We start from the raw sequence: 72,089 nt of genomic DNA, 5'->3' as shown, positions 1-72,089 counted from the left end.
AAATTAGATTAGCTGATGAAAACGGCGAAGAAATTCCGGGAGTGGAAGGATTAGTGGAAGCAATTGAAGATTTCGAATTAAAGACTGGTTTGCTTTTAGCCGCCTGTATGATATCAATGGAAGATGGTTGGAGTTTGATAAAAGTGTTAAATCTAACGGACGCACCAGTAACCGTGTATAAAAGCACTAAAATGGGAACTTACTTTGAAAACAAACAGAACTTAGTTGTGAATGGAATTTTCACAAATCAAAATAAGCCAAAAACATTGGAAACTTTTTTTTCAAAAACATTGGAAAACATGCAAATTTGGAAGGTTCTAAACTAAATAACCAGCAGAAGGAGAAAGTACAGGAATTGTTCACGAGACATCAACAAGTCTTCTCACGAAACTCAAATGACTTAGTATACTGTGACAAAATTAAACACCAGATTAAACTCAAAAAAGATGCACAGCCGTTCAGAAGAAGTTATTGCATTATGAGCTTTGATAAAAGAAAAGCAATGAAAAAAATTCTCTAGTCGAAGATCTAGAGGATGCAAAATTAATTGAACCAACCCATTCGTATTGGGCAGCACCATCAATATTGGTGAAGAGGAAAGATGGCAGCTACAGACTAGTTGTAGATTACAGTGGTTTGAATAAACAAATCGAGAAAACCAGTTGGCCGCTACCAAGAATAAATGACGTTATTGATTCTCTAGACGGAAATTGTTACTTTTCCAATACCGATTTGACATCGGGATATTTTCAAATGGCACTCGATGAAGAGTCACAGAACGTGACAGCTTTTGTAATTCCAATGGGACTCTACAAATGGAAGAGACTACCCATGGGTTTGGCGTCAGCGCCAGGAGCTTTCCAAAATTTAATGGAATTGATCATGTCGGGACTCTCCTACGAAGTGGCTTTAGTATACCTGGATGACATAATCATCTTCGGTAGATCCTTTGAGGAGCATCTCAACCGCCTAGATCTCGTACTTGGGCGACTTAAAGACGCTGGATTGAAAATAAAAGGCTCAAAATGCAGGTTTTTTTCAGGAAAAAATTCATTTCCTGGGACACATTAGATCAAATAAAGGCGTAGAAGTGGAGCCGGAGACGGAGAAAGTAGCGGCAGTCAGTAAAATGAAAAGCCCACGAACAATAAAAGAATTGAGAGCTATATTAGAACTAGTAGGCTTTTACAGAAGATTCATACAAGATTTCGGAAAAATAGCAGAGCCGCTTTATAAGCTATTAAACAAAAAAGAACGCTTTACTTGGAGCAAGGAATGTGAATCAGCAGTTGAATAACTAAAACAAGCTTTACAGAAAGCACCAATTTTGGGTTATCCGAATGACACGGATCCCTATACGTTAACCACCGACGCCTCTTTGTTTGGCTTTGGCGCAATTATTTCCCAAAGACAACAATGTGGTGAAAGAGTTATTGCTTACGCAAGCAAAACGCTCATCAAAAGTCAGCGAAACTATTCTGCGACAAAACGAGAACTTTTTGCAATATTTTATTTTACTCAACACTTCAGAAATTATCTTCTGGGACAAAAATTTTTAATTGTTACTGACCATAGGGCCCTCACGTGGTTATATAGTTTTAAGGAACCAGACGGATTATTGGCCCGATGGATAGAAAAGCTCGGACAGTTTGACTTTGAAATCAAACACGAAGCGGGAAAAAAGATCCCTCACGCGGATTGTCTGTCGAGAGTTCCACAGACTGAAGACCAAGTCAAAGACCGCAATCAAGTGAACCAAATAAATACGGAAGAAAAAAATATCTGGTCCATTGGACTAGGGAAATCTGTTGAACAACTAGTTGAACATCAGAAAAATGCAGCCGACCTTATTATACTGAGAAACTGGATTGAGAACAGGAAACGCCCTCAAAGAAAACACATGGCAGGAGCCTCTAGGGCACTGTGGAAACTTTGGACTGATTTCAGAAAGTTGCGGATTGAAAATGATCTAATCAAGAGACAAAAATGTATTGACGAATTTAATAACTTAACACAAATAGTCATTCAGAGATCACTTTTAAAAGAAATTCTACCTTTCCTTCATGAACATTGCGGACATTTTGGTATGGCCAAGACATTTGATCGGGTTGGAGAACGATTCTACTGGCCCGGGATAAAAAAAAAGATGTCCACGAGTGGGTAAGTTCTTGCGAAGAATGCTGTCAAAGGAAATCTCCACAACAGAAACACATACACAGCCTCACAACGTGGAAACCAAGTCATCCGTTCTGGTAAGTTGCCTTAGACATAATGGGACCTTTACCCGAGTCCAGCTGAAACAAATACATTCTGTTAATTGTAGATCAGCTTACAAAATGGTATAAAGCAATTCCCATGAGCAACCAAGAAGCTTCAACGGTAGCTAAGGCCTTTGTAAACGTATGGGTTTCAAGGTTTTGCTGTCCGGCAAATCTTCATAGCGACAAGGGCAGTAATTTTATGTCGAATCCTTTCAAGAACATGGGTAAAGAGCTGGGAATTAGGAGGACTTCAACAACAGCTTATCATTCTCAAAGAAACGCAATGATAGAGCGCACTAATCGCACAATCGAAGAGAGTCTTGCAAAATATGTGGGTGAGCATCACAACACCTGGAGCGACTACCTTCCGCTAGTAATGATGGCGTACAGATCATCAATTCACTCTGTTACGAAGTACAGCCCCTTTTACCTCCTTTTTGGACGATCATGCGCGCTGCCGATTGATTGCATGTATCAAACAATACAAACCAAAATCTACCCAACTTTGAGTGATTACGTTGGTTGCTTGAAAAACGAACTACAAACGTGCCATGAGCTGGTACGGGAAAGCATGGATGTGGAGCAGGAAAGACAAAAAACCTACTATTACCGTAGCACATTTGGACCACATTATGAAGTAGGTGATTTAGTAATGGTGTTCAAACCCACAATAAAAAATGGCCAGACAAAGAAATTTAAATCCTTTTACAGCGGACCGCAGGTAATACGTGAAATAAGAAACTGAAAGACTATTTTTTATTCAAAGATAACGACGCAGATGAAAAATTTGATAATGATGTATTTTTTTTAAAAGGTGATACGACAAAATGCAGAGGGCGTGGAACCCACATTGGATCAAGCAGCTGAACTGGAAACTTCTTCAGTTGGTTAGCTTATTAGGTTTTTCACAATCTTTGGAGATTGTGGGTATGATTTTGAGAACATTCTACAGACGCAGAAAATTGCAATGACGGAACCGACAAATTGTGAAACGTCACATATAAATGAGGAGCATGTGAACAAAAGAGGACTGATCTACGCCAAAAACAGCATGAGTAAACTAAAATACTGCATGCACAGGGCTGCATATACGGTAGCTGTGATGAAAAAAGTAGTTGATATGACGTCGCAACTTACTTAAACGAAAAATCACAAATAATTCCAACGTTTTACCCAATAAAAGAGTCAGTCTGTCAAAATCTATGGCAGGGACACAACGCGCGGTTACCGGGTCTTGGTGATTTTGAATTCAATGCTCCCAAAGAAGTCCTCAACGAGATGAATGTTAACCGAACCGACGCTGAATTTGTTCAGAAGATATCAAAAACTTTCTTGAAAGGTGGAGATGAGAAAGGAGTGAATTATGTCTACCCCGTGGATTGGATCAATCCAAAAGGTGAAACACAGAAAGGTAACATCATGATAAATGCTAAAATTTTTATGGGGACTTTGTTCATTGAAACTAGGGAAGCAAATGAAGGAACATGGTTATATTTCAAAGACCCTTTGAAGCAGGAGCAAACCTTGCTATATCAAGGAGACACATTTGAATTAGATTCAGTACAATATCTGTTTGACCACGACAAAAAACCAAACATCTTAACGATCGTTAAATTTTCAGACTCGATAACAGCAAAAATAGTTCGCGCTGGAAACAAAAAGTACTTGACGAGCAAATTAGACAGAAAAAGAAATTTAGTTGTCCAGTTGAAAAACAAGACAAAATATATAGACAATTTTGTGCTTTTTGAAACAAACCACAGAATTTTTTCTACACAACGGAAATGTTGACGGTCACGGAACAAAATTTTTCAACAACAGAAATATCTGAGACAGATCTCAGGGACATAAAACTCGATCAACTTTTTGTGTGGGATTTTCGAGGCATGTTTGAAAACCTGAAACAAATAGAGTTATTAAATTGTCACATAGAAAAATTGCACAGAGCTATGATTCTAACGACATCAATTAACGGAAAATCACACCAAATTTTCTTAAGTCAACAAAACGCTCTGATTACAAACGCAGAAAGAGCGGGAGGAATACTTTATGTCCATAGGTGCGCTAAAGTAATCGTACATGTTGTCGAAAATCAGTTTTGTACGGAGGAAGTACCAGTTAGGGTGTTTTCTGACAATACCTCAGAAGTAATTAGATACATGGACCCCAATTCAATGGAAGGTCTTTTCAATGACAAGGACCTGAAATTTAGCAAAAGGGCCCAAAGGTTAAGGCATTCGAGAAAGACGATAACAGGAAGAGAAGTTTTCTTGGGACAAGGAGGTTTATATGAGCATGAGACTCTAGAGTATTTCAACATGGACTTAAAGTATAATAATCAGTGGCATGAATTGCTGATTTTTGAATACTTGGGTAATGAAGTGAAACAAATCTGGCATGTGGCCAGGGAAATAACCATCAGTTTGATGACTATTTTTATTGGATCTAAAATCATATTTTGTTTGGTACGCGTGTTTCTTTCAATCGATATGCTACGCAGTGGCACCAATCCTGTAATTGCACTGCAACTCATTAACTCAATGGGGGAACTAGGTTATTTTCATCATCTAAAACAACGAACAAAGGAACAAAAATTGACAAGAAAAGGGAAAGTTGAACGGTGTGATGGTGAAACAAACATCGTAGTTATGAAAGCAAAAAAGGCAAAATCTGTACCAGATACAGCAGAAATTGAGATTTATAGATTAGACTAATTTACGTGTATGATATGTAGGAATGGCAGAACCAAAAGTCGGTGATTATTGCTACTATCTACCCGAGTTGTTCGAGGTCAGGTCGATAGTCAGGCACCAAGTGTATCGGATTGTTGAAGTAACCTCAAACAAAAGGTACGTGTTGCCACTGACGCAGCTGCAACCACCCAATATAGTGGATAGAGCCGCAATTAGCGTTGGGGAGTTAAGTGAGATGCAACACAGAATCGAGGAACAACAAAAGAAGATTGACAACAGCGAAATGCTGGGAACAGCCGGGGCTCGGCTTGAAGAGGAGCTCCGGCAGTTAGAAGTTGAAAGTCAATGATTAGGTGATCAATTGCTGGAGACCAAACGGCAACTTGAATACGCTGGGAATCAGCGGGAGTTCTGCAGGAGGCAGGTGGAGACATTGAAGAAAGAGTTGGAGGAGGTTACAAATGTAGCCGAAACAAAAACAAGGGGATGTATCGCTCTGGTGGACGAGCGGGAGTGCTTAGCTCGGGAGTTGGAGAATGCCGAGATAGACAATAGAAAGCTAAGGGGTAGAGTAAAAACAGAGCAAACCCCAAAGAAGGTCATACAGAGGAGGCTGGAGGGGATCAACGTGCAGAGCCCGTTCAGTTGACCTCCAAACTTTTATGAACTTCTATTCCTGCCACAGGGGGCCACAACCAGTACTATCCAGAAACATAACAAAACGTTGCGAATGCTCTGTCATCCGGACAAGGGTGGTCGTGAGGACATGTTCAAAATCATTCTTCAAGCAAAGAAAATTATGGAAGACGAGGAGCCCCGTAATATTTATGACAAGTACGGGATTGAAAAAGCACAAGAATAAATGAACTCAAAATTAGACATCTGAAACTCTTGCTGTGTGAGTGAGTGGAACACTCATATTTTCTAAGAGGGAGGCAGTATAGTGAACAATAATGTATGACATGCTCATAAATTACATATTAAACGCATAATTCGAAATTTTCACAATTAAATAGGAGAACAAAAAGAGATGGTTACTAATAGTAAACCGGATTTTAACAATATAGAGAAAGCATCATAAATAATGATGGGAATCATCATGGAATTTCATCTTGACGGGACACGTCAAAGAATGTTTGTTCATGACGGGATTCGTCAAGCAGGTAAACCTGTTATCTGTTCGTTTAACTAACAGAGACCCGTGCGGTAGAAAATAACAATGAGAAAATCCGATAGAGATTAACGAAAATGGGTAAAAATAACCTAAGATTAATTAACCATTGATAGGACTGAAACCAAAGAACATATTCAAAACTAAACCTTACACAATCGAGCTGCCTCTCTTTAATTGTTTTACGTTTCTCATCTTCACAAAACTTCTAATATTTACAAGCAATAGTTCTAACTTTGTATTAAACTGATTGTACATTTAAATCTGCTCTTTTAAATTCAAGTCTGAAACTTGGAAAATTTTCCTCAGTAACTCCGAGGTTTAAAGTGCTTAAGAATAACATCCAACCCAAACCGTAACCGTAGACAGTGCACGGATATTACACTGCTCAGATTTTCATTTATAACAGGAAACGCCAAATCCCATTCCATGTTAAATTTTTCTAACTTTAATTGCAGATTTTTGTGTAATGAAGTCGCAAATTTTCAGTACTCGCCCAGGTCAAGACGAAACGTGCAGATAATATCAATCACATACCTGTTGATTAATTTTATCTCCTCAAACCACGCCTCTGTCTGTGTATTGCTGCAATACGTACGAACCCAAGCAACATCCTGCTTGTTGGTGTATTCCTCATTTGTGATCTTTTAGCTCTTTGCATGAAACCAGTTTTTGCATCGCGCACATTCTACTCCTCTTCCTTCGAAAGTCATTCCCCAGTTGCAGTCTTTGCACTTCCCGTTTTGATCATATCTAGAGATATTTGCACTAACCTCTGGTTTTTGCAGTGATGCCTCAAATTATTTCACGTAACCAGTACTACAGCCAGTGATGCACCCATAGATAGACCATTGAATATACCAGATCCTGTTACATTTAAAGTGAATATTTGTCACCGATAGCTTTAACAAACCTAACATTGCGGACCTTGGGAACTCTAGAGCTAGATTGCTTGATTAGAATCCTCTTAGAGCAATTTCTATAGCCTCTCTAACCGGCACGTTGTTGTACAAATTTTTTAGGTCAAGAGATACTATCTGATCGTTATCTTCAGGAGAGAGAGAGAGAGAGAGAGAGAGAGAGAGAGAGAGAGAGAAAGAGAGAGCGACAGAGATTATAAGGATTTTCTAGACTCTTGCGTATTGGTTTCAATGTTTTCGCCCGATAGTTTCTGGAAAAAAGGAATAGGGGAACATAATATAGGGTGCCGGAAATCCCCCAAAGGTGTTGTCGGTCAACTTGATGATGGTAACTCAGCGCGTGCTGCATATAATGCAGTTTCTACATCAACAGATAATGCGTTATATATATTTGATCTTCTCTGCGTAGCAATTTTTTCAAAAATTTTGATTTTTTGGAAAATGTTTCAACAAATTTCTTTTGAACTGAGAATTGACACTAAGCTTCAAGGAGAATTTTATCAAAAATATTAACATCCCGAACTTTTCCGCAAAAACCGACTACGAGTTTATTGTCAGGTTAAGTAAAAGTTGATGTACAATTTATTAAAACAAGGAAGCTCGTTAATGTGCGTTCACATATTTGTTTGATACCGCTGATCCACATTTCGGAATTATTATTCTACTAAATCAGAAAAAAAATAAAACAAAAAAATGTATTAAAAAAGCGGAGAAAGAGGAATAATCGAACAAAAACTGATTTGATTTAAAAACTTTAAAAATTTTGACCATTATGTTTATCGCCAGTCTACATAAAACTGATTGACAAATTTTTTTTTACTAAGCATAGTTGTTTGAAAATGATTATATCTATAGGAATTAATGAAATGAGTTAAAGTAACAACAAATCTCTGCAATTATTTACAGTTAAAACATTTTTATTTCTTTACATTTAAAACTTTGACTTCATTTGCTGAAAAAAAGTTCTTACAATCTTTTCTATCTGTCGTTATCCTTCAGTTGTTGAGATTGACAAAACTTCAAAATAACAAGTACCAAAAACATTTTGAATTTCAATGTAAAATTTTTTGCTTTTGAACTAAAACTTCAATGTCACTTCCCGCCCTCGGTACTCGACACGCGTTTTTAGTTTGGGCTGTAACTTCTTGATGCAGATCGCTTCAATTGTCTTTAGATTTTCAACCCCGCGACATGCAACGACAAGTTCCCTGTCAATTTTATGCGCTGTACCAGAACTTTCAACGTCGTCCTGTCCCACAATTCTTTCTTTTGATGCTCCGAAATTCTAGCGGTAACATGTCGGCTGGCTTGGCCAACATAGATGAAAACGCGTCCATTACAAGTAACTCTATATACAACATGCGATTTCAAATTTCTATCAATGATAATTTCAAGGAGGGCAATAGGTTTCTTAAGTTTGTCGCTGTGAAAATTAACTGAATGTCAAACTTTTTTTCAGGGTACTCACAAATTTTTGAGTGCTGTTTCCTCTGTATTTAACAAGAAACATCGGCGTAGGCTCATTTTTGCTGAGACTTTAAGTTGTTTTGCTGTGATTTTTCTCTTTTGACTATTTTCTTATTGGCTATAACTTTCTCTTTTTTGACTAATTTATCCAACGTCTCATAAACAAAACCTGAACAACACTCAGTTGGATACTGGTTTTTAGTCCAGATCTCCTAATTTTATTACGAGCTACATCAAAAGATTGCAAAAGACTGATTGCTGGGCAGATCCTACGTACTCTCATTTGAACCCATGATTATGCCAGTATCAGTAGAGTTGCGATAACCATAACAGCGAATTGTTCTGTCGCCATTTATGTTCATGTTGACATTTAGAAACGCCACGAGATTCCATTAACTTTGGATATCTGAACAATGAATCGTACGTTTTTGTGAAGAGAATTTGCATACTCATGGTACTCTAGAGCTTTCCCTTAACAGCGCACACATTGCCCTTCACATGCTTCTTGAATAATTTTAATTCCTGTGTGTACTCTGATGTACTTTTTTCTGCACAATGGGAACAGATCCCTTTCCTGTATTTTTTTAAACTCCGTTTCAGTAACACTTTGGCGTTTGAAAAGACTTTTTACATGATTCACAGTTGACTCTTTTCCCCGGAAACTGGCCCTTTGGTTACAATCATTTAACACTCCCTCCAGGTAAAAGGTTTTACTCTGTCTTCCCTCATTTAATTTCTGCATGGAATTTTCAAAAACTGACAAGCAATTTTTTGCTGCAAATTTATGCCCTACAAAGCACCGATGGCTAAGCAATCCGTTTGCGTACCACAATTTATTACACTTAAAGTTAACCTTCGCAACGGCTAGCCTCAAAAGCCCCTTTATAGCTGATCTTGGAATCTCCAGAAACTCGTCACTGGAGAAAAGTTCTTTAGAGCAATTTCAATCACCTCATCTATCGGTACATTGAAGTATAGGCTTCTGATACCGAGGGACAATTTTTGCTAACCTTCCTCCAAATGGGTAACATCTAAAGGGGCTCTGGCATCTTTCAAGTTAGTCCCAATATTTGCACTTGGTAACTTCTCGAAAAAAATAGACAACATTTTTTGAGGTTCTCGTAATTGCTACTGGGTATTAACAGATTAGGCTGAAGCGAAGGGTACCCTTTTAATGTACCCTTTTAAAGTACTTTTTTTTAGCAAATTCATTGATTCTGGCCAGTTACTATTCAGTTGTGCTGATCCTGTGATAAATCTTTTCTCTTATCTTTCCCTGTTGCATTAGTTGACGCAAACCGCATTTAATTGCTTCTCAGTAGTTATGGTTAGGTCATAATTTTTCCGAGCCTGAAAAATTGTGGCACTAAGATTTTGTTTGAGTTATCCGAATATGTGTTCTTTTTCATCAACTCGTAAAAAATCATAACATCAAATGGTACAACAAGCAGTTTTGATGATTCTAAAAATAATGAATTTTTTTAGTCCCTCTATAAGTTGGTATCTCACTTGCATTTAAGCATACCATTTTGGCGACAATTCTCTTTTTTCACGTACCTTTTCATGGTCAGTTTTATTTTCGTGTAACTGACGAAATAATCTGACTACAACTTTGTGGAAGTGCACTTCATTAAATGTGTATATGATCGGATGCTCTGGACATAAAGAAGAGATGTTCAGAGAAAAAATTTTGTAGTTCAACACCGTCCAATATAGCAATAGTTTTGTTAATGAGAGCCATTCCGCAAAGGCCTGTCTTTTCTCTCAGACAGCCTCAAAAGCTTGTTTGTAAGTCTCCTAGGAATCAATTTGAAATGATGCCTCATTTCCTTTATAATGTTGAAGACAGTTGATGGTACAATTTCTCTTTTTTCACATTTTTACCCATTTTGTCCCTAAACTTCTCAATTTTTTTATCGAACCATTGACGGCATTGTTCCGCACGGAATCTTTCTTTCCATAAGAGCATAAAATGGAAGCTGTGGGGTGCTCGTGCTGAAAAACTTCCTTTTGTGTATTCGAAACATGAAAAAAATCCAATTTATATCAATATTATAACATTCCTCAAGAAAACTAATCGATATTCAGATCTTCATTGCTTATTTGAAGATGTGGCAAAATTTTTCTAATGTTTTAAGCATTTTCTACGATTGAGAGTTTACCTCAACTAATGTTGTGGAAAAATTTCGCACATCAAGGAACATTGCTCGAAGACAGAGGCAAAAAAACCTATTGTCCAGGAGATGCACTCTCCTTCTGTGCTCTTTATACCAGTCTCACGTTTGCTCTTCCCCTACTCAGTCTTTTCCCAAAATCCTCTCCTTTTTTTTCCTTGAATAGAATTTTCAGGTTTCCTTGGTGGCGCAGAACAATGTACAGTGAGCTGATTGCAGGTGCAAATTCCTGGTGGAGCACAAAGTATTTTTCCAGCTGTGTTTTTCTCAGCTTCCCTATTAATATCAGGTGCTTTTTCACCACCAGAAACAATTTTCCAGTGCTCAACAACTCTCCGAAATTTCCACGGGTTACAGTACGCTGGCAGTATGCAAGCGCTTCAATTTTTTTTTCATTTTTGTTCAAGTAGTTAGTCTTTCATACTACTTCTTCTGTAGTTTTTGGTGTACAATTGCTGGTGTTTCTTTTGAATTTTCCGTTTTCGCTATATCTAGATTTATCAAGTGATAAACAAAGTGAAGTAAGTATGCTCGTATCTAAAACACTTTCAACGCAATCGTGAAACTGAAAACAAAATGTTCTTGTTAGCATTATTTTCGCTAGAAAAAAACTTCTTAAACCGCGTTCCCATTGACTTTTTAATTATATTTCCAGATGGTGTCTTTTAGCTTTTATCAGTGTGACATTCTAGCATTTTGCAAAAATGTTTTCTTTCATTAGGTTTATATCTCGGATAAAGCAACATGAATGCTTTTGACTAGCTTTTAAATGTAACCTCCTGGCTCCTGTACTCATCTGGCATTATCAGCGATGGCTTCCGCTGTGCTATATATATGGCCTCGAGAGTCATGAGACTTTGAGTCACATTAGCTTGGTCAAAAAACACGGCAAACAAATCCCCGTGAATTGCATTAACATTTGCCTACATAAAGGTATACCTGGGTCAGTTTTTGATGCATCGCCATTGGCCATTGGCGTGGCTATGTGTCTGCAAGTTTGTCCAACATAAGTGGAATTGCATCCACTGCAATTTGTTTTAAGGTCTCCTACCAACAAACTTGGAATGACATTTCCCGAATATGTCCCTCAAATGTTTCAATCGAACCCTTGACGGCATTGTTCCGCACGAATTTTTTCTTTCCATGAGTGCGTAATGTAAAAGCTGTGCAGCGGTTGTTCTAAAACAATTCATGTTGGGTATTCGAAACTTCAAAAAATCCGGACTGATATCACTTTTTTCGAAGATTTCACAAATTGAATACAATGTATTAAGCATTTCCGTTTGAGAGTTTACCTCAACCATGGTTTTGGAAAAATTTCGCACATCACGGAACCTCGCTCAAAGCCAGCGGCGGAAAACCCAATCGCCCCGGAGCTGCACTCTCCTCCTATGTTCTTTATACCAGTCTCATTTTTTCTCTAGTTTTACTCTATCGTTTCTCAATGTCCTTCTTTCCTTTTCCTTACATGAATAGAGCTTTCGGTTTTCCTTGGTGGCTCAGAAAATTTTAAAGTGAGCTGATCGCACGCGCAAGTTCCTGGTGGAGCACAAAATACTTTTCGACCTGTGTTTTTTTTCTGTGCTTTCGAATCAATATCAGATGCATTTTCACCCCGAAAACCAGTTTTCAAGTGCTCAACAACTTTTTGAAAACATCAAGGTTTACAATACTCTGACAGTATGTAAGCGCTTTAATTTTTTTTTTGATCAATTAGCTCTTCAACTCTTGCACACTACTTAGTCTGGAGCTGTTGGTCTGTAATTGTTGGTCTGTAATTGCTAGTGTTTCCTTAGAATATTCCGTTTTCGCTATATCTAGCAATATCAACCGCGGTTCCAATATCAACCGCGTTTCCATTGATTTTGTAAATATTTCTCCAGATCATATTTGTTTATCTTTTATCAGTGTGACTTTCTAGCATTCGGTTTTAATGTTTTCTTGCACTAACCGAGTATCCTGTATAATGGTCATGACTACATTTGACTAGTATCTAAATATAACCTCCTGGATCCTGTACTCATCGGGCGTTATCAGCGATAGCTTCCGCTGTGCTATATGTATTGCTTTGAGAGTAATGCGATTTTGAGGCACATTATGTTTGTCAAAAACACGGCAAACGAAAGCGCATAAATTGCCAGAAGGTTCGCTTACAAAATGATCTAACTGAGCCATTTTTGTAATGCTCGGCCATCGGCGTGGTTATATGTCTGCCAGTTTGCCCGGCATAAGTTGAATTGCTTCCACTACAATTTGCTTTAAGGTCTCCAACCAATAAATTCGGAATGAATTTATTTCCTTTTCTTTCTATATACGCAATTGATGATAAAATTTCCTTTCTTTATATCTTTGCTGAAAATTTTCCTATCTTCCTCAAATTTTTGTCCAATGTTTTTGGGCATAGATTCGCACAATTTTTTTGCCTCACGGGCATAAGTTAAAAGCTCTGCACCGTCTGTACTGAAAAGATTTCAGTTTTGGAACTTAAAAACTTCAAAAAATCCGGAGTGCTTTCATTATTATTACAGTTTTCAAAAAATCTATAAGATATTCACAACTTAATTTTTTATTTGATATTTTGACCTAATTTATGTAATGTTTTAAGCGGTTCTAATGCCTGTGGAAGAATTTTGCATATCACGGGAACTCGCTCAAGGACAGGGGGCAAAGAACCCCCATTGTCCAAGAGCTACACTCTCGTTCTCTGCTCTTCATAGCAGTCCGAATTTTACTCCCGCCTTCCCCAGTTGTTTCACAAGCTCCCCTTTTTTCTTTTCTTGAGCAGAACTCTCAGGTTTCTTTGGTGGAGCAGAACAATGTTCAGTGACTTGATCTCACGTGCCGGTTCTTGATGGAGCACACTGTACTCTTGCCGCAATTTTTTTTCTCTGCTTCTGCTTCAATATCAGGTGCTTTTCCACCCTCAGGATCACTGTTCCAGTGCTCAACGAGTCTTTGAAAATATCAGGGGTTCTAGTGTGCTGGCAGCATAAAAACGCTTTTGATTTTTTTCGTGGTCAGGCAGTTCGTCAGCTCTTGTACACTACTTGAATTTTAGTTGTTGGTCTGTAGTTGTTGGCATTTCCTTGGAGTTGAAGAAGTCAAATAAAACAATATTTGGATAGATCTAGCGTTTTTGCTATATCTAGTACTATCAAGTAAACAGCAACTTAAAGTTAGTATAACCACAATTAAAGTGATTTCAACCCAATCATGAAACTGAATGAATAAGAGATTTCCTAGAAGATTGATTTTCGCTAGAAAGAATATTTCTGAAACAGCGATTCTATTGATGTAGTAAATATTTTTCCTGGTCATTTCGAAATTTTACTATTTCGTTTAAATGTTTTGTTTGCTAAAGGTAAATCTTGGATAAAACAAATTGACTACTGTTGAATAATATTTCAATGTAAGCTCCGGACCCATGTACTCGCCTCGCTTGTTTTGCTTAGGCTTCCGATGGGCTTTTTGTATTTCTTTGAGAGTTATGAGACTTTGAGGCACATTAGACTGGTCAAAAGCACCCCAATCGAATGCGCATGAAGTGTCATAAATTTCTCTTTTATGCCGATCTGTCTGACTCCCTTATTGTGATATTCTGCATTGGCATGGTTATATTACTGCCAATTTGCCCGACATAAGTGGAATTGCATTCACTGCAAACTATTTCGCATAGACATGAGGTTTTTGAAACTGATCAAAATAACACATTAAGGATGAGAAGCAGGATCTGAATTTTCCTCTATGAAGAAGAACTATTGTAGCATCTATTTCAGATTTTAATTTATGAATTGTTTTACGCTGTTATTTTTGCGGTGTCTTTAGAGTTACCTAAAATGGTTCCAGTTTTCCGACTTACAATTCCTGACGACCAATTGTGCGGATACCTATTTTTCCGCAAATCACTTCGCTGACTAATAGCCTTTATCAAAACCTTAAAACATTGCCAGTTTCCTGGAGATCAAAATAGCCTATGGAAAATACCATGTTAATTTTTTGCTGGAGTGGTGCGCAGCTACCGAAGTTCAGAAATGTTCCTGTTTTTAATGGTTTGTTGTACCGTTTTCAGGAGACTTTTTTTGCCCGTCAAAATGTAGACTGCAATATCTAGGAGTACTGAGTCACGTTATTCATTCAGTTTTTTTTATTGTGAACTCCAAAACTACTTATAAACTGTTTCCTATTTGAAGCACTATTTAAGTATGTCTTTTAATGTGCAAATCATTTTAATATTTCTGTCTATTAGTTTTTGTAATCTAGCTTGGTTGTGACACAATCGTCTATAAAAAAGGAGAAAAAAATTAAACAAAGAAATGCCCCTCCCCAATGCTGAATGGATATTGGCTGGTACGAGGCCCTCCCAGCACTAAGTCTTCACCAAAATTTTCGTAATTTTCACACCTACAAATCTACTAATAAAATGAAAATACAATACAAAATTATGCGTTGAGAAAAAAGTAAAACAAAAAATACAGACAACTCCACACCAAATTCTTTTTGATCGAAAGAATTTGGTGTGAATAAATTCGGCAATGTATTCGCAAAACTAATTGGCGTCTTTAAGGCATTTTGTGACTGGCCATTATGAGATAATGTGACAAGACAACAAAAAAACATCAAAAAAACGAACTGAAGTAAAATAAAATATCAAATTTCCTAGCAACAACATGAATTAACCTAAAGGAAACCTCAACGGACACAGAACTTAAATTCTATCGAAAGATGATGGAATGTTTTTTAATGAAACTTGGCTACAATTTGACATAAATAAGATAGAAAAGGCCAAAGCTCCATTTTCTGTAAACAAGTAGTTTTAAAACATGATAATCATCAATTTCCAATAACTCCCAGGCCTAGACCTCGACTTATGAAAAGACTTTAAAAATTTAGTAGCTGCCAATATTGACTATAATTACACGGTCGAGCTTCCCAATTGAAGTCGAGCTAATATCTTTTCATGGGTCGAGCTTAAGTCCTTTCATAACGAAGAAATTCCAGCTAAGGTCATTTCATTGGTCCACCATGAGTCTTTTCATGAGTCTGTTTTTTTTCAAAATGCAGATTTTGTTTCAATGTTTTTGTTTCTGTACATACAGAAGCAGAGCAGGAGCAAGACTAAATAGCTTTGCACCAGAGCAGTCCAACTTAAGAAACTGTTGGAAAACTGCCAGAAGTTTTGAGATTTTTTGTCAAATCTAAGGATAAAGAGTTATGGCAGCTCGAGTATATTACCACATTATGTGATTCAATGAAAAAAGCTCACTTAAGTGTATTGGTCCTAGTCCCTTAAGCCATGACAAAATTTCGGCTTTATTCAGTTTGTTTCCCCTTCCAAAATTATTAACTATCTTTTTTTAAAAGTAAGGTATGTTTTTGATGGGTTAGTGGTTCTTCTGAATTGTAAAAGTTGAAGTAGCATACACGCTGACTACGTTATATGCAATATTGCACAAAAAATTTTAATGGCAAAATAGCAGATTAATGAAAAAACCAATGATGGACCCATGAAAAGACTTCAACTCGACTTTGTTTGCAAACATCGTGTCGAGCTTAAGACCAGCCAAATTTTTGAGTCGAGGTAAAATCTTTTGTAAAATTTTGGTTCCAGCTAAAGCCTTTTGCGAATAATCTGAGTCGAGCTTAAGTCCAGAATGTGTTAAAGTCAAGCTAAAATCTTCTCTTAGCTCATATGAGTCGAGTATGGTCTTTTCATAGTACTTTTGGGTCGAGCATTGTCTTTTCATAAGTCTGTACCTAGACCTGGGTAACACTAGATGGACTAATTTGGCAAACAATACAAGGCAATTCGCAGCAGACAATAGTGACATTGATTAATCAGACTACAGTACTCAAAATTTCACGAACATTTACGCAAATGCTGTATTGAAGCTATGAAAACCTGGAGTTTTCTGTTGATTTGAATATAAATTCACCTAATCATTTAGCTTATATAACGAAAAGATTTTTTTTCAAAACGTGAGTCATAACTCCAAAATGTTAAATAAGGGCGGCAACCCAATGTGATGCTATCTAAATTTGGATTGATGAAACTCAAGATTTTTATAAAATTTACTTCCCGAAAACTCTCAAATGAAGTCCAAATAGAAAAATACCTATTGCAGTTTCAGATAATTGCATTAATAAATTCTATATTCATGTCTTCTGGAAATTAAAAAAAAATTGTACACGGAAGGACGTTTGTTGACATATTGGATGCAAACGGGAAAATATCGAAAAATATTTAATGAAAAGAGAAATCAAGCAGTTGAGCAACACTCCTGTGTCACTAAAGGTAAAACCAACAACAATATCGCTAATATTAGTAATATAATTTGAGCAAAATCTATAAAAATTTAAGCAGAATTAAGGAAGGTGTAAACAGCAACAACGGAAAATTAAATCATAGGAACTCCGTTGATTCAAAAAATTCAAAAAAGTAATTTCTAACTTCAAAAAAAAACAGTGGAATCATTTTGCTAATGATACTACTCACAACTCTCTACGGAGAATATTCAATTGGCACAAAAAATAGAAAAAACCAATTGAGCTTGTATTTGCTCTCCCAGTAAAGAGGGGTGTAACAACAGTCAAAATTGTATTTCAATCGTCTTTTAAAAAAATTAGCGATTCCGACGAGTTGAATAAAAACATCAAAATATCCATACACTCAGAATTTGTTTTTGCAAATTGCTATTTAGAATTATATTCTTTTATTTCAAACACTTTATGCACCCGATTGCTTGAATCTGCTGTTCGTATGCTTTCCTTTCCATTATCCAAAGTTTCTGCCTTAAAAGATATAATTTCGTTCTTAAAAATAGTCAAAAAATGCAGTTAAAATTTTAAAAATTAGAACACTGGAAGCATATCGATTACATAAGTTTTCTGTTGTTTGACGTTCTGTATTAGATTTTTTGGAGCCTTCGGTAAAAAAGTTGAATGATCATGCGACAATTTTACGCACAAATATCAGTCGAAAACGATGTAAAACAAAAGATAGACAAAGCTTCTTGAACGTCGTTTAATGAAACTCAAGATTATAAAGAAATTTTGAAATTTTTTCCAGAACACTTTCACAAGAAGTCGAAAAAAATTAAAACTCAGTGGGCTTTCAGAAAAGTGCATTAATAAATTCTAGGTGAATGCTGGCTGGCAATTAACACATTTTGATAAAGAAGGATTTTTGTTGACATATCTCAAGTAAACGGGTTGAAAATGTAAAATATAGAGAAGTTTTGGCCGAAAACAGAATTGAAACTATCTGACAAAAAGTCCTGTGTTACTACAGGTAAAACTAACAACACCATAGCTAATGTTTTGAAGAGACTTTAAGCAAAATTTTTGGAAACTTGAGCAAAAATATAGGAAACGTAAACAGCGACAACGGAAAACCTCAATCACCATAACTCCGTTCATGAAAAAAATGAAAAAAAAACAATTTTCGATTTCCTACACTACCCTGTAAGCATTTTTTAAAGATACCGCTCACAGTTTGTATGATGATTATTTATTCGGCCCAAAAATATTTGAAAAAAACAGTTGAGCTTGTAGTTGCTCCCCCAGCCATTCTGAGATAATGTGACAAGACAACAAGAAGGACATAAGAAACGAAAAAGTGAAAAAAACTCCTTGCAACAAAGCCAATAAACTATCAAAAAACTCTCAACGAACACTAAATTTCTAGGAAGAGGATTGAAAGTTTATTTACTGAAACTTCGCAACAATTTGACATTAGTAAGATAGAGAAACGCCAAAGCTCCAAAATCCATTATCTTTGAGTAATTAGTTTTTAAAAATTGCAGTTTTTATCTTTTCCTTTTCATAACGAAATTGATGCGTTTTCTTTATGTATGATGATTAATTATTCAGCCCAAAGTTATTTGAAAAAGCAATTGAGCTTGAAGTTGCTCCCCCATTAAGTAGTGGTGCGACAGCGATCTATATTGTATTCCAATCGTCTTTGAATAAGTTTAGGCTTTTTGATGAATTGAATCAAAACATCAAAATATCCATATATGAAGTATAATTTTTGTTTGCGATTTGCTAACTAGAATTATTCTCATTTGTTTCAAACACCTTATATAACGGATTGCTTCATTCTTATCTGCCATTCTTATCTTACCATTTTATTGCCCAAAATTCGTACTTCCTGTTTAAGATTATAAGATTATAAGGCAAAGTACTGATATAATTTCGTTCGAAAATAGTATCAAAAAGTTCACAGTTATGTACGTTCTATAGGGTTTTTCGAGCCCTCAGCAAACAATTTGAATGATCCTTCGAAAACATTACACAAAAACATCAGCTGAAAATGACCTAAATCAAAAAAAATAGACAGAACTTCTTGAACGTCGTTCATCGTCAGGTTAAGTTCAAATTTATGTACGATTGAATAATTCAAGGAGGCTTACAATTGAACTTTTTGTGAGATTAAATTCACACAATTTTTTTACCCACTGATCCACACTTTGACTTAATAGTCTACCAAATAGGAGAAAAAACTACGAAGTGCCCCTCCTCAACAATGAGGGGAATTTTGTCTGGTCCGGGGCCCTCCCAGCAGTACCTTTTCAAAAAGTAATTTGTACTTTTGAATTTTATCAATCAAATAAAAATATTACCCAGAATAATCAGTTGACTAAAACGTAAAGTAAAAGATAGAAAACACTTGAAAACAAAACATTAACGGCGAAAGTAGATCAGACATACTAGTAGCCTCTCTTCTTTAGTCAACAGCCCCCCTTGAAGCATCGATAGTTCCGCACAGCCTAAGTGTCCTGGAGCTTCAAATGCAGAGGATGTATCTCCTTTAGGAAAGAGTTTCGTCCTTAAATAAGAAAGTAAGCAAGATAGAAGAAACTAACAAAAACTACAATGGTCCTAAAAAATTGGGATGAAATTGTACTTTTTTTGGTGAACATATTTTTGGAGAATAGAAAGCTGATAGAGCCCAGATTTTTTAAAGAAAGCTTTAAAATCAAGTCACTTAGAGAATTTAAAATGCAAAACTGGTTGAAGTCAGTATTGCATTATGTGACCCTCCCTTTTGAGATAATGTGACAAGACAACAAGAAGGACATAAAAAAAGAAAAAAAAATAAAAACTCCTTGCAACAAAGCCAATTAACTATCAAAAATCCTCAACGAACACAAAATTTCTAGGAAGAGGATTGAAAGTTTATTTGCTGAACTATTTTTGCTGAAAAGTCGGATCAGACATTTCAGCAACACTCCTCTGTCAATATAGGTAAAATCAACTACCCTATTCCTGTTATTTTAAATTCATGAAAACTGTCAGTTGAAGGATTATAAGAATTACATTCAAATCTTTCGGGTTTTTCAGACTGTATATTATTTTTTCTTTTTACGTCTGAAAAGGATGTTAAAACCTTGCTGACAACGACCTCAAAAACAAAATTTATAATCTATTAAAAAACTCATTATTGGAAAATCTGCTCTAGTATCACATGGAGGTTTAAGCAATCCAAATTTGTCGGAATAAGCAAAACATAGCACAGCAAAACACGATTTGAGAATGTAAAGGTTACGGGAATAAGAAAAAATATGTTTGAAGAATATGTTTTCATATGTTAAATAATTTAATTGTCTTTCATTGTTTTGGTTAGATTCAATTAACTTTTGAGGTACATTTAATGATCCACAGAAAACTTTTTGACAATTAATTAGTGATTTTTCTCTTCTGATAGGCAATGGAAAACTGCATTTGAAAAGAAAAATACACTTCATTTTTTTGTGAAAACAACAATAATTACAATAGACGCTCAAGAGTTCAAAAAAATTGTTCTTGTTTTTCTGAACTTTCGATTTGACATTGTCTGGGTTTCAAACCATGTGTTATAGCTGAGTTTAGCAATTAGAATTGTATTAGTGTTGCGAATACGATATCTTAGAATTATAAGGGAATTGCGGAGTGAATCCGTAATCACGTGAAAATTGTTATTTTTACTTAGTGGAATCGCAGTGCGAATCCGAAATAGAATTTGTCTCTGTGAATGAAGAGCGTTTACAACGGTAACTTGAATTCAGAATGTTAATCGATATTATGATTACTTATAATAAAATAAGGTGAACAAAATATGAAAAAAATTTAGTAGACTAGCGGGAACATATTTATACGTGAATAATAAAAAGTCATTATAACCTTAGTTGTAATATGCATGATATAAATCATAAAATAGAGGGTAATGGGTAATTTATAATTTAGTACACATGAGGATTTAAGGATTTCGATTTTGATATATAGATAGATATTCATATGTATCACATTTCCCCCATGACAAGAAAAATTTTAATTGTATTTAAAAGTTTATAATCAAATTAAAGAAGTGGATAAATTGGATGAACATAACGAAACTGTGACTGGAAATATGCCACGAATGTTAATTTTAAAGAACGAAAAGAAATTGAAGGGCAATTGTAGCACATGGAATGAGAAAACCCCACTAAATTTTGAATTCGCGGAGCGAATACTTTATGGAATTATGAGACGTAAATGAAGATTTGAGTGAATAAAAATAAATGCACATACAAAAGAAAATGGATACGCGGGGCGAATATATTTACAAATTGTGAATTTTAAATTGAGCAACAGTTGAAATAAATGAAATTTATCACACATACAATGAAAGTTGGATTCGCAGATCGAATACATGAAATGAAAAAGATAAAGGAGTTTAAAAGAATTTGCAGAGTTTTAATAGTTTACTAAATTTCATTCTCGGCATCCCAAACTGACAATTCTCGTTCTTGTTCGTACTCATAATACCTGATCCGGGAATCAGGTGGTGAAGTTTGCCCTATCTGAATATCTGGCCCGGGTGGAGGTGGGGTTCGTGACTGTTCAGCATCCTGAATTAATGCTACTACTGAATTTGCAGTTGTTGAACTTTTCTTCTCTTTTCTCGTTTTGCGCTTCTTTGGTTTTGCCGAGCTAGTTGATGCCAAAGTACTGGTTGGGGAGATGTCCGCGTCTGTGAAGCCGTAAAATTGAGGTCGGTTTCGTTTGCGACCTGCCTTTTGTTCTTGTTGATCGGAAGGCACGGACGGTTCCTGCCGCTCTTGTGGTGTAGGCATTGGCGGAGCGGGTACTATCGAAATTATTGGTTGCGCAGAAGTCGTTGCATTGTCAGTTGGTTCGTCTAGGGAAGCTGTGTTGCGACGACATTTAGGTTGAGGTTTTGCAGGTTTGCGGACTGTCAGGGCACGTGAGACATTTGAGCTGACCGAAGAGACGACAGAAGTGGTATCGCGATGACGGTGACGAATTTTGATCTCTCCCCTCTTTTGTTTCTTCAAATCGTTAATATGTTTTGCGATTTTCGTCTCCGTAGTCTGTTCGTATGGTGCAGGACGTCGTTGCGCATACGTCCACAAATTTGTTGATCTTTCGGCTTTGGTACCGAACTTTGCTAGGTCACTATCATGAATTTTCATGGGAGATTGCCCTGGTTCATTAATAATTGTTGTTTTAGGAGAGGATTTTGTCACAAAAAATCCAGGTTGTAAAACTTCATATAAGCCAGCGAGTTGGCGTTTCGCTCCCTTTTTGTTAGGGAGTTTCCTAGCCAGTTTGATATCGAGTAATTTTTCTGTTCGGGGAATAGGGTCCGTGAGTTTGGGATGAATTATGAACCGCGATTCCTTGTTGTCTGAATCGCGATAGCGGCGGCCTGCGTCCTGCTGTGCCCTACACATGTTTTTTATTAATGTCCAGGTCACTTCTTTCGGGGTTGACCTATCCGGCTTCGGCGAAGAAATCGTCTGCAGGAACTGTATCGGCATCTAAATAATGATTAATGATTTTATCAATAGTTAGATTTAAACTTGACGGAGTAGTACCAATATTCCGTAAAAGAGTATTTGCAGGACGACCGAAGTGAGCTTCAAACGGTGTTATCTTTGTAGTTTTTTGTTTTGTTAAACGTAAAGCTGAGACTATTTGCTTAATCGCTTTGGACGTTGAGAATGTATCTTTATTTTCAGCTTTCATACAAGATAAACGGCGTTTTATTGTTTGAATCATTCGCTCCACTAATCCAATAGCTCTATGATAGCCGACCGGGGCATCGATAATATTAATATTATTTTCATTACAGTAATTTGTAACTTGTTTACCTACTAGACAAGTTGCTTGATCTAAACGTATGGTTCGTGGAATTCCGTGAGTTTATGCATATTCTCGAAGAAATTTTAGTACATTTGCCCCATTAGCTTTTTCAAAAATTCTAACTGTCGGATACTTTGCATAACGGTCGATACATGTTAGGAAATAGACATATTTATCTTGATCGTTTATTAGCGGACCCCCAAAGTCAATCTGAATTTCTTCATTAGGTTCTTGGCAAGTTTTTTGTGGATGCCATTTAGATTTTGGTATAATAGGTTTGAGATTCTTACCAAGATCTGTACACGGAACACAATCAGAAGTTTTGGCCAAAATTTTCCTGTGCATGTATGGCCACCATGCATATTGGGAAAGAGAAATCATTCCCCAACTACCGGGCTGTGTCATGTGTATTGATTCCAATACAACCTCCTTGATTGAATTAGGTATGGCGACGCGTTGGTCGACACACAAACAGCCAGACTTTACATGGAGATCTTTCCAGAATGAGTGGACATATGGGCTGACCTCCTTGCATCGAGCCTCATCTTCTTGAATGACGGAGTCTCTGATTTCCTTCAACACCGCATCCTTGCTGGTGAGGACTGCGAGGAAGGACTTGGTGAACAGTTGATTGAGATTGTTCTCAAAAAGCTCCTCCCGAGAAAGTTCAAAGTCATGATTTTCGGGTGACGCTGAGGCTTGAGTGTTGTTGTGGCTCGTACTTGTAGTCGCTATAGGGGTTGAGTGGGTACGGAACGTCACCCGGGGAGTTTGCAGGGTTGCTGTGGGTCTGTTTTGTGATGACTCGTTTGTAGACATTGTTATATGATGTATTTTTTTGTCCTGGATTTGCGGTGGAATTACAATTTAAATTTGGCGAGTGGATTTGCGATGCGAGTGCAGTATTATTTTTAAGCAAGTGATTTGCGTGGCAATTAAAAGCAGAAATGAATTTTAAATTATAATTGTTTACTTGTGCTCGAGTAGTGAATGAATTATTTGAGGCATTTGAAATATGCGTGCTACTTTTAGCAAGTTTGCAAGAATGGACGTGCGTCTTGTTTACTTGTAATTTATGTGTGTTGGTAGTGTGCCACTTATGGAAAGGAATTTTATTTGAGTGACGGAAGAAAGATGTAATTGCGTCGCGAATGCGGGAATATGTTGCTACCTTGAATTCCTCATCATATTGAGTGATGCTTTTTGCTTTTTGATTCGGTTGGCGCGAAATGTAATCAACTAAACTAATTCTAGTGCCGGGATTGTGTTCTATATTAAAGTCGAAAGGTAAAAAACTATCAATCCATCGTGTTAATCGGCTATTGTAAGATTTATTTGAACGATGAGATTTTAAAACTGAAAGGAGTGCTCTATGATCTGTCAGGACTGTAAAATTTTTTCAAAAGATAATATTTAAAATATTCGATGGCCCAAACCACAACAAGCAATTCGAGTTCATTTATACTGTAACGTTCTTCATTATTATTAAAAAAGCGAGAAGCAAAAGCCACCGCTTTCCAACCGTCACAATCCAATTGCTCAAGCGCCGCGCCTAAGCCTTGGCGAGATGCATCGCATTTGATTCGCGTTTCCAATGTTGGGTTAAAATGGGTGTTTTCTGTGGCGTTTCCGATTACGGTTTCAATGTGCTCGAAATGTTTTTGGTGATTATCGGTCTAAATAAATTTTTCCTTTTTCTTTAATAAGGGCCGGAGAGGGTGACATATTTTAGCAAGGTTGGGAATAAATTTGCTTAAATGATGAACGCTGCCTAAGAATGATCGTAATTGTTTCAATGTTTTAGGAGCTTTAATTTCTGCAATTGCTGCTGTCTTTGATTCTATAGGTTTAACAACATTTTTGCGAAAATGTGAAACCAAGTCAATTTATCTGGTGTTTTGCGAAGTGACATCTGCTTAAATTAATTCTGAGGTAATCAGCATCAAGTTTCTGTAAGCATTTGTAGACGTATTTGAGGTGCGACTCCTTAGTACCTTTGCTAACTACAATTATGTCATCAAGAAAACAGTATGTATTAGACAAACCAACTAGTGTGTAATCCATCGCTTTTTGAAGTTCTGCCGGCATATCCGTAAGGCCATAAAATCCCGTTTTAAAGCTATACGTACCTGTTGCGTTGCCACAAATGATACTGAAATTACAATGACGTGCGTTATCCGGATGCAAGTTTAGTTAGCTATATGCATATTTCAAGTCGATCGTCAAAAAATAAACATCATCACCATGATTAGAAATGTTAATATGTTGTGAAATCGAATCGATAAGACTATCTATGTTTGGTATTTGATACTTTTTTTATGAATAGCTTTGTTCAGAACTTTGGAATCCAGGGCTAGCTTTACTGATTTGTCCTTCCTAACCGTGATTACAATTGGAGAAATAAAGTTCTCATCGGAGCATTCCTGTAATTTTTCGATATGTCGATTCTGGAAATTAGGTCAGGAAAATCAGTTGCAATTTGCTTTTTGATTGGACAGTATTCTTGATCTACCTGATTAACTGTCTTTTGATTATTAGATTGTTGAATGGAAAGGCCGAGAGCAGGAAGTAAATCTCTACCCAATAGAGAACAGTGACCATCTGTCACTACTTGAATTTCTATTGGATTCGCATACCAATTGTTGATTTGAGTTGACGTTTGGAGGATGCCTAGCGTTTGAATGGGCCCGTTGAAAGGTTTTCAATAGTTTGGGATTCGCTTCGCGTATCCACTTCAAGTTTGGATCTTGGGAAAAGATTGAATCTGCCAGTGGCTCGTTTATTATTGTACATACGCTACCCGAAACCACCAGAACATTTGTTGCTGTGTTCTCGAACACTACAGGGAGATTGACTGCTTCTACAAAAGTTGTAAAATCTGCCGAAGATACTGAAGCTGCACAATTATCTTCATCCGATGAGTAGTTTGATTCCAAATCGGGATCAAAACCAGCCGAAATTTGATTAACATCCTCAGTTTGATCATCGTTTTCAACATTATTAACCCGTGGCTTCGGTTTTTGGTAGGAGTTGGGATCTTTAGGTTTTCGACAAACCTTTGCGAAGTGGTTTTCAATACCGCAGTTATTGCATTTCTTTCCACGTGCCGGGCATCTATTGCGGTGTACTGGGGTCCAACTCATTCCACAGAAGTGACAAATTGTGGGCTTTTTCCGTGCAGATGTATTCATAGTGGATAAAGGAGTAGCATTCGCGATGCGCATCCGTTGTACTTGATTAACCGTTGAATGGAGTTCAGTTTTGTTTGCGTTCATTTTAAGTTGATTGAGGGTACCCATTTGAATGTTGATTGCTATTGCTAAGGCTTTATCAGGTTCTACCGTCTCTTTGAGAAGTTCTTTTTGGATGTCTTCATTTTGCATGTTTGCGATGAAAACGTCTCTGATAATTGTATCCCTCATTTTTCCCAGATCACAATTCTAGGAGAGTTCTTTGAGATGACCGTAGAATTTCTCAATCAGTTCCCCTTATTGCTGTTTTTGTGTAAGGAAGAGATATTGGTCGAAAGTTATATTATGGATTAGAATAAATGTTTTATTCAGAACATCCCGAAGATTTCTTGTGGTGATTTTGTCTAGGTTAACAGTCGAGCTCTTAGAATTGAATACTCGTCGCCCTTCCGTTCCCAAATTCAAGTACATCAATGAAGATGCTTTTCGATCACAACGTTGTCACAATTTATCTCCGCATAGAATGCCTACCGCCGCAATACGTTGGCAATGATTTTTCCACGCCGTCTTTGCTTGTTCGTTACGAGTGCGTCGATCTCGTTCGGATTGTGCTGTAGGATTTTCGACTGCATCTTCATATGCTGGTTCGGGGGCAGAATGACATGCTCTGGAGGGTCGGCCAAGATAAGGTCCACTACAATTCCTTCGCGAGCAAGAATTGCGAGTTTTGAGTTGCGTCCTCCAGTATTCCCATCGAAGTGGGGGCTCTAGAGTTGCCTTTTCCCAAAAGGGTTGAATTGCGAGTTGAGATTTGCCGCTGTCCTTTAATGCTGACTGCGCCATGTTATAGCTGAGTTTAGCAATAAGAATTGTATTAGTGTTGCGAATACGATATCTTAGAATTATAAGGGAATTGCGGAGTGAATCCGTAATTACGTGAAAAATGTTGTTTTTACTTTGTGGAATCGCAGTGCGAATCCGAACTAGAATTTGTTTCTGTGAGTGAAGAGCGTTTACAACGGCAACTTGAATCCAGAATGTTAAACGAGATTATGATTACTTATAATAAAATACGGTGAACAAAATATGAAATAATATAGTAGACTAGCGGGAACATATTTATACGTGAATAATAAAAAGTCATTATAGTCTTAGTTGTAATATGCATGATTTAAATCATAAACTAGAGGGTAATTTATAATTTAGTACACTAAGGATTTAAGGATTTCGATTTCGATATATAGATAGGTATTCATATGTATCACACCATGAAACAATCCATTTAATTGGTTCAATAATTTCTAAGCAATTCTGAGTTTTTCATTGTTAGCTCTCGTTAAAAGTTTGCTTCTACCTGGTAGGAGACAAAGTTCAGAAAGCTGCTCTCTTATATCAATTCACGAATTTTTTTTAAAAAAATTGAGTGTTTTATTGAAGCATAGTGTGCTACCAGCCCTACTGTTATTCACTGCATCGAGTCCCAGATATTTTCACTAATACGTTAACCCAATTTCTGTTTTTCAACAACCATTGTTATTTTTAAGAGCTTCATTGAAAAAGAATGAGAGAGAACTGGCAAAATTACATGTCTTAATTCCTTCAAAACAATTTTACTCTATTTTTTCATGAAAGAGAGAGAGAGAGAGCCAGTCGATTTTTAAGAAAATTAGATTGAAATAACCAGCGTTGAGATGGCGTTCTGTTTCATCATGAAAGTCTTTTTGAGTACGCTAACTTGTGAGGCTACTTGAAGCAATTTTTTGCCAATTATTATTAAATTTTTTAAGTCAATTTTTCTTTCAAAAACAGGACTCCTAAAGCCAGGACAGTCATTGTTTGTTAGATCCATAGATTAGTGATTTACAAACTGTCGTTAGTAATTGTTATCCAGTTCTTACCCTGAATTTGAAGTTCCCACCATAGTGCTTATACACAATAATTCTTTCAAAAACCAACAGCGGGGTGACTACTTTTAAAAAAATTGAAAGAGTTTTGGTCTCCAATTTAGTACCTGAGATATCAGCCGATTACTAAAATCTTTCAAAAGTTCTCTTAAACAGCTGTTATTGATGCTTAATAGTGCACCAAATCAGTGCTGAAAACTGTGGCTACGTTGCGCGATAAATTAAAGCCAAAAAAATGAACATAGTTAGAAATTTTGGCCTCTTTCTTTTTACTTATAATTTTAGATTTAAAAATCAGACATATCTATTTTTGTCTTTTTGACTACGTGATCCGATTGTAACAACTTTTTGATCTTTTCCGTTGCTCCCCCCCGCTCCCCCCCCCCCCCCCCAGTACGTTTTGCACCCCCCCCCCCCCCAGTACGTTTTGCACCCCCGCCCCCTCGATACAGATTACGTGTCATTACATTTTGAATTATTGTGTGGAAATAGTGCACGTGCGTTTGGGGCGGGGTTTGCAAAATAAATTGTATTTTCCAGAAAATTTTTGTAATTTTTTAAAGGTTTTGTTTTAAAATGGTAACTCCCTCTTCTGTGGGCCGCAGAAATTAAAATACTTACAAAATACATAACCGAAAATAAAATATAATATACAATCTGTTTAAAATTTCCTGAAGTCTGAATTTCAAGTTTTCATCACAAATGTTGTGTTAAGTCTTCAAACGATTCCAGATTAATTCAAAAAGTGGCATTAAATTTTTCGAGACTCTGTCCATTTTTTTCAATGCTGTCAAGTATATTTCAAAAAACTCATCCAAAATAAACACTTCTTTGCGTTTGTTTGTACTGATTGCCATTTCAGGTGAACTAAAATCAGTTGAACTAGTTTATTTTCCGCTGAGTTCACTCATATTTTGTAACGAATGTTTGTTTATTTGCTTATGTTTATGTTTAACTTGGCGAAAATGTTGAGTTAATGTTAAAGAGATCGTTTTAACCGCAAAGAACATATCAATTAAATATAACTAATTGATGGTTTTTGATATTCATTTTCGAAATGATTTGGAAAATTGGATTTATTCTGTTGATTCTGGGTGCATCTCTGGTTCTGGGAAGAAATTGGGGTTCAAGCGAGAGGACGACTCTGAGGAGGGCAAATATAAACAACATGCTGGGAGGACACTACAGGAATTGCTTTTTACCTTTTTACTACTCACAACCTTTTAAAATATCTTGCAACAACCACTTTGCTATTATAGGATATTCCTTTCTACCCTTACCCCCAACGCCGAACTCCGACGCTTATCTTGCAAGATCTTGAAAGATTCTTGCAAATGACACTTATCTTGCAAGATATTGCAAATGACGCTTATCTTGCAAGATATTGCAAATGACGCTTATCTTGCAAGATATTGCAAATGACGCTTATCTTGCAAGATTTTTGCAAATGACGCTTATCTTGCAAGATTCTTTCAAAAGACGCTTATCTTGCAAGATATTGCAAATGATGCTTATCTTGCAATATCTCGCAGATGACGCTTATCTTGAAAGATGCAAGATCAGGATGCCTATCTTGTAAGAATTTTATAAGATCTTGCAAGATAGACGTCGAAAAACTATAAAGAAAAAAGTGCACTTTTAAAGACTGATTAACTCAGAGATCATATTCTTGTATGAGTCCAATCCATTGAATGCTGCTCTCGATTCAACAAAGAAACTTTAATATCATATCTATATTTTTATAGTGCATTTGAATTACTCATTTCAAGAAAAAAAAAATTAATTAATGATTGTTTCAATGGTTCATTCTGCACAAACCAAGTGTGAATAGGTTGGTAAGCACTTAAAAAAGGTCATTAAAAGGCCTCCAGTGCCTTCCAGCTTTCGATATAAAATGTTATAATGGATATTTTGTTCCTTAAATGAGACTTTTCTGCGACCCCCTTCATTTTGAGTTAATATTAGGTAGCATGTACCACAAAACCAACTACAAGTAATAAACAGAGTAAGAGAACATATAGTCCCCGCCGAAAAGTCAATAATACGTTTTCTGCTGCAATAACATAACGTTTTTACTGTTTAATTATTTACCAGGCAAGAATAAGGTTGACGCTTATATTGCAAGATTCTTTCATAGCCTACTTCTATCTTGCAATATCTTACAAGATAGCCGTCCTGTAATGCAACGCTTTGTGACCTAAGAAATCAGAACAAGTGTCAGATAATGACTCCTTCTTGAAAATGTAAAATAAAAAATTTAGACCCAAATTCTCTCGAGCTGCCTGCCTTCTTCAATTCTTTTTAAAATCAGTGTAAATGACGTTGAAACTTTCATTTGAAAATTATATTTGCAGAATATAATAATTTAAATTCTGGCAAATTATTGACAACATGTGAATATTTAACCATTTTTCTGAACTTACATGTTTGCAAACTAAAAAACAATCTCCAATTATGGTCATTTCACAGGTAAATTACAGGGCCATAAAATTTTGTCCCATTAAACAGTTTTTAACGAGGATTAATACATAAATACCTCACGTTATACATTATACCCACGTGCACGACTTAAAATAGTGCAATAGTTGGACGAAAGCTGAAGCTCTGAAGATAATCTATCTCTAAAAAAAGAGATCCGGTCAGGATTTTGAACTACTAAAAAATATACGCCCTTCATATATATGTATATACATATATATATATATATATATATATATATATATATATATATATATATATATATATTAATGTTTAATAAAGCATGCATAAATATTAGATCTCATTATTTCTCCTTTTTATTCTCTTTATTTGTATATTTGGATACCCCCAAGACATCTATTGCACGTCTTTTAGTTAAAACAAACTCTTAAACTCAAGCAAGAGCTCTGAAGCAATTCTTCTGTGACTACTTTTTTGTGTTCCTTTTTTGCAGTCCTGACCGGAAATTCTACGTGCGCGTCTTTGTTCAGCTGCAGTCGGATGATGTTATGGATAGGGTGCTTGGAATCAGAAACAGGTCATGCGGGGGTGCTCTGATCGGGGAGGGGTGGGTTCTCACGGCAGCTTCTTGTATCACCGGGTCAGTTTTGACAGAAAGTGAGTTGCAACCTAGGTCTGTCATCGACCCTAACAATTTGTTTAGTTCAAATTTGTCTAACTCTTTGTATCATCAAATCCGAATAACCGAATGTTATAAAACATGTACTTGTTGAGAAAGTTGTGAACTGACAAAATGAAAAGATCAGCAAATTTTCATATTTTGCATGTCCTTTTTCTTAGAAGTAAAATCAGTTTTCTGGAAATATTGATGATCAAAATTACATTTACAGTTTTCAACTTTTAAGAGCTTATTTTTCACAAACAGCTAGTTTTCAGTATTACGCTACGCCAATCGTCATCAGCGCTAAATTATGCAAACCTTGTTTGTTCATAAAGCTTATTCAAAAACAAAATTCGAGTTCACGTGCGCTAAAGGAGAGGGGGATCTTTTCCATCTGTGCCCCCAGTAACAGAGAACGTGCCACTAAATAGTGAATAATTGTGTATAAATTTGGCACGTGAGTCAGGGGGTGCAAATAATAAGCGCCCACAAAGCTGGGGGACAGAAACGGAAAAGATTCTTAGGGTGTTATGGGAACAAACAATTTTTTTTGCTTTTTTGTTAATATAACTTTGATCTACTGTTCTTTTTACAGTTGACGAGATCAATGTAGAAATACGCAACTTTGCTGACAAGGAGAGCCAGGGCCAAAACTACTCAGTCGAACACAAATACATTCATCTCGGGTAAAGTGACCAGTTTTGGCTATAATAACTCTTAAATTCTTAATTGACCTGTTCTGTTGCTAGCTTCTAACCACACACCTGGACAACTATAATGAGCGGTCTTTCCTATTACAGCCCCCAGCTTAGGGGTCAAGCAATGTTTAACCCCCGCCCCCAATTTCTGTTAATGTATAATCTGTGCTATATATTCCCTGGGATGGGCTGCACTGGGGTTGCGAAGATTCGTATTAAAGTTGCTTCAATCAAACAATAAAAAAATATGAAGTTTTGAATACACTCATTTTCCCTAATTATGATCGTTGATAGCAAGCATTTCTGTGAATGCTCACAAATGACATTGAAAAGTGATTTTTCACAAAAAACATTCATTTCGTGGATAATGTTCGAAAAATCGAGTGTACATACTCCATTCTGTCGGGCTCTGTTACGACCCATGTACTAAGATTAGTGTTCTAAGCGTATGTAGAAACAGGTGAAACTGAGCCAATCCAGTTAAGTTTTGCTTCAAATTACCCCTTTCCCATGGAGACAGTATCTAATTACCTAAGTGAATGATACAAGATTATTTTCAGAAGTTTAATTCTCGATATTAATTGTGGTTTAAGAATAGTTATTGGAAGGCCGCCGTATTTGCCGACAGTGTTTTTAGCCCAAAACCAAAAAATAAAAAAATAACAACAATTAATGTAAAATGCGCTACTAGATTTATTCTGAAGCTCTGATTGGCAGATTTAAAACGGTATATCATAGGCAGGCAATTATACTTATGCTATCGACTAGCGCAACGAAGATCCAGACATGGTTGCACCCACCCTTCCCACACTAGAGAGTGCGGCCACGGATAAGCCGAGTGGAGCACAGCTCGACAGAACACCAAAGATAATGGTCCAACGAACTGCTGATTTGTCGACCACTGAAGTTTTTTGGCCGATAATGATAAACTGTCGGCTGAGTTTCTCAATTCTTCTTTTTCGGTTAAACGCTCTGTCGGCCAACTTTATTGAACCCAACTAGTGGTTTCCAATTTAACAGGACTGTAGACAAGAACAATAAAGTATTTGAATTTTGTCTCAAACTATTACTAATTGAACTCGGGCAATAAAGTTTTAGGCTCTTTACATGCTCAGGATCTTTTCAACAAGTGTCTCCCCTTTTTGGCTCCTAGTACAGAATTGCCCCACCACTCTCTGTGCTAACTTTACCAAAATATTATTTGGCCTCTAGTTTAGATAGCGAATATCAGTTCAAGTGCAATAGCTGACCGACGTTCACGGTCATAACACTGTGGGAAGTAATCTGGAAATCACGTGTTGGTTAACGCGGCGAAGCCCCGACGCGCGTGAAGCGCGCTCACCGAGTCAAAAGTTGGCAGTTCTTTTCGCTTTGTTTTCCAATTTGGCTACCCGGAGCTTGGTGGCAGAGCACATAAGCACTGAATCATGACAAAAATTATTCTGTTTTTTCGCCTTCCCATTACTCTGTTCATGTCCCACTTTACAATTTATAGTCTGAATTTTATCTTATTTGAAGAGTCATCTTATGCGCATAACAAAATTCATGCACTGGTATTCATCTGCGCATGATTAGTTGCGCGCTGCCTCTCATATGCGAAGAGTTAATTTTAGAATGTTTGCGTTATGTTCAGCTTCATTCGCGTTCATTCGGAGATAATTACCCGCGTTCATTTACATAAGTGGGCAATTTACCGCTCTCTCTCTCTCTCTCCCTCTCTGTCTCTCTCTCTCGCTCTCTCCTCTGTAAACAAATCGAATAGTGAAATTGTACTTTTTGGTGAAATATGAATTCATGCTCTCATGAATATAAAACATTTAACATTTTGAAATAAATTCAAAGGAAAAAAATGAATTGAATCATTCAGTTTTTATATTCTCAGTTTGAAATTGAGTTTGAAGCCATTTAGTGTAATTTTTCGACAATCGAAAATTTCTGGAAAATATTGGAAAATATATATCTTACATGAGCTCCAGACCCCTGACTGAGGACACCAATGTACTCGCCCTTGTCCAAAAACAGAGTCAGTTTTAGCCCAAACTCTTTGACAATTTTTGAGTGGGGGTGGAATCTGGAGGTCAAATCCGGAGGTCAGAATCTGGAGGTTGAATCCGTAGGTCAGAATCTGGAAGTCGAATCCGGAGTTCAGAAGCTGGAGGTTGAGCGCACTCCTCTTTGCCGGAGATGAATTGCGATGGACGTCGGTCTCTAACTTCGGTCAAAGTGATCGGACAGGCTCGGACGGGTTGGTAGCCGCCTAAAAAATGGGAAACTGAAATGGAAAACTCAATTGCTCTGTGAGTCAAAATTACATCAGTAACAAATTAATTCAGATTTGTTGCTATTCATAATCATTCGCGCCGCTTATTAAGCATCATCTCGGTTCGCCCCCAATCAACCCCCCCCCCCCGCGCACACACGCACATACACTATCACCCAAAGATACATCTTAGCATAAAAAAACAGGTTGCGAACTGATTATCCTGTCTCAATGTTACAACAAAAACCTAAAATGAACCAGTGGCGAATGTTTTAGGATTTTCAAATTTAATTACATGTCAAAATGAATCAAAACAGAGTCATCAACTTCAACAGAAGTATTCCTAAAAACATAACAACATAGAAAATATCAGCAAAAAGAAGCATATCTATGTGGAAAAGTTTTTATGCAAACTTTTTATTTATACTATACTTAATCCTTCAGTTTTTGAGAATATCTTAAAATTCGCTTATCGAAGTTTAGGGAACGGGAATATTCACATCTCTCTAAAGTGCTCCTCGTTAGCAGACTGGGTAGCCACCGGCAGACCAATTATTATCACCTGTAAGTATAACTTATAACTAAAAATAGGAAATGGTTGACTAAGGAGGGTGGGGGGGGGACTGATGGAGTCAAACGTTTAAAATTAAGAACCACTGCAATTCAAAAATTTTTGGTTCGCTGCAAATTGGAACTTCGTCAAAACTGTTATAATGGTAAAATCAATCAACTCAATAGTTGATTTCACCTAGTTAGATAAAAATTAAAGTTTGTTAACTGCGAATCATCTAGCGCTTTTAAATTTTCGAAATTTCATTCAAAAAATGCTTCCACTATTCTCTTTCGATAAATACAACTAAGCACATCAATGGAGCAACCAGTTTAAGCAGCTGTAAATTCTTATTAATTGGAAAATAATGTCTTACATGAGCTCCGGATCCCTGACTGAGGACACCAATGTACTCGCCCTCGTCCAAAAACAGAGTCAGTTTTAGCCCAAATTCTTTGACAGTTTTTGAGTGGGGGTGGAATCTGGAGGTCAAATCCGGAGGTCAGAATCTGGAGGTAGAATCTGTAGGTCAGAATCTGGAAGTCGAATCCGGAGGTCAGAATCTGGAGGTCGAATCCGTAGGTCAGAATCTGGAGGTCGAAACCGGAGGTCAGAATCTGGAGGTCGTTCCAGTTGATCGCACTCCTGTTTGACGGAGATGAATTGCAATGGACGTTGGTCTCGAACTTCGGTCAAAGTGATCGGTGTCTTTATGGGAAAATACTGCCGGCAACAGCAACAAGTTGGATAAAAAGGAACCAGGAATCATTCAAATTCTCTGAAATATTAAATACGAAGGCAGAAGACATTCTAAAACAAACAACTTAGGAATATTAAAACACATAAATGTTTCACATATTAAAAAAGAACAGATCAGAAAGAAGAGGAAAGACAGGAATAAGTTAAACCAAATTATCAATTAAAATTGTTAAGAACGAGAAGAATCTGATGCTTGTTTACACAAAACTGAAGAGCCTGCTTGGTTATTGTGAGCTCTCTGAATATGCCTGCTAAAGTTTGAAGAATATATAGTTGAAATTTGCAGAACCGACACCGCTTACTGTCAACAGATTTTTCACGAATGCGCGCAATGTGGCGCTTAAGGAGATAATTGTCTTTCGTCGAATAGTTGCAGGAATTGCAGTGAAACTTCCTTTTTCCGCCGGCAACTGTAGCTCGTCTTCTAACACGCTCCTCCACTTTGACTAAATCGGCGATTCCGTGGCAAAATCCCGTCGAGGGTTCAACGAGAGCGAGTACGACCAGCGCTCTATCAACTTGTTGAACGACTGACCCATGAATCAACAACTTAACGTTCAACTTCTCGACAACTGACTCATTTTCCATCTTCACTGACTCATTTTCCAACTTCACTTTCACCTTTTTCTCATGATGTTCCTACTTCACTGACTCATTTTCCAATTTCACTTTCACCTTTTCCTTATGATTTTCCAACTTCACTGACTCATTTTCCAACTTCACTTCCATGATAAACGACAGACTACTCACTTTTACGCACACAATTCACAAGAGGTAAAAACAATTTTCAATCAATCTGAAAAACACAACATATGATGAGCATTGAGTCTACTATTCAAACACTGGAAAAAGATAAACTGAAATAGACTGATAAACAAACACTGGGATTGTCACCCACGGGCGAAGTTCGAAGCTTTTGCTACTACTACTAATACACCACAACTAGTTCTGACTCGCACATCAAACTCCGCCTCCGCCTCCACCTCCACCTCCACCTCCGACCCCCGCCTCCACCTCCGCTTCCGACCCCCGCATCCACCTCCGCCTCCGACCCCCGCCTCCACCTCCGAACTCCGCTTTCACCGCACAGACGTAAATACACCAATATATGGTATAGTTGGAGCTAGAATAGCTTTTTTGGGTATCGCCATATTAAAAGTTTCAAGCATGATGTCAATTATTCGAAATTTTCAAAACTTGCTATGTTCTTTGTATGTACAGTCTGATGATGTGAAACGTTCTGTGCTGTTTTCACCAATAACGTATATTACGCTGCGAAGAAAAGGGACAGACTGGGATGTTTCTTAATCAACTCTGGGCAGACTGGCAGAAATAAATACACTTCTATTTGACTGGTTCAGTAATGGTTACTATTGAAAGTCGATGGTACAGCGCTGAAACTCACTGTAAGCAAGGTCCGGGAAATTAACATAGCATGGCCTATTTTGTTCGACTACGTACAACTATGCCGACGTAATAGTATGCCGACATTTAAGAGTGCCGAAAGTGAAACTTATTTCAACAGTGCCGAAAACATGAAAAGAGTCTATCTGTGAATTCAAAAGCATCTAAAGCAAATCTAAAAAACTTTCAGGGTGCGCTGATCACATGTTCGGTTGTGATATATTCATATCTAGTCCCATGGGCCGCTGAGGCATGGCCATTGCCCGCAATTACTTATGTTTTTTAATGTTTGTCTTTCTGCAGTTTTCTTTTACTAATAAACAATAAGTTTTATAAGAATGCCGAAATTGGTTCTCGATTGTGATTGGCCGATAATTTTTTCCGTCATCTCCGTAAAATGACGTGATTGGTTGAGAAAATTATCAAGATAAAAATTGAATAAATATTTGGCATTCTTATAATCGGCGTAGTATTACGTCGGCATAGTTGAACGTCACCTTTTTGTTCTATTCAGTTTAACATAGTATGCGCATACTTGGATGTTATTAGTAGTCGCTGATTGGTCAATAAACAACTCTCTTCAATTCTATTCAAGAATAGCCCCCCTTTTTGCAAAAGGGGGCAATTGTGGAAAAGATCCAATGCTCAAAATGGCTTCGTTTAAAAAAACGCCAGATTTATTGAAATTTGTTTTTTTTTCGGACGTATTTTGCGCCGCGTAATTTTTTACAAACGGGAAAATTTCCAAAATTCCTCTTTTCGTTTTCAGCTTTAACCCAAGAAATCACCAGAGTGACATCGCCCTTCTTCGCCTAGAAGAGGATGTCGGCAAGGGTCGATTCCTACCCCCGTGTGTCTACAACGCACCTTTCGGGTCTATGCTAGCGAGTTGTACGATGGGATCCATGTTGGCCAATTTTCCAGATTTAACTGCGAGTAGACTCCGTGAAGGCTATTTTGACGAGGCTCCTTTCAAATGTCGCGAGGATTCTGTATGTGTTACACCACTTTTTGAGGTATTGATTTCCGCAAACACCAAAAGTCGGTTTTTGGAAATTTTATTTATTTATTTAGATTATTTAAGTAAGAATGACAAGTCATACAAAGAGATAACGAAAGAGGAACATGTCATTGTTAATCTTTCTTAGAAATGTTGCCAAGATCTTGTTTCTTGACAGCCATACAAAGAACTTGCAAGTTCGTACATATCCTGATGTTTTCTTGGTAAGTACCATGGCAAGATCTTGACAAGATTTACCAAGATTTAGTATGTTTCATACCAAGGTGTACCAAGTTTCAGTTCACTGGGGGGGGGCCTTTCTGATTACAACCCCCCCCCCCCCTCCATTTCCCTTTATATAATTGCCATGATTGGGGGTAGTATGGTTTATATATCCATGGGGGGGTTATAATAGGAAAGACACGAAAGGGCAATTTCGTTTCCCTCCCCTCAGCGGCAGTGGTTTTCATGGCCAAAAGCAAAACTATTTACTCCAGTTGAAAATATCCTGCGTCTCACGAGATTATTATTTTGAGGTCTTACAACCAAAGTTGAGGGCCAGAATTAAATAGTCTCTGATCAGATAGTCTCTGACAAAAGTGACCTCTGATCAGACATTCAGATCGAGGTGACGTTTGATCAGACTATCGTGCGCTGGAAACTCTCTCTGCGCTCGAAAAAGTCCTCTGAGCAGACCAGTTTGCGCTCAAATTCACCTCTGATTAGAGTCACACGCGCTCGAATTTGTCTGTTCAGAAAATGGTAGTAGTAAGATAATAGGGTACTAAGATGGGGGGTTATCCTTCGAATTAATACGTGTGATAATAGGGGGTTATCTTTGACGGCGCTACATGTAAAACATTTGACTACGGCCGTGCATGGGTGATACATGTAAACTAGCTTTCTTCCGCCTTTATTCCTTTCCTTTTGCGCCTTTCTCCGGTTTGTTAGATTTGTAAGAAAAGATTGAATTGAAACCAAACCAAACACTCAAAACAAAATTAATATATACACTGTGTATTACTACACGCAGTTTCACCAAAATGGCATGCAATTAAAATGGCAATAGCGCCGTCTTATTTTGCGTGCTGGTTCTTTTTCTTCGCTGCTGCTTGCTTCTTCAGCTTCAAAAATTATGAAGGGGTTGTCAGAAGAGGAGCTTTCACTGGAACTGGCGTCAATGTCTGCAATATCGTCACTCTCAATATCAGATTCAGTTATCTGCTCAGTTACTACTAAACCCGGGTCGGGAGTTTCCCAAGAGCTGGTGGTGGAGGCTGGCACTGAGAGAGCGACTGTTGAGGAAGTTTGAGATACTACAAAATCGTTATCCCATTCTGGACTAGAGCTGAGAAGTAATTCTGCGTAACTGTCATTATCCCACTGAATATAATCACTACCCCAATCAATTTCATCGACACCACAATCAACGGTCTCATAACGTCCGAAGGGTAGAGTTTTTGTACCGCAGGGTAGAATATACCGTTTGTTATCAAACGCTGAAAGGCATATTTTGTTGGCAGTAACAGTTTCCAATACATGATGATCGGAGATTATTCGTGTGTTTTCAGTGCGAAACACGTTTCCTGTCATCAGTGTGCTCAAGAAATCATCATGCCGGAGACGTTGTTGAGCGGCCTTTGTTACTCCTTTAGCCGAAAGTTTTCGACAACTTAAAGAGAAAAAAAGCCTTTAATCAAATTTTTAAATGTTTATCAACCCCTATGTATATAATAATGAAACTAATACCATTCAGAAGCCTACTAACAACCTTTGTAATTAAAAGATAGAACTAACATGCTTTAGAATAAACAAAGAATATTTACTTTTTGAGAGTATTGAGTATAATTTCGGCTTTAAACATACAAACTCCGTAATAAAATCTCCCGCAAATTCGTCCTTAAACTTGAGGACTACCTGTTTATTTTCTGAACTGTACAAATAGTGATCGTTCGGATAATTGGAGAACTCGAATTCGCTAACAACTGAAGCTGGCTTTCTGGCTAATTCCTCATAAAAGTCTGTACTCCGGATTTTATATAGTAAACTATCCGTGTCACCATATGACAAACGACAATCAAAATGAGCGCGCATTGTGTATTAATGGAAATTGTACATTTGATACTTGGCCAGATCAAGTATAGTTGCTACAATTATTGTTGGGGTATTCCAATAAATCTTTCTGGCGTGGAAAGACAATGCGGCCAGGTTACCTCCGAATATCATGAACCAATCAAACTCGAACTTTGAAATGGAACTCAGAACTTGATCAGCATCCCGCGAAATGGTAAGGTTACTTCGTCTGCGTTTAGATTCGCAATTCTTACCATATACTGCATTGTTCATGAGCTTATAAAAGTTTTCTTCGAATTTTTTGCTAGCGGCTTGACGTTTATTACTGTTGAGTGAAGTATAGGGTGCTAACCAATTCGCTTGTTTGAACTGTAGGACACGGTGTACTTTTGCAACAATTAACCCAAGACTAACATATAATTTGAGAAGTTTGTAATGCAATACATAGTTCTTTTTGTCGAACAGCGTCTGAAGCAATTTTTTAACCTTCGAGCTGGATAATCTGTGTTCTTCTTTTAGCTCCAGTTGATATTGGCCCAACCTCTCACCTTGAACAATTTCTTTGGTAGGGGCAAGTGGTCATCGTGTAAGTCAACAGGGTAACTTAAGTCTACTTCAAGAAAAAAACCAACTGAAGCGTCGTTAGGGGTATTGAGGATTTCGTTAAGGGTAATTTCTACGTTGAAGGCGAATTCCCCCACTGGTAGCATGTCCATCTGCATGACACCTCCATAGAGATTATTTGCGTCTACACAGAGAGCAAAAGTTGACTCCTCAGAAGGCCTGTATTCTGATATGTACTTATTATTTGCAACAAAATGACGCTCCTCGTAAACAGATGTTACTCCTCCTCATATTGCTGGTTCAATCATGTCCAAATTTTCTCGTTCTGTCATCAGCTTAATGTTTGCCTTGCATATTTTTAGTGACGCTTTTTTGACATATTGGGTAGAGTGTAGAAATGCATGCAGTCGAGTTTGTATGTACGAAAACTAAGTTCACGGTGAAACTCAAATACACAGGCTAATAATGCACAGTCCAGTTTAAGGTATGCGTCATGATAGTCTTGTAAAGTTTTGCACCCCAGTAACTTCCACATCTGGTTCGCATGACTTAAATTTTCTCCACTAACAGCCAATTGTCCGCCTTCTAAAGTGTTGCGCCATTCTGAGATGGGTGGTAGACAATCCTCAGAAAACTTTGTACGATCACATACATAAGAATAAGGATAATATCCTTTTTGTTTGAGTAAGTGTTCGTTTGATTCGGAAACCGAGGGGAACATTGCTTTCATGATATCGAAATGTGTGTCAGACAAAATTTCCACCAGTTTTTCCAGCGAACTGTTCATCATTTTGTACGAATCGATGAATCTTAAATACTCGTACATTTTTTGGGTTCTTCCTTCTTGAGTTGTAATAGTATCAATCAGAACTCCGAATGTCATTGATATGTATTTCTCATCTGTTGACGGAATGACTTTTATTTTTGTGGTAGACTCACAGTCGTTCAGAGCCAGACAAGTATGATGTAAGTCATAGTTTTGTATGTTATGACCGATCACAGGCGTAAAATTGACATATCGTCTCAATCGATTACAATTTACGTGTGCCCAGCCCAAGAATTGGCCACTAAATGACAGTGGTCTAAACCTATGCTCTCTTCAGGGTCAAGCTCGCTGTCAAGTGGTTCTTCGCATATCCAACAGTGTGTAGCGCTATTTTTGTCCAACTTTCTACGATTTCCGTTGTAGAAAAGAAACTGTTTTTTGCGTTCATGTATGTTCCTTGCTAATGCAGCATTCGAACAAAATTGCCCATTGAATCTTCTGAGCTGTCCACATGATGAAACTAGGGAACATTTGATTGATGATCAACAACTGCCAAAGCAAATTCACATGGCTTGTGCTTTTCAATCACGCGTGTTGACGATTGGTCAGTTGCTGCATCGCATCCAGCGACGGGTAGGAGAAAAGATTCAAAGTCAAAATAAATGACCAGAGGAACAAACCGCGTGGCTGAAAAATTTGACAACTTGTATTCATTTTTATCTGGTGATGGCATTTGAATAACTGCAGGGGCATTTAGATAGCAATTTTCAGTATGCATATTATAGCTTTCCAGTCCATCACGACACAACCAGAAACAATTACGACAAATGCGATAACCAAATCTGAATTTCAGGTCTCTAACTTTACAAACAACTTTCACAAGGTCAGTAATGAGAACATAGTGATAAATGTCGGCATCATAAAGAAGTAGAAGATCCATAACAAAATCTGATTCAAAAGAGGAGACTCGTAGAGGGTAAAGTTGTCCTTTATCGTAACCAAAGACGTTGATTGCCACATCATTGAGGTTTTCAAAGGCTTTCATTTGCTCAAATCCCATTGGCATTTCAAATTCGCCTACAGGTTGGTGAATGTTCTGTTGTTGATATGTTGCTGGGGATGTTTTATCAATATGATAGTTCCTGTCATCTCTATCAAGACTGATTCCATGATGAGCATGATACGCTGCCACGAAACAACAATTGAAACAATTGGCATCGTCGTGATTTCTAATAATGAGTAATCCGCGACAGTTTGCAAGCTTATGGGGTAAGGGTAAGGCAAGATAGGATGAGCCGCGAATTGGTCGGTAGCGGGCAAATTTGACGTCAAGTTTGATTATTTTTTCACAACCTAACCACTTCCAGATGAAGCAAACGTAGACAAGACGGCCATCATTTTCTCCACCATACTCCAGTACAACTCGTCTGTGAGACCCTCTACGTAAATGGGCGTCATGAGAGAGTTGGCATAAATTTCAATGCGCTCCTCCTTTTCGGTTGAGTTTTCATCTTGATGCAGCTTCAATAACTGTACTTTTATCGCAAATTGTACTTTCTGTGGTCCTTGGCTCAGCCGTTGCTCAATTAGCGTTGCAATTGCAGATCTTTGATTGAGCATGAAGCTCTCAAGATCTCGGTCAGCTGTATTATTGACAACTTCATAAGTTTGTAAGACACCATTGAAGGCTGTCTGCGCTCTAGCCTCTTTCGGTTGGTATTCAGGTCCAAATTCCGGCAGCGAGTGCAGGGAGTTCATATGCTGCGCAAACAGGTGCGCATCATTGAATCCCATGAAGCACGATCGGCAGCAGTTTGTAAACTTCGAGAGAAAAATTCGCATATGCTGCTCCAGTTCAGACAGTTTCCGTGAATTGAACGCACATAGGGAGCAATTGTACACAGGAAGCCCAACATCGTCTGGATGAAATTTATGTTGATGTCTTGAGCGGTTTCCAAGAGTGCTAAACGTAGCGGAACAGAAGTTGCACGAATAGAATTTCAAATTCTAGCAGAACTTTGATAAGAAGTAAATAACTCGGAAATGAGTTTGGTCACCAAACTGAAGCACGAATGTAATTTTTGAGCGCAAAATTCAAAAGGCTGCAATCTGATTGGTCGGTTTTTGCGGGTACCTTTAATTCAAAATTTTGTTAGTTATGAGAAAAAAAAAGATGTGTTTTCAACTCTCAATAGCAATCGTTTGCCAAAATATACCACCATAGGGAACCCTAACGAGTATTGCTGGTCATCGTTTGTTTCAAAAAACGTTTTTTAGAAGCTGGAAAAACATGATAACTTTCAAAATTGTGATAAAAAGCGCTATTTTATGCATTTTCAGATACGAGTGGTTAGAGTTGCCTTACATTGTTAAGTGTGATGAGCAAAAATGCTCCCCGTGCCACAAAACATAGGACCCTTATAAAAAATTGCGCAAAAATAAACAGAAAAAAAGTTTGTTTTTCTGTCAATCAAGTCATTAATTAGCAATTACATAACAATTACATGACACAAACATGTGTCTTTTTTCTGTGGCTTCTTTTGCTGACAGCTGTTATGAGATAAATTTGTACTGAGGACCCAATAAGTCCAAAAATGTAAAGAAAACCGATCTAACTTTTTTCTTTAGGGTACTTCATATGCTGATTAATGCCAGATGTTAATGTGACATTAATTGCCACATGTTTTGAAAATCGGTGAAGGAGCCATTTTTTGATGTTGGTGCTTAAGAGCAATAATGTCAGGCATCAAGCAGTGATTACAAAACCGTTGAAAATTTGATTTTTTTCAGTAACTAGTAATTAGGTTAATTAACCCTTAATTATTCGCTAATTAGGGGCTAATCATCTCCATAACGAGTTGGTAAATATTGACGAGTGTGATGAGATGTTTTGTACCTTAGAGTATGCTGGGGCTTACTGAACAATCAGTTTCATCCCAAGTAATTTTTTGGGGTCAAAGGTCAGAGGTCATGTGTAAAAAAAAATTTTTTTATGAGTTTTTTTTTTGTTTTTTTTAAACAAACATGCTCTTTTTCTTTCAATTGATCCACAAGTAACAAACGGGAGTGATTCTTGTGTCAGCAAAAGAGCGCATCTACTGAATTAAACGTCAAAATTTGACGCTTGAATTGCCTTTTGTCGAAAATTTTCTTTGAAAATTTCTCATTTTTTGAACATTTCTTCAACTTATGAATTGAATTTGGAATTCAATCCATGCTACAGCTGTGGCGTGGAGTTAGCATGTCATTAGCGTCAATACCGCATACTCTCACATTTGGTTAAATCTCTAAATTTTAATGTATAATGTTAGCAAAGTTTGTTAGATTGAGAAGAGTATTTCTGGATATAATATTGAAAAATCACGCCACGTCATAGTAGTTGTGGTAGTTGAGTTTTTGTTATGAAACGGATTTGTATGCTTGCGTCATAATAAAAATCTTTTCTGAACATGTTCGAACTTGATCAGTAGCAAAGTTTTTATTTCTTTGGCTCAGCAGATTTAAAACTGTAAAAACAGATATAAAAAGATAAATTCAGCTTTCAAGAAGCTGAAATCCCACATTTTTGAAACAAAATCAAGTTAGCATCTCACTATATAAAAGAGTTTCGTGGTGATTCATCAAGTTTTTTTTCAAGTTAGTCAAATAAGTCCATTAAAAAATTCTCAGGTAGCGTTTCTTTGGTGCATTGCAAATCTTTGGCGTGTCTGTGACACTAAAAACACGTGCTCGTTCTGGTGTTTGAAATTGTGTAGCTGACAGTAACGCTGCATCAAACTGGTTGTCATTGAACATAGCCGTAGATTTGTTCTTGTGAATTCCCGCAAAGAGAAATGGACTAGATGTTGGTGTCAAACTGGTACTCGGATCAACTGCTGGTGTTACTGGCAAGCTGGCTGAATCCAATTGCGATGTTGAAATGTTGGCAAAGTTTTTGGAGGTAAATGTCCCCCTGATGTAATAAGACTGCATTCTGCTGGTTCTGTCTTCTCTGGTAAAGAAGCAATTGCATTAAAAAATTGCGTTAAAGCTTAGGTAACAAACAGTGCTGGTAAGTTTGCCAAACATCGCTTTGTCTCTTCTGTTTAATCAGCACAACAAAATTTTCGAACACTGTCTGATAAACCAATGTTCGCTCCAACGAAATTACAGATTCAGCAAGTATTTGAACGGACATAATTTTTTGTACAAATTTTGAGAAAGAAATTAAAACCAATTTGACGGTTGGTAAGTGTTTGTCTGGTAACGAACTCTTGAAGGAAAGCAAAGTGCACGGAACGCAAGGTTTAAAGAAAATGAATAACTATTTTAAAAGTTGTATTGCACAACGTGTAATTCAAGAATTAATATCTGGGGGCACATTTGGTTGTAATTTTGGTAGTGTGTATGCTCTGTTATATGCTCTAAATTTTGTTATTATACAAGAGTTGATACACTTTATAGTGTGTAAATGCAAACATTTTATCTATAACGTATTTTATTATTAGCATTTCTTTGTACACAAAATTTTTATCAGTATTTCCTTACTGCTGTAGGTTCACATCTGCTTCTAATTATGTCACACACCCAGGGTCACATCTGTTCCAAGTTATAAACATATGGTCCGCATATAATTCCAATAAACAGTGTACACTGCACTGCTGGTCCAAATACACAACTAGGGTAACATCTGTTTTCTCAAAACATATGGTCTGCATATAATTTCAATAAACAGTGTAAACTGCACTCCCCAATGACGTCAAGTACACACCTAGGGTCACATATGTTTTTTGTCTTATCTAAGGTCACAGCTGAAGTTAATTATGCAATTTGTGAACAACAGACAGACTCAATTACGCCATAGGCGTACTTGAGTCTGTATTCACAAATCATTTGGTTTTAATTAGGCAGTTTGACGACACTTGTTTAAACCCAACTTGCCGCCCCCATTGTATTGGAATTTTACACATTATAACACTTGAAAATAATAAAACAAGCTGCACACTATGCTTTTCACGTCCACTAAAGACACAGAGTTTGAAGATTGTTATTTCGATATTTCCAAAACTGATAAGCGCTTAATCAGGGCAACGCTGAAAACCTATGAAAGGACAGAGACATATGTATTTCTGAAATTGTTCAAAAAAGCAACAGAAGATTACGAGTTTGAACAGAGACTTTCGTTAACTCTTGGAGAGTTTGAAAATTTGGTCAGCTCAGCTAGCAAAATACAGAACTCAGTGGCTGATCAGCAGTCTGCAGCAAAACCACCCATAGCGAAGAAACCAAAAATTCAAAAAGAACTTAACAACAACGACGGTGGAAGCGATGTTTGAGCGTTCTCCAAATTATCTTAAACAATTTCAGAAACAGTTCAAATTTCTCATTGTGGAAGAAAAACCTAGCTTTTCTAATGGAAATTTTTATGGAGTGTGTGCACTTTTTGATTTCGAATTTTAAAATTTAGTAAATAGCCAATTTCACGTTCTGATTGATACAATTACTTTTGAAAACGAAACATTGAAACGATATCAGAGCTTTCCCGTGCCTAGCGTTTATACAGCTTTCAAATTCTTGTTTTGGACTGCACCAAATTTGGGGACTAAAGGAGATGTGTTTTCAAAGCTTATATTAGCAATTGAATTGAATTCAACAGTTCCGCGGAAAAAATCGATGCACAGTCAGTGCGCAAACGACTACCAGCTTTTGCTAACAACAACAACTTATCGAAAAGCAGCCCTACAAAACAAACAAATGTCAATACCAAACAGTGCCAAGATGCCAGTAGTTGCTCAAAAGACTATCTACAATGTCCGGCCTCCATCAAAACAAACTCAAACTGATTTTGTTAATAGTGAAACTTTACGAAGAGTTGAAAAAATTTTGTATGGTCCTCATTCTGGTGCTTTTTGTCAAATTATGGATATTTTTATGAGTGGTTATGGAAAATTGAATTTTTATTCTGATTTATTGAGTGTTCGTTTTTTGTATGAAGAAAAAGTAAAATTTGAAAAAAAAATAAATTTTTCAAGTTAGTAGGGTTAGAACATAATATGAAAAGCAAAACGAATCAATTAATTATCGTTAATATGTACAAGTTTTTGAGCATTGAAAACAAAATGAGCAATATAAAAACAAAAAAGTCCACAAAGTTTAGAGTTTGCACTTTGAATTGATTGATTCTCCAAGAGTTGATAGATATTGTGATTGTTGGCAACAGAGATGACTCTTTGATATAAATGTTTGTACGAAGAAAAGGGCTGACCAAGGGGATCGGCAAACAAAAGATGATTGTTTTTTCTGCATAACAGTAACCAGTGTGTGCCAATATTTTCAGCAGTTGCTGCATTAACAATAAGGAAGCTGTTTCTGTTCATTTTTTCCGGAAAGTTGTTGGCCGGAAACACACCATGGAACTTATATTTAAGAGTTTTGCAGCCTTGGATTAAATCATTAATATCATCTTCATCCATCATTAATTTGTCAGAATGTGATTCTTTGATGCTCTTCTTGCACTATCAACAAAAATTGTGCTAGCTTTTTCGCCAATAATGAATATCTCTATATTGTTCGGTAAGGCCGCTGAAGATTTCAACTCAGAAGAAATTGACGAATTTGTAGGCTCAGGATGAACAAAAATTTGGGACGCTTTTTGGGTGCTGGTCAAATCAAAAACCATTATGAAATGGTTTGGGCAATCTATCAAACTTATTCCATGACCATTGTCGATGTAATCTAAATCCGATATTGTATTAAAGTAAAGACTATTGTCATCACTCGTTGATATCGGACTGTCTGCCACAGGTAAACCGTTTCGATAAATATAGATCTGCTCAAGTTCGAATTTGCGGAAATAGAATGGATTTTGTCTGTTGTTACGAAGAAACGCTTCGTTAGTGTTCAGACAAATTGCTAGTCTACGAATCGGTTCTCTGGCAAAAATATCTTCTTGTTTCCAACTGTGAAGACCCGTTAACGCCAGAAATGTTTTTGTTAGAGTCTCCAGGTAAGGATACGAAGCTGGATTTGGTAATAAAGTTTTTTCAAAGCCGATACAACATCATCGTTCAATGTCATCTTGCGCACATACAAATTAGCTTCGACAATTTTTACTTTGTAGTGCTTGGCTGCATCGTCAGACATTATAACAAAATCATCTATTGACCGTCTAAATGCAATGCGAAGTGTCACACCACTTAGCAAATGTCTGTCATAGGTGAAAATGTCCACTGCAACTTTACCGTAGAATGTGCAATCAGCTGATTGCCTCACTAAGTCTTTCCTTCTGTTCACTTCTACAGTTGACAGCGCTCCTAGATTTTTTTCGTAGGAGTAGCCCTGACATGCCAACCAGGTGTATTTTTGCATCTTTGTTATGTGAAAATTCTGTTTCAAAAAAACTTTTATGAGCATTGTTTCCGTTAGTATTTGAAATTTTTAGTCCATTAGCAGACACTGTACAGTCAGAGAAGAGTGAATGCAACACATTATTGCAAAACAGGGAGCATCTGTCTATGTAACATCTGTTACTGCTCCTGCGTCATATCTCAAATCAGCTTCTGATTACTGGAAAATTTTACATTTCCTTTCCAAAAAATTTTCTGTAAGTCAATAAAATTATTTCGGTCACCGGCGACTTCAAATTCTAACATGGGTTCATTTGGACTGTAGACTGGGCCCAACTTTTGAAAAAAGCTACCATCAAATGTTACTAAGAGAGAAGGTTTTTCGAATAAATCCAAAGAACTTTGAGTTGCTTCTGATGGTAATAAAATAGCGATCATCGTTCACTCTGGCAAAAAAAATCTGACCGACTTCTTTTTGGAGCTCTCTGCGTTGAAATGGTTTTTTTTGCGTTTGTTGTTTGCTTTTTGTGGTGGCTTGACTCGTATTGACTTCCTCCGACGTGAAGTATTTCGTCGAGATCCCCCTGTCTGTTTTTTGACAGTTTTTGATATTGTATTTTTAAACGCCTGTTTAGGAGATTTTTTGCTTCCGACTACATCCAAAATCTCTGGAACACTGTCTTTCAAGAGCTCTTTGCCGATACGCTTCGCTGTAGGTAAAATAAAACGACGCGCTAAAGGCAGCGCAACAGGTCCAATGCCTGCAGCTAGGGTTCCAAAACCACTTCCCCTTTGGCGATAATGTCCAGAGAAGTGGGGCAAAGACATTGATTGATCAGCATAATAAGAATCCATTTTATGGGGAAAATTTTTAGAATTGTTGTGTTAGAATAACTTTTCCAGTTCCAGAAAAAGGAACTAAATGTCCTGTTTCTGTTCTCAGTTCAATTGAAATCGATTGAATTGTGCTGGTTAGGAGCTTCTTATAGTCTAAATTTGTAAAAACTATCCGATGAGTTGGTTCAAGCTCACAAACACTACCGTTTTTCAGACGTTGTTTTGAATCAATGACTTGCAAAAGGGGAGCCTTAGTGTCACCAACGTATTGATATTCAATTATGTTGGTGTAGATAAAAATTAGATGCTTTCCAGCACAAAGGTCAGCTGGGAACTCCCCATAATAAGCTTTTAAATCATCACTTTTCATAAATCTGTTCGCATTAGGAATCATTTTGTACCTAATATGTATTCCATTGCCGTCAGGAATACCCTTAAATCCAATAATGCTCGGAATTTCCTCGCTGGTAAATGTAATTTCCTCATACTTGCCAAATAAAATTTCATATTTTCCAGAGCTCTTCAACTCTCTGAATGAAAAATGGGGCAATCCAATTGTGCGCTTAATTGTAGCAAGAAGTTGTGCTACTGCATCAAAGGTTCCTGGCATAAAACTACATTGTTGTCCACTGTAAGGTCTAGAAATAACATTGGCTCCCGAAGACATCTTTTGGGAATCTTCATAGTCTTTTAAGTTGTACACAATTAGATTACCGTTTACTATGTTTTCTATATTTGTTGGGAATATGATTTCACTTAGCGCCACTCTCCAATCACCTACAAGATGAATTTTGTCATTAAAAAAATTCCGAAATGATGCAAGTGTAATTGAATCAAATGTTTCCATTGAAGCAGATGAAACAACGTGAAGTGTAAAATCGTCTTCAAACCAGTTGTTCGACATTTTCAACGACAGGGAGCCTGACAAATTGTAATTCTGGTTGGTAAAATTTTCCTTGAATTGGTTCTTTGTCTGCGTCGACTAAGGAGTATGTTGGTGGGCTTAATGTTGGTATTCCCGTTATTTCAAAGAGTTCGTCTGTGAACGATTGCTTTAACTTTTCCTGAATGCTTTATCTTTTTTAACTACTCTCACAAAGTCTCCAATGTAAAAGTTGGGCTTCTGAGTTGAGCTTGTTTGTTCTGCCAATGACACTAGTCGTGGCACATCTTTTTTTGTAACTTTGTTAGGAGCAATTTTAGTTACTCGATTGACTCTTGAATTGATTGTTTTCACAAATTGGTCTAATTGGTCAATGTAGCTATAGCTCCACTTTTCTTCAAGATACCGATGAATTATCGTTTTGAGAGATCTAATGTTCCTCTCTGCAAAAGCTGACTTTTTTCGTTGTAAGTACTATATAAATGAATTCCACGTTTGGTATACAATTGTTTGAATGCTCCAAGAAATTCTGTACCATCGTCAGCCCATACTTTTTCGGGCTATTTGTTTTTGATCATCTTTTTGAATGCTTCAGCTGCTTCTGTTGCATACTTTGTTTTCAATGGTTCCACGCGTAAATATCTTGACAAACAATCAACTGCTACTAGAAGATACTTTATATTGCGGTTATACTTTGCCAGTCTATCAACGTGTGCCATATCCAGAGATCAAATTTCGTTAATGTCTTTTACAAAAACTTTAAGCCTGGGACATTTTAATCGAATTGAACGTTACTTTGTGAAAGACGGCTTTGTCTCCAAATAGGTCTGGACTTTACCTATAGGGAGCTTGCTTTGAGTCTGCAGTCGCTTTATGCTTCCATACGAAGCTGGTCCTTTTTAAATAAAACTGATCCAATTTTTTTATTTCAGGAAAAGAAAGACCACATCTTCTGACTGGTCTCTTCTTTGTCTGTCGTTTGGTCCGTTTCCTCTTTATATCTTTTTTGGGTTGGTTTTGAGCCACTGGGTTGTTCTCTACTAGAGAAGAGCTCTTGTCGACTGGGTTGTTCTCTACTTGGGAAAAACTCTTGTTCACTTACAGACGAGGCTTCCAAGATTTGCTTGGCATGTGTATTTGCAACAAGATGAGGTGAGATATTAAGAAGAATTAATATTTTTGAGTATTTTGCAATGTCCATTTTTTTTAGTTGGTTGCTGTAGATTGTACAGAAACGTTGAAGCTTTAATGCCCAGTGTTTCTTTATTAAAGTGAATAACGTCATTCGACTCTATGGTTACTGTTTCAGATTGTTTAATCAATTCAAGTATGATTTTCGATCTTTTGATTTGTTTTTTATTCATAAATTCTAGCTCTAATAGTATGGAGTCGAAATCTTCGCTTTTTCTTTGTTTTTTCACTACCCGCTCAATCTCACTGTCTTCGCTCATGGGTTCTGTTTTTTCTTTTTCCTCTTCTGCTGTTTCAATCGCTTTGTTTGCTGTCTCAACTGGTTCAAGTGCTTTCTCTGGTTTTTCCATTGAGTTCGACTAGTTTCTTTGCAAAAGAGACAGGTGTGCAGCTTTCTGTTATTAAAGGGGATTGTTCAAAACTTCTTTTCTTACCGGTTGATGTGAAGCAAACATTCGTTTTGGAATTAAAATGAATTCTTCCATGTGCATTACGATTTTGTCAAATAACGATGACAAGCGAAACCAACAGTTTTGACCAAATCTGTTTCTCTAGCAAAAAGCTGCCTCTCTTCTTTCAAACTTGTTTGTCTAGACAATAGTTTTCTGAATGATTTTTCATAACCTTCTACAAAACCTTTTCTTATTGGAACATTACCGTTGACAATGTTGAGCAAACATTCGCAAAAGAATTTAATGAAATGATTTGGAGCTCTCTCGATCTTCTCTTTTAGTTTTGTATCCGATATCTCTAGCAGCCGCCAGCATACAAACTTCTTTCTCTCTCATCGCTCAGACTTGTGATAACAGCTTTAGCTGATGGCAGATAAAAAATTGATGGTCCTGGAGGAACAATATTTGAACAGTAGCGCAAGACGTCTGATGTTTTGGGATCCAAATCAATTAATAAATGACCAAACGGTTCTTTGGTGGCGAGCTCATAGCTTTCTTTTAAAAATTGTGCATTATTCAATTGCCGACCAATAAAACTAATCTGTTGTGTGTCACGTGGTGATTTAAACAATATGATATGTGTTGTGTTTAGATCAATTGTTCTGGACCATCTGCTTTGCTGGAACAAATTGTGTTTAACATAAAATTCACTGATGTTTCTATGTCGCCCTGCGGTTGCTAATTTGGAAAATCTTTTGTCATTGAACAATTTCTCACATGAATCATCGAACACAGGCAGGCAGTTCTCTAACTCTGAAATGAGCTCAAAGATTGGAGAATTTTTGAAAATGTTTGTTCAGTTCTTCTCTAACGATTGCAATTTTGGCTGATCATGCTGATAAAAATAATAAATTCTTGAAACTCTTGGAAAAAATGTACCAACTAATAACATTTTGAAAATGAGCTCAGCTTTTCCGCAACAAGATGGCCCGCAAACAGCCATGAACAACCGGTCAGTGGTAGAAATAATTTTATTCATAACTTTGGATTTGGAAGAGCGTATCCAACTGTACAAGAGAGAAGTGAAAACCAAAATGTGGCTTCTTCACAGTCAAGACTGAAAACAACCAATTTGGCGAGCGATACAGTTATAAGGAAAATTATTATAATGATTTGTGTGAAGTATACAACCTCTGATCGAGGCAATCTCGAATTCCAAAACCTCCAAGATCGTCTTTCTTGGTGCTCGGCGTCAAAAACCAAGTCAGTAATGCCTCCGCCTGAATCTAATTGATCTTCGGTTTTACTCATTTTGAAATAATATTATTCAAAAAATGAATTGCTTTCCAAGAATTTTTAAATAATTATTTAACAATAAAAAATTCATAAAAAACATATCCAGAGTCTTTGTCTCTTTGTTTTTAAGTGATTGTATAGTTTGCATTCATCGAATCTTGCTTATCTCTGAAAACAATAGACTCTACATTGTTCTCTTTAATCAGCTGCTTGATGTCATCGGGAAGAGTCTCATCGTCCAGAGACATCAAAACTGGTACTGCACGCTTGGGCGTAGGTAAAGGGTTTAGTTTCAACCTTTTCATTTTCTCTTGTAAAGACATGGTACAATTGAAAGTACTCCAGTAGAGAAAGATACTTTTTGAAAGCTTCTATTTCAGCACCAGCACACACAATCTGCTGTTTTCTCAAAACTGTTTGGCCTCTTGTTTCAATTTTTTCTTCCTTGATAAGAGTAACCGTTAACTATTTTTCAGGTGTTATGCAACTGTAAACTGTCAAATTTGGAGACAAATTCACTTGCAGTAGAGACGGAGCTGGTTTCTCGAACCGACGATTCATTCGTCAGCCACTGGTAAAAGATTTTTGCCTTCTTATTTGCACAATGCTTGCTTCTCTGTCGTTTTGGGCAACTCAATGCATGCAATTTACAAACAGGTGTCTCCCGATATAATTTCAAGTGTTCAATTTTTGGGCAGAACAAAGTTTCCAAGTTGATAACGTTCCTCTGTAACAGCTGCCGTAAAGTTTCCGTTTTTTCTAATCATTTTGCGTAAAAATCAGAAAAGGGAAATCGAAGAACTATACTTTGAAAAATCTGTTGCAAATAATGATAAGGGTACTCTCCTGTCTCCCACGAGAGACCATGAAAGAACTTAGAAACCCAAAGGAAAATCTTTGCTCACTAGAAGAATGTATGTTAAATGAGTTTGGAGGTAAAAACGATATTATATCGTTGTAATTTTCGGTAGATACCTCAAGTTCTTTTATTATAAACCAAGATTTTTTATTTCGAAAACCCTCAAAATCAAGAACAACCGCTCTGCATTTCAACATTCCAGCAAATTGAATAAACTATTTTTGAAGGATTTTACGTATAAACAAAAAGCAATTCCAGTCACATGACCAAGGTACTCATTTGTCACTGAACAAGGTAAAACGTAAGAATAGCCTGGACCCTTTTCACTATATTCATATACAAAACCGGAAGCGTCGTGAAGTATCGCATGAAGTCTCAAAAATTTGAATGATTTAAAATATTTGTCGAGGGCTGAATTGTCGATGCCAATAAAACCACCATAAGGTCGTAGTTTCAAAGCTATATCTAAATCAATCTCAGTATCTAAAGGAAGACAAGTAGCTAAAAAGTATAAAAATTGTTCACCGTATTGTGAATATTCTTTTTGGATTTCCTTGTAAATTTCGTGAATACTCTTCAAATCAACTGTAGCAATGGTAGCCATATGATTTTATAAACGCTCACTCAAAAATGACTCTAGCCACATAAAAGCACATTTCCACCTACATGTATCCAGAAGAAAGCTAGTTTACATGTATCACCCATGCACGGCGTAGTCAAATGTTTTACATGTAGCGCCGCCAAGGATAACCCCCTATTATCATACGTATTAATTCGAAGGATAACTCCCCTACTTAGTACCCTATTATCTTACTACCAATGGTTTTAAACATGAACAAATATCTTAACGTAAACTTACCTTTGTGGACTTATGTCAAAATATTCATACCAGATTGGAGGTTGGGGACTTGTGGGGGGAGGGGGGTGTGAATTGGAATTTGCGGGAGTAGGTAAACAATTTACCAATTAAATGTAGTGACGACAAAAATGACCCCTACTCACAAATTATACCTTTTTTATATTAAGATGCAAAATTGACGCAGTTAACGAGAGGTGGTGGAGTAGGAATATGGGTACCAAATACATTCAAACATAAAATACGGAATGATTTCAACTTTATTAGCAGAAGTTTTTTTTGAATCACTATGGCTTGAAATACAAGCACCGTTTAAGGAAAAACTTCTAGTAAACGTTTCTTATTGTTCCAACAAAAACTTGGGCGAATTTTTTCTAGAAGATTTGACATCAGAAATTTCAGGCGCATATTCAATATTAGATAATGTAATACTATTTGGAGAGTATAACATCAATTTTTTCAATCAAAGAGAAAGAGAGTTATTGACAGAATTTGCTTCCAACAATGGGCTTGATATAGTAAATAAAAATACTCCAACCTGGACAAATGGAATTCAGGAAACACTGATTGATCACTGTTTAACAACAAAACACCAAATTTTTGATACAACTGTTATCGAGCAGTTATTTGGAAGTGATCATTTTACACAAATTTTCCTCTCGTCACTGGATATCGATTATGAAAACAACAAAACGCAGTTTTTTAACAGGGACACTAGCCAATTTAGTAGAGCTAATCTTAACAAAACAATTGCATCCGCGGATTGGAGTCCCATGTACCAATAAAACAATGCAAAATCAACTTTTGAAAAATTTTCAAATATGTTTGAAAATCTTCTGAATAATGTAGCTCCCATTAAAATAGGAGAGCCATCGTCAAAGTCAACAAAAAATAAATGGTTATCCAGAGAAATATTGAATTTTATCAACGAAAAGCACAGGTTTTTCAATATTTGGAAGGAAAAAAGAGACGTTGACACATATAGCTCATACAAAAGAATAAGAAACCATAAAAACAGACTACTTAGAAGAGCGAGTCACATTTATTCACAGAAACTGTTCGAAAGTCTTTCCGATTTAAAACAACAGTGGAAAGTCATTAAAACAAAGATTAAACACGAGGATAAAATAGCGAAATTTCTAGAATTCGGTTCAAACAAGATATTTTAACAGACAAAAAAGAAATCGCTAACACAATTAATATTTGTTTTTCTAAATTAGGTTTATACGAAGGCAAGACAGAAAAAGTTGAGCTACCGGACTATGATTTTGACAAAACAGAGTTTTCCTTCAGACATATAAGGAGAAAAGAACTGTTTACTGTAATTGATCAATTACCACAAAACAAAGCAGCGGTTCCTGGATTACTTACTACATGGTCCTTCAAATGTAGCAAAATGTCTATTGGAACACATCTACAGTCTGCAATAAACGAATGCATATCAAAAAATCTTTTTCTCGATGTACTTAAAAAAGCATATGTAACTCCAATTTACAAAAAAGGTGATCCACTGGAAGCAGAAAACTACCGACCAATTTCAGTTACACCGACTCTTGCAAAAATTTTTGAAAGACTTTTGCTCCAACAAATGCTAGAACATGTTGAAAAGTATGAAATAATCAATAAAAATCAGTTTGGGTTTCTGAAAAGAAAATCTTTGAATGATAGAGTAATATCGTTGACAGATTCAGTGAACAGTTTGTTAGAAGAAAACGAAACCGTTGTTAGTATTTTCTTGGATTTGGCCAAAGCTTTTAACTCAATATCTCACAAAATTTTTCTCGAAAAAATTGCAAAATATGGATTTAGTACGGAATCAATTGCAATGCTAGAATCGTTTTTACCTAACAGAAAACAATGCGTAAAGAACGGCATTGAATATTCGAACTGGGTGACAATCAATCACGGAGTACCTCAAGGAACAGTTCTCGGACCTCAAAATTTTATACTTTATATCAACGATTTCCCAGAAAAAAATAAAAAAAGAGAGAACGTTTTACTGTTTGCAGATGACACATGCATTATTTGTCATTCCAAATCTGATGAAAATCTTTTATGCGAAATTAACAGTGTATTTGAAAATACTGACAGTTATATGAGGCAAAATATGCTAACCTTAAACAGAGATAAAACAGAAATTGTGATTTTTTCAAAAAATGGTGAATCAAAAATTGAACAATTTCATTATAATGGAATTTTCATAGAGCCAAAAACAAGTTGTCGTTATTTAGGTATAATGATTGATAACAATCTAAATTTTGATATTCATCTAAAGAAAACGTTACCAAACATGGCAAATGCTATTAGGTCAATTTACTTAGTAAGACATTTTCTACCATTAAAGGCAAGAATCGGGCTGTTTAAATCATTTGTTTTGTCCCATCTCAATTTCAGTGCCATTTTTTTCAATCGTTGTCGGTTAAGTCACTTCAGAGAGTTAATAGACAAATAAATTGAGGAATAAATGTTTTCCACCTGCGCAAAAAGTTTGACAGCGCAAGAGATCTCTTATTGAAAGACAAAATTTTGCCAGCAGCGCTTTTCATTAAAAACGTTTGTTTTCTTAAATTTTTTGACCTCCTCTCACAATATAAAGAGAACAGTCGAGAAACCAAAAACTCCTCATTCAAGATTTTTGAAAAGTACGAACTGACCAATAACTCCAGAACTCTCCAGTACTTTCCAAAGACTAAGTGCCAATCCAAATGGATTGAAAGATCACTGATTAGAAATTTTTCTAGGAAGTGGAATAATTTGCCAATTGAAATCCGAAAAGAGAAAACTAAAAATAAATTTAAGGAAAAACTAATTAGCGAAATGGTCAAACTGCATGAACGTGTTCCAATAGATAGACAAGTAAGAGGCTTTAGAAATTTGTTCTACTGAAGTATAAAGACCAAACTATTCATATATTTACGAGGCGATTTTGAAAATGTAAATATTTAACCAAACGTTTTTGTTGTGGTTATAACTTTAAATTTACATTTTTGAAGATTAAAAAAAATCCCATGTTTCACCCAACAATCAATTCAAACTCATAACCAAATTTTGTCTTTGCAGAAGGTTTTAGAACTCCTGGAATACTTGGTCTAGCTTGTCTTTGAAAAAAAACCGTGATCTCGTTTGTGTTCATCTTTGTGTACACTCTAATGAAAGAACAACAAAGGTGTAAGAGGGTAAAAAGAAATGATAACGGTCAAGTCATAACGGTGGAAAAAAAGTGTAACTTTCTATAAGTCCACCATGAATTACACTCTGTAAATAACAATAGTGTAGGAGTGTAAAAATAGATACTTAGCACAAAGGAGGAAAAAAGAGTGTAATCTTCTATCTTTCCTCCCTAAATTAAACTCTTTGCAAAGAGTGTAAGAAAGTGCAGAAAAGAGTGTAAATACAGTGCAATATGTTAAAATTACACTCTTACATTTTTTCCCCGATAAATATGAATGGAAAACGATTTACACCCCCCGCTAATTAGGAATAAAATAGGGGTGAAACCTCGGCGGCCCGGGTCCACGTAGCGGGCAAATATCTTTTACGCCCCCGAAGCATGTCCTAATATACCACATAGTAATGTGAACGTGCTATATAACATTAAATAGTTTTAAACTGGGGGGCGTAAAAGCACTGGGATAAAATTAGAAAGAATCCAAGTTAAAACCCAAAAAATTGGAGATAATAGATCATAGACCAATAATAGATAATAGATAAAAAAATAGCAGATTATAGATAAATCTTATGATAGACCCAACAATAGCACAGCATAAAATTTTTCGGTCTTTCCCATTATAGTTTCTGGGCGAAGGGAGAAATGATCAAAATCGATAACCGATCCTAATTAACGCTCCAACTCCCCATGAAATGGCTGTCAGGAACTTTGAACCAATCATGTTTTTTTGTAAAATCAATTTCAATAGATCGATACCTTTTCCAGAATGATCCGGAAGTTATCATTGAAATTTTCTTGAAAACTGAACCAATTATTAAAAATGTTTTTTTTTATTATTACCCGATTCTTGAAGAAAAATTGAGGCTCAAAAATTTCATGTTTTTCACGTTTTTTTGCGTAAATTGAAATGGGTGTTTTCTGTTTATTTTAATTAATTCCGGCTGCGATTCCGGCTAAACTTGTAACGGCTGTAATTGGAAAACTTAATTGGGCTGCTTTTGGCATTCTTTGTTTTCTTATAAATCAATGAACTTGTTCTTTTTTGGTTCCCTGTTTTTTGTTAACTTCAGACGTTTTTTGTCTTTTTTGTCGATAAAAAAGTCGAGTTGTGATTTTAACCAATCTGATGTAATTAACAGATTAGTTCTAAAGCAGCGTGAAATTTAAGAAATGGATTTTAGAGTGAATCGTGAACACAAAATTGGAAAATAATCGAGTGTTATAATTTCTTTCCATGTTCAATGAAGTTTTTTTTCACGTTGCTTTAATATTGACTGCTTTTGTCTTGATTTTTCACAGTTGTTTTAATAAGTAATATCGTGATTTCTAACGTCGATATTTGCATTTTCTGAATTCATTAAAGAGGATACTGGGATACCACTCAATTCTTAATGCTTTTTGTGAAACTTAGGTTTTGCCCCATTTTCTTTTTTGAGGTAGGACTCATGTAGTGGTCTCGAGAACCACTCCAAAGAATTCAATGCCTTAAATTTCAATTTAAAATTGGTTTTGAAAGTATTCAAAATTGAATTTATAATAATTTTCTTTGCATAATTATACACAGAAAAAATAATTAGCCGGAAAACTTTTCTTGATTAGCATTTGAAATAGATTTTGGTGCGCATGATTACCTATTTAGGATATTTTTTATTCAATAGAGTTCATCAGTTCAGTGCCTGTCAGAGGTCAGTGCATGTTAGAATCAGTCTTCTATGGGTGAGAAAACTTGGCTTCTGACATCTGGTTGATAGGTCAGAAAATATTAATAGCTCCAAGACAAAATTAGAATTATAGTTAAGTGTTGATATGTGACTTTTGTATATCTTTGTTCATCAAAACAAAAATCAGAGTTCGTCAGTTAAGTTCTCTTGTTTCATAAAACTTTAACAAAAAAATTCTAACAAAAAGTGTCTTGATGTTCAAAAGCCATCACAAATCATTTTCATAAACTTAATTGATATAGATTCAAATTACGTGCGAGAGTAATTTTTGGTTAAATAGGTTGTTTACATTTATTATCATTTGACGGGTTCCCAGAATGATATGTGCGACCCAGGCCAGCTCTGATCAGAGCAACTTGGGTCGTGCCGGGTGAGCGGGCGGGGGGGGGGGTGGGGTTGGTTGACCGCGACCCGTCCGCAGATTCTAGCAATACTACTTTTGGTCAGGATAAGTTAATCAGCGCCACATTCATAGTCTGCACGGTCTGATCAGCGCACTGCCTACGGTCTAGACAGCCTGATCAAAAACCTGCCCATTGTCTGCACAGTCTGAACAAAGCGTGTTCAAGTGCCTGGACAGTTCTGTTGTTTGATATCTGTATAGTCTGAACAGAGCTCTTTCCAGAGTTTGTACGCTCTGATCAGAAACATTGCTCAGAAGCTCCAAGAGATCCAGAAGAAGAGAAGATAATTAAACCACTGGGGGAGTATTTTTTTGAGGAGACCTTCCCAATTTTACTTGTTGAACATCAAAGACCATGCTAAAAACTTTTGTTTGGTAATTGCTATAAAGTTGAAAATTTGGGTCTTTCCCAGTCCCCCCCCCCGCTTAGTGGCCAGATAACCTATAGCCCCCCCCCCCCAATCATGGTAAATATACCATTATGGGGGGGCTAAAATTTCATGGGGGGCTACAATGGGAAAGACCCGAAAATCATCTATATTTCTAAAAACTATATTTTATACTAATGAGTACCGCTCTTACAGCGGTTGTAAGTTTCACTCTGGGTAACCCCAGTGTGCGACCTAAGTCAGTCTTATCAGAGCTTGCCTGGGTTGCCCACCGCATCCTGGGTTGCAAATGCACACTAAATATTTTTTTCTTGTTTATTATACAGGAAAAAACATTTAATCAATGCGGATGTCAAAACGTAAATTCATAACATTATTTTCAGAATTTGGAATTTTTAGGAAAGCAGATATGAGGCAAAACTTTGCGAAAGTGACAACGGCAGCCCTCTCTACTTAATGGATTCTGCCCAGAAACCAAATCCAGAATGTCTATACGGAGTAGCCAGTCACTGGGGGAAGAAATTTGGACAGCCCTGTTCAGGAAAGAGTCATTTCATAAGTGTGGCCAAATTCTACCCCTGGATTCAAAAAACATTTGAACATTACTCCGCTGTATTTGAAAACATTGAATATTATTACAATCCCGATTACTGAAACAATCTCTTCCATTGTAGTTTCCCAAAATTCGAGAAACTTCCCGGACCTAACGCCCAGTCAATATGTGCAGTACTGGACAAGTCTAATCGCAAATCTAATTTCAGTGCCGATTCAGTGATAAGATCATGTCACTTTTTACACCTGCCAGCCTTGTACACGCATCGGCCTAGATTTGGTAAGTCTGAACGTCAGAAAAAATGCCAAATGTATCCGAAAAAAACGCCGAAATTAGCCAAAAAAAACGTCAAAAATAGCCGAGAAAAGGTCAAAAATTGCCGAAAAATTAGTGGGGGGATGCGGGGGGGGGGGATGAGGAGGTGATTGGGAATTTTTGGGTCTTAAATGCAGCTTAAGCCCACGGATCTTAGTCACCAGGGGCTTAATATCAGCTATTTCCCACGTATAAACTCCGGTCATCGTCAGATCCTTCTGAAAATGAGACCTTAGTCCAGAATGACAATTAAGTCCCCGTTTGTTTTCAGTTATTAACTTATAGGTTTATTGAGGATGAAAGTTCAGCCTAATTTTTTTTAGGTTTCGACTTTTGCTATTCATATTAGTTAATAAATTATTTTTACGCCTTTCGTTAAAAAGATATGTACAATGAATTGCACAATAACTGAACAATAATGTTACTGAATTTTTTGATCATAAAGTTTGATCCTACATTATACAAGATTATGAGATACATACAAACAGATATAATCTCAGTTATCATCGCAAATTTTTCGAAAAGGAAGAATAGCGCATTTTTGGGAATCTATCTGCTGTAGTTATTCACATGAGTTGTGCTAGTCCGACTAGATGGCAGACAAGGGGGCTGTGTAATGTCAATAAATGGGCGGAAAAATTTTTAAAAAAGTGAATTAGACTTTATTTTAACGCTAAATGTATTCTCAAATTATCAGAAGCTTATATTCAATTAATAGATGTTAATACCAATCAGTTTATTTGTTAGTTACAACAGAATGAAGAAAAGTTGAATTCAGCAACAAGTTTCACATTTAGTTGAAAAAAATTATCATTGATACAATTTTTTGAGCAGAAGAAATAACGCTTTGGTCAATTAGCCATCTAGTTTCGTCAAACAAGAAAAATGGGAATCTGAATTATCTTCTCTTCAAATTTGATGTCAAATTTTAAACACTCAGGTCATTCTACAGACAAAATCTTATGATTGTCAAGCCCAATAAACCACTATTTATTTTTGTAAAGATTTTTGCATACTTAAACAAGATTGTGCTCAAAAATATAACGATTAGTTGTCCATAAACTTAAACAGCATAGAAGAAATCTCGCCAACAACACTAATTCAGCAGCAGAGTGTTTTGAATTTTTGCTGGTGGTCTGATGGTCGAAACAAAAATATTGGAAGACAACTAAGTAGCAAAAAAAACGACAGCTTCCAAATTAAAATCCGGAGACAACAAGAAAATGATCACCCAAAGTTTCATTCGTGACAGTAGCTTAAGGTGTTGATAGTGAGCCAGCAATATGAGGCAAATTAAACGCGAAAAGAAACAAAAATTTTTTTACTAGATTGAACAATGTTAATATGACAATTATCCCAAGGCATCATTTTATGCTGAACAAAATTTACAATTCCATAAAAAAATGCAGAAAACCAGCAAGGAGATAAGTAATAAGGACAATAGGGGGAATTTGTCATCGTGAAAATATTGAAAGTTTATGGCTTTGGACAAAAAAAATAACTTTATATTAAAACCTTTTACCATAACCCTAAAGGCAGTACTCATTTTCTAGTAATCAGAAACTGAAAAGTACATGGTTCCTTAATTTCAGTTAGCAATAGACGAAAAACCTGGTAAGTAAATCTCCACAAATAGAGGCAAGATATAACAAATCACAGGAAGTTTTCATTAATAAATGATGGCAGTAAACTTTGTCTACAAAAGGAAATCACTAAAGCACTGAGACTGTGTTAGAAACCTGATGAAACAAGTTCTTTTTGACAGAAATTTAAGACAACAAAAAAAACAAAAACGTTCATGACTCAGATTCAACCCTCTTATTAAACATTTTCTCAACCAAAATTTGGAATTGAAAACTGGATATATATAATATAATGGCAAGATTCCACTTAATGGAATATTGGTTCTCTCATTAGTGAGAATAAATAAAAGACAAGTTAAAAAGCAAAACAATCAAAAAGCACAGAAAGTGCAAATGTTTGACCTCACAAAAAGCACCCAAAGCACGAATGTTTGGCCTTAAACTTATGACCTTTATTGGCTCCATAATTACCCAAGGGTTCTGTCATCAATCAAATTTAATGATATAGTGATAATATCATCCCTGTATAATCAGAGCACAAAGAAAGCAAAAAAACAAGCCGCACTCCCAAAACTTTTAGGAGACACTTTTGATGTTTTTAATTACACTAGATGAACAGTTGTTTGAGCTTAAATATTCAAATACAGAGAAAACAAACAGCAAAAATTACAATCATTGCCGCACATGAGAAAAATATCCAAAACCCAAAAAATCATTCAAAACAATTTATGTTTACAATTTAAAAGTATTTTTAAAGAATATTTTGCTTCGAATCTTTTCATTCGTTTGTTCAGTTTAATAGTTTAGCCTTATCAATATCAGTTCTTTACTTTTACTTCTCATTGGAGTTACTAAATCGTTGAAAAATGCTCATATCATAAGAAAAAAAGTTGAATCGTCAATATAATCCAAATCTTTTTTACTATTAAAAACCACATTGAGGATAATAAAAGGCTCACTTTTGGGCCAAGTGGTTACTAACAACACTAACAACACAAAATGGTCACTATAGTACTTAATTGGGTAAAGATATTTAAAATTGGTTCAAAAGTACGTCAAAAAATGAAGAAAACTAACAGTAAAAAGCCAAAGGTTCACGAAAAGTGGTAAATATGATAACCATACAAAAAAACGAAATTGGAAAAATTCTTTCCGGTAAATTGCTTTTCGCTCGATAAGATTTCTAATCAAACCACTCATGCCTTTCTACCTTAAATATAGATGGACCCAGCTCGACGAATTTCGACGAATTGGATTGACCAATTTCGAAAAGAAAACAACAAAGTTTTATATATAGTTTCTCCCCCATTAACAATCATAAATATTTTTGCAAAAAAATACTAAAAACTTTTGCGCACATTTCGCACAGTCTTCTGTACATTTTTTCAAGAAGTGACATCAACGCCAATTGAGGATATTAGTTGCTCTATCTACTCAATGAAAATGCTTTAATTAGCTCATCTGATTTTCTCTGCAGGAGCAAAGCCTATAATGAAATTTTTGAAGCTAATTAAGTATCCTGTGGAACTGCTACCTAACAAAACATATTATATAGAATGGTTGTTGATGAATCCAAGATGAAATCATTGTTCATATTCAAAATATCTATAGGGCTCTGTCTTTTGTCTCAAATTCAAAATATACACAAACTCAACCCCAAAATGTCTGCATTGGAGACGGAGACCTAGTGGTCATCACTGTACATTTTAATATCTCAAGAAGTCTAAGACAGACTATACCGGTTAAACTTATTTTGACTTTTGTTCTTCTGATTTAAGTCTTTACAGTTGGTATGCCTAACTGAACGATAGTTTTAACATTGTCTTTACTACGAAATAAATGATATCAGTGAACGATTTTAAACACATGTTTCAAAAAGGTGTGACATACACTGCTTACATTAAAAATAAACAAGATAATTTTTTTATTTTCGTAATTGTTTAATTTAGCTTCTCAAAACAAACTTATCTAAAAACTCAACCCCAATTAAATCTCACTCAATTTAAACTTTTTTAAGCTTCAACCAATCAAAACCCAAAATATAAAAAAACAGTTTCGTCATATGAAAAAAGACACAGAATATGCTTAAGGCTAATTGGAACAAAAAAGTCATTGCAGAAAAACGGGTCTTTCTAGCAACCTTCAAATTGTTCTCCCATAATCCTTTATCATATCAGCTGTTTACATTTCTCCTTTTCAATCCAATTTTTATCATTTTGTGAAACATTATTTGTGATTCAGTGAAATAAGAGTAAAAAATAATTACGACAACTAATAACAAAAAATAACAGAAAAAAGTTATTCCAGTGCGTTTACTACATTGTAGACATCAATCTCAAATGTCAATGGTTAATTACAATGTCAAATGAAATACGGGACTTTAAACAGGAGCAAATGTAGTGATAGGTACGGTACGAATAATGAAACTAAACAAGATTCCGAAATTTTCTCAGCCATTATTTAAGACCTATTTTCTTGTTCCTCAAGGCTTCATATCTCTGGCGATATACGCTTATATAAGTAGAGCTTCATTTCAAGCTATCTCAAGCTTATTTTATGCCTCTTTTACATCAAGTTGTTCTCTCTCAACTTTCTTCCCCTGTTTTAATTACTTTTCTGCTTTAGATCATCAATTTTTCATACGCAAAAATAAAGAAAGACAAAAATAGTCAACACCTTGTCAAATAAATCAGTTCCGGATTACCAATTAACTAAAAACTATTTTCATGGAGATTCTACAGTCCTTCTACAGACCTTAAAATATAGCTTGAAATTTTTCTCCAGGTTGTGGCGGTTACAAGACAGCAATTTATTTGTAATGAAAATGAATTTAGATGACCAGTTAGTTGATAATAAGTTATCTGTGGTGAATATGTTGAAACCTAAGAAATGCATAGTTTGCACTCAAGGCATTGCAACGTTAGTTACATAAGTTGATCTTATGATTTCTGAGAACATTCTTCTAAAAATATATTCTAGTTTGAAATAGTTGAATTTTTAGTGGTCGCGTGCTCATTGCAAAAGTCAGGCTTGTACGACGGGGTAGGGGCCCCGGATGTTTTATTGTACAGTTTGCGGGTACCTCAAATTTTGCGCGCATCAAGTTCTCGAATCGCATCCATCAGAATTTTCTGAAATTTTGTCAGCTGGTGGGAAATGGCGAGCTAGGAAAATTTACCCTTATGACCCGAAACGATTGAAACACTCCTTCCATGATTTTTTGGGCATTTTTCCCGGGAAAATTGTCAAAATGAGTTGATCCGAGAAAAAAGTGGATTTCCTCGAAATTGCCAAAGAAGTTAATTTTTTGTGTTGGTCCATTGGAATTGTCCTGAAATCTAGTTTATATTAGACGAAACCGTTGACAGATAGCTTTTCCCAATTTGAAGAAAACCCACTTTAAATTTCGCTTCGCTTCCTTATTTTTTTGTAAGCGGAGAACCTTGGCGCAGTGCACGATATGCTTTCGCCTCCCACGCTGCAGGTTGTCAGATCGATTCTGAGCAGGAGAGAAAATGACCATTTGATGAAGTTTTCTAGTCAACGTTTTTTTGTATGTGCGCGTTTAAATTCGGCTGTATGTGTGAGTTCTCACACACATGAAAATTACGTTTGTCGTTGTTCAAATAAAAACAGTTCTGAAATGAGGCCAATTAGGCGTTGAGATTGCTCATTTGGCGTGCCTAAGATTTCTTTGTTGTAGAACATTCAATTCAGAAATAGAACAATTGATTAATGTGTGCGTTTTGGCCTGGCAGCCAAATGAAGAGAAGTTGAAGAGAAGTTTAAAGCGCGTGTACACAAACTGGGTAGAATAGTGGTAGCTAAACGTTACACATTGGGGATTGGAATCATAGACTGCATAGTGAGTAGAGGCATTGTTCTAAGTTCGAAATGCTCGAAAGGAGAGGTAACATGGTGCAGTGGTCGAAGATGCGACTTCTAAGCTGGAGGCGTGGGTTCGAATCCCGTCAGAGGCTTACTTTTTTCCTTTTCACCTTTGACACATTTGAGCAGCTTAATTTTGATTCTACTATTGTCTAAAAGCGTGCTAATTGCCATTTAAAACCTTTCATTGACGTTAATCCAAGCAGGAACTGTCTAAGGGGCTTGTCCCCGCCAGACAATTCCTTTCATAGTCAATAAACAAAGAACCAGCTGTACTATTTTTTCATACCTCGAGCCGGAACGGCAAAAGTTGACAAATGTCGTTTTTAAATAGTTTTCCAATTCCTGCGTGCAGCAGTTCGAAGCTTATACAAGACATCTGCGTGTGTGTGTTTGTTTTTCTTTATCGTGAGTGGAGGGGAGATAATCAGCCAAAAAGAGACGGAAGTCAACAGCAAATGAAGTGTGTTCGAGTGACAGGGGGGGGTCTCCTGACCCTGGGGAACGCCTGCCCCCTAGGTTCTTACTCTGTTATTTGAGATACCGATTTTTGCTTCAACATTATTAATTGCTCTAATTTCATGTGAATTGTGATGCTTTTAAAAAAGAATCCAGAAAGATGGCAAAAAAGATAGAAATAATTTGTAAGAAACTCCTAGAATTGGGTGCTAGGACAATAAATCGAGGTAAGAAAGTCCTAGAGTTGGTTGCTAGGACAATAGATCCCGGGCAACAGATCGAAAACAGAAACTGAGAAAATAGATTGAAAATTAAATTCTTTAAATTGCCTGTTGGCCATAAGAAAAAAGCGCTCGCTTATAATACAGCTCATAACAAGTTTTGTGGTGATAGTTTGTTCGGTTGTGATAGATTCATATCAAGTCCAGCGTGCCACTAAGGCGTGGCCATGGCTTCTTTGGCATGGCCAAATGCGGTACCTGATGTCAGCTATCTAATAATGCTTAAGTTTAGGGCAATGGGAATAGAGAATAACTTTCGATCTACTGACCCAATTTAATGGTTTTTGATCTATTGACCTTTCAATCTATGTCCGGTCACCCTAGCATTGACATGGTTAGATTGAGATCTGAGTCAGAATTGATTCCGCAGTCACACCTTGACTTCTTTTTCTATTTTCCTATAACGGGTCGGTTGTCGAGAAATAATTAGCCGGGTATCGCACCGAAGCCGGGTATCGCATGGGAATAGAGAATAACTTTCGATCTACTGACCCAATTTAATGGTTTTTGATCTATTGACCTTTCAATCTATGTCCGGTCACCCTAGCATTGACATGGTTAGATTGAGATATGAGTCAGAATTGATGCCGTAGTCACACCTTGACTTCTTTTTCTATTCTCCTATAACGGGTCGGTTGTCGAGAAATAATGAGCCGGGTATCGCACCGAAGCGCGCCCACCAGGTCGTCAACTATGAATATATTATCGAGGGGGTATTGAAATTTTATATGTGTAATAACAATTATGTTGTGTTTAAACAAAATTTTGTTGCCTATTTGATGCGTCGTCCTGTTGAAATGCCCGGCATATCGGGTCGTGTAAACTATTTTGACACAACGTGTTTATTTCGCGTGGTTATAGTATGATCTAAGGAGATTACCGGTTTGGTCAACAGGGGGTTAAGCTCGCAAATTGGAAACTGGAAATGAAGCCTACAATACAAGTGTGGGCCATTTTAATCTGCTGGACGCACTAGCGGTATTTTGAGCAATCCAATTGGTCGACCAATCAGAACTCAAGGTCGGCTGAACTTCGTCACTTTTTCCTTCCCTTAATTGACGAACTGGGGCGGTAATCTGCTAAGATCTTGCAAGATTCTTGCGAAAAACTGTTTTCTGCTGGGATGCAAGATTGCAACGGTTATCTGAAGAGACATTTACAAAAATCGTACCAGACAAGTGTTTCTTTTTTTCATAAGAGACCTCGAAAACTAAGCATTTTTCATTGGAAAACAAAACAGAAATTAATATATCGGAAAACCTTGAAAAACTTTGAAAAATCTTAGAAGGTAATGGTCCGAATTTGACTACGGTTGTCGGCCAAACCCCCTTTAGGCCAATATTTTTAGTTCTATGGATGCGCCTTTAGACCAATTATCAATTTCTCGTTTTACTAAATTATTAAAGCTCTGTTAGGCTCAAACTTACAATAGACAAACTTTTTCAGCATTGTTTTTTATCAATTCATAACTAAACGGAGAATTATTTGAAATAGTACAAACATAACTCGATTACAAGTATATACAAACAAATCTATGATATTCGAATTATATCTCCCCATGAAATTATAATCAGCCCCATTATAGCCCTAGTAATTTATAGCCAACCGCATTATGTATAGTTACGGTAATTTTTCCGGGTGGGGGGTGCTGGGTGGTTATAAGTTATATGGCAATAGGCGGGGGGAAGGGCTATAATGGGGAAAGACTCCAAGAGAGATCTATTCTGTTTTGCCTTCCCCAGTGTTTTTTTGACCCCCAGTTACAAATTATATGTTGTTATACAGCACGTTACTATGTAAGAAAACAGCACGTGGGCGGGGGGTCATAAAAAATTATGCTCACTAAGCTGGGGGGACAGAACAGATCTTCCAAATGTATTCCAATCAGTTTTGGTAAATTTTCCTGGGCGTCAGAAACGCAGCGACAAGCCCGATAACCGTGAAAGCTAAAGTCACTGTCGTACTTTATTATTTTGCTGTGGTCATTTGCGGTGCGAGATTACAGAGAGAATATTATTTGACTATTCTTGGCGTGAGATCTACTTTCACTTTTGTTTCGCTTACTTGCGGAGCGGGAAATCAAGAGAAGGTTTTGCAAACTGAATTGAGTTGCAGAAAGTCAGAACAATGTAATTAATAAACTGAAGCCACTCGGGCACAACGTGAATACGTGATCAGACATGTCTGATCACGATGCGGGAAACTAACCAGACAGTTGAAACAAGATCATAAGATTAAAATTAAAATAATGAACTAAATTAAAGGCATCATATAAATTTTACTGCATCAATGAAATTGAAGAATAAATGAATGTTCGGGTATCACACACCATGTCGTACTTTATTTTTTTGCTGTGGTGATTTGCGGTGCGAGATTACAGAGAGAATTTGGTTTGACTATTCGCGGCGCGAGATCTACTTTCACTTTTGTTTCGCTTACTTGCGGAGCGGGAAATCAAGAGAAGGTTTTGCAAACTGAATTGAGTTGCAGAAAGTCAGAACAATGAAATTAATAAACTGAAGCCACTCGGGCACAACGTGATTGCGCAATCAGACATGTCTGATCACGAAGCGGGAAACTAAAGAGACAGTTGAAACAAGATCATAAGATTAAGATTAAAATAATGAACTAAATTAAAGGCATCAAATAAATTTTACTGCATCAATGAAATTGAAGAATAAATGAATGTTCGGGTATCACAAAACAAAGAACAACAAAGACCTCACCCTTCAAAGCACACTTTAGAAGAAAGCCTAATACGCCGCTAAGCGTGATTGCAACTAAACCTAATTTGCTGAACTTGTCATACAAGAGTATTATAAATCAATATTTAGAAGAGGACACAGTGATGCCAGAAGAGATCCTGCCTGACGACAAGTGGATCAATGGATATCGCAGTGATATCGAAGTAGAACTTGACATGACCCGAGCTACTACAGAAGCACGATCCAGGGAGCAGGCCAGTACAGATGGGTAACCAAGATTCCTCAAGACCAAGGCGATCGGCCCCATTCCCCTGAAAGAGCCTGCGGCCGAATTGAATCTTGCGAGAAAGGTGCTTGGCAAGAGACGCTCGAAAATGAACTTGAAGGGTTTATACGAGGTCCTTGCCCCTGGGTCGCACATCCTTAAAGTGAGCCCCACCACGTCGACCATAAAAGAACCGGGCAAGCAAGTGGTGACAGTTCGCAATAGCGATATTGCGAAATTTGGCACACAGTTGGAGAGGCAAACTCCACTGAAAGTTTATGCTGATAGACGCGGACCTCGTTCTGGAGAAAAAGTTGTGGAAGAGCTGATTCACAGCCATATCAAATAGTTCACCCGGAAGCAAAAGGGTGACAGGAAAATGAAGCACAGGAAGAGAGAACCGGGCAGCGGGGTTTCATCGCAAAGATCGAACATCTCACGCGCGATGCGGGGACGCATCCCAAAATTACCAAACTTCTCTGCGATACGCAATCAACAACCTCCACTCTCGACTAGCGAACCAAACACAACTACGTCTACTCATCTGGCCACAACATCATCTACTACGCGTACTTCAGACCGTACTCGTCGAAGCCCATCATATTATGGCTTCGAGACTTCTCCACCAGCGTCTGATATCTTGCCTCCACCGAAACGACCTCGCCGAGTGGGTGATGTGGAAAATTTTGCACCACCTGACACCATTGTCGAATCGGTAAAGCAAATTGTGGAAAATCAACTCGAGGAACAAAATGTGTCACCCCGTATCGGCTCTGTCTCGCCTCCCGCTACCCGAAATACGCCTCTGCTATATATGGACACCCCAACGCTGGTTCGGACGATGACAGCCCTCGATGCAGAGAAACAAGATTCTGACAATGAAGATTGGAATATGTATTGCTCGAAAATTGAAAAAAAAACATTGTATATTGTATTAATCATCGTATTTTTAGCTATGATAACCAGTAAATAATTTGATATTATCTATTTAACCGGAGACCTTGTATTTATTTGTAAATATTGTTATTATATAAATTTTGAAAATTGTATTCTACAATTTTCTCTTGCAGCAAAGGGTATGTGATACCCGAACATTCATTTATTCTTCAATTTCATTGATGCAGTAAAATTTATATGATGCCTTTAATTTAGTTCATTATTTTAATCTTAATCTTATGATCTTGTTTCAACTGTCTGGTTAGTTTCCCGCTTCGTGATCAGACATGTCTGATCACGCATTCACGTTGTGCCCGAGTGGCTTCAATTTATTAATTTCATTGTTCTGACTTTCTGCAACTCAATTCAGTTTGCAAAACCTTCTCTTGATTTCCCTCTCTGCAAGTAAGCGAAACAAAAGTGAAAGTAGATCTCGCGCCGCGAATAGTCAAATAATCTTCTCTCTGTAATCTCGCACCGCAAATCACCACAGCAAAATAATAAAGTACGACAGTTGAAACAAGATCATAAGATTAAGATTAAAATAATGAACTAAATTAAAGGCATCATATAAACTTTACTGCATCAATGAAATTGAAGAATAAATGAATGTTCGGGTATCACATAATGCGGAATCAAGTATCTCAATTTTAGATGTGTTTTGCGGGTCGAGAGTGTAATTTGTTAATAACTGGTGTAAAT

At 36.7% G+C, this 72,089-nt stretch overlaps 1 protein-coding gene across 2 annotated transcripts; it reads left to right on the top strand.

Annotated features, from left to right (window-relative positions):
- Positions 1–30,823: 30,823 nt before the first annotated feature.
- On the top strand, positions 30,824–61,961 carry LOC142354257 (kallikrein-6-like). 2 transcript variants are annotated; one of them, XM_075406517.1, is made up of 5 exons: positions 30,824–31,003; positions 31,603–31,693; positions 37,448–37,694; positions 60,802–61,072; positions 61,833–61,961. In XM_075406517.1, exons 1-4 carry the CDS (start codon positions 30,895–30,897, stop codon positions 61,054–61,056), a joined length of 702 nt encoding a protein of 233 aa, XP_075262632.1. In that variant the 5' UTR covers positions 30,824–30,894; the 3' UTR covers positions 61,057–61,072; positions 61,833–61,961. The 2 variants fall into 2 exon arrangements, with proteins under 2 accessions (XP_075262632.1, XP_075262631.1); XM_075406516.1 differs by lacking the exon at positions 61,833–61,961 and having other exon boundaries at positions 60,802–61,235.
- The last annotated feature ends 10,128 nt before the right edge of the window (positions 61,962–72,089 follow it).

This window comes from Convolutriloba macropyga, chromosome 15 (assembly GCF_964194025.1).
Source record: "Convolutriloba macropyga chromosome 15, txConMacr16.3, whole genome shotgun sequence".
Taxonomy (NCBI): Eukaryota; Metazoa; Xenacoelomorpha; order Acoela; family Convolutidae; genus Convolutriloba; species Convolutriloba macropyga.
The sequence above is the reverse complement of the archived record's forward strand: the minus strand, read 5'-3'. Positions and strand labels throughout refer to the sequence as shown.

Coding starts and splice junctions, on each gene's coding strand:
- LOC142354257 (XM_075406517.1), top strand. CDS start 30,895: ATGGATAGGGTGCTTGGAATCAGAAACAGGTCATGCGGGGGTGCTCTG. Junction 31,004..31,602: donor CGGGTCAGTTTTGACAGAAA/GTGAGTTGCAAC, acceptor TTCTTTTTACAG/TTGACGAGATCAATGTAGAA. Junction 31,694..37,447: donor CACAAATACATTCATCTCGG/GTAAAGTGACCA, acceptor TTTCGTTTTCAG/CTTTAACCCAAGAAATCACC.